Source organism: Rhinopithecus roxellana, chromosome 20 (genome assembly GCF_007565055.1).
Source record: "Rhinopithecus roxellana isolate Shanxi Qingling chromosome 20, ASM756505v1, whole genome shotgun sequence".
In the NCBI taxonomy this organism is placed as follows: Eukaryota; Metazoa; Chordata; class Mammalia; order Primates; family Cercopithecidae; genus Rhinopithecus; species Rhinopithecus roxellana.
In genome coordinates, this window is record NC_044568.1 from 52,142,074 (window position 1) to 52,212,522 (window position 70,449).

At 49.7% G+C, this 70,449-nt stretch overlaps 2 protein-coding genes and 1 pseudogene across 3 annotated transcripts; 2 read left to right on the forward strand and 1 right to left on the reverse strand.

The window, feature by feature from the left end:
• Positions 1–28,441: 28,441 nt before the first annotated feature.
• LOC104656020 lies at positions 28,442–35,816 on the reverse strand. Its single transcript, XM_010355608.2, has 5 exons — positions 35,435–35,816; positions 33,889–33,962; positions 30,065–30,232; positions 29,386–29,517; positions 28,442–28,691 (listed from the first exon to the last, which is right to left on the reverse strand). Exons 1-5 carry the CDS (start codon positions 35,779–35,781, stop codon positions 28,555–28,557), a joined length of 858 nt encoding a protein of 285 aa, XP_010353910.2. The 5' UTR covers positions 35,782–35,816; the 3' UTR covers positions 28,442–28,554.
• Positions 35,584–57,412, forward strand: EMC8 (ER membrane protein complex subunit 8). Of its 2 annotated transcripts, XM_010355606.2 has the most exons (5): positions 35,648–36,120; positions 46,693–46,769; positions 54,752–54,821; positions 55,561–55,655; positions 56,168–57,412. In XM_010355606.2, exons 1-5 carry the CDS (start codon positions 35,890–35,892, stop codon positions 56,325–56,327), a joined length of 633 nt encoding a protein of 210 aa, XP_010353908.1. In that variant the 5' UTR covers positions 35,648–35,889; the 3' UTR covers positions 56,328–57,412. The 2 variants fall into 2 exon arrangements, with proteins under 2 accessions (XP_010353909.1, XP_010353908.1); XM_010355607.2 differs by lacking the exon at positions 55,561–55,655 and having other exon boundaries at positions 35,584–36,120.
• Positions 54,141–54,274, forward strand: LOC115895379 (annotated as a pseudogene).
• Positions 57,413–70,449: the final 13,037 nt, after the last annotated feature.

Sequence of the window (70,449 nt, forward strand, 5' to 3'; positions counted from 1 at the left end):
TGTGTCTGATTTCAAGAGTGGGAGTCGGGGGAAAGTGGCGGAGGTGAGCTCAGTCCTGGTCTGGAGCCCGGGTGTTACGCAGCCCCCACCCTCGATCTCATCTGGGGCCTTGGACAGCACACTAAACCTCGGTGCCAGAATCTCCCCTGACTCGAAGGGAAATGAGGAACAGGATTTGGCACCTCTCCCCAAACACATATTAAAACAAAGGGAGGAAGCACGTTTCCTATGGAGAAACCCAGCAGACGCCATGGGCACTGGGCAATGAAAGCTGGTGCCGTCAGGCTGGACAGACCCCACCATGTACCCGCAGGGTACACTGAGAATATCTCGGCTTCCCTTCTGTGCTTTCCCAGCCAAAATGCCTCATGTGGGCCCCATCATGAGGAAACATCAGACAAAACCAAACTGAGGGGCATTTGACACAATACGAACCTGTCATACCCAAACAGGGCAAGGCCACAAATATGAGGGAAGACAGGACTGTTCCAGACAATGGCAGGTGAGGGAGGCGTGGCTATGGGGTCAGCCAGGATCGGGACCTGTGCCCGGAGGGGGTGGGACTGCAGCAGCAGGCACCCGTCTATTGAGAAATCCAAGTGGGGTCTCTGCGGATGGGGATGGGGAACACAGGAGTTCTCTGAAATAGTCTTACAACCTTTCTGTAAGTTCGAAATGGTTTCAAAATAAACAGTCACAATAAATGGTAGGAGAAAAAACAAAAACAGGCGGAACAGAGAGTGACCGAGCTGCGGTGCCTCCTGACAGGACGAGGGGGATGGACACAAATTCTGCCATGTCCTCGCTGAAAGCTGACCCTGAGACAGAACGCCTTGGGGACAGACGGCTGCCAACTGGTACCTGGGAGGTCCCCCATGCATTTCCCGCGTGTGAGGCGGCCTCCAGATGGTGGTCCAGCTTCCTCAATGAATAGACGACTAGAAAGAAAGAACTGAGGGAGATTTAAGACACGAATCGATCTTTTTGCATCTGAATTTGAGCAAACCAACAAACCAACTTTAGGAAGACATTCATGAAAAAATCAGCGAAACCTGAATGTTGCCTGGATATTACATGATGTAAAGAAATTATTGTTAAATGGTCTGTGTGGAATGATGATATTGCTGTGAAGGTTGTTTTTTCTGATTTTTGTTTGTTTGTTTGTTTGTTTGTTTGCTCTGTTGCCCAGGCTGGAGTGCAGTGGCATGATCCCAGATCACTGCAAACTTCACCTCCTGGGTTCAAGCAATTATCCTGCCTCAGCCTCCTGAGTAGCTGGGATTACAGATGCACACCACCACACCCAGCTAATTTTTGTATTTTAGTAGAGATGGGGTTTCATTCACCATGTTGGCCAGGCTGGTCTCAAACTCCTGACTTCAGGTGATTGGCTTGCCTCAGCCTTCAAAAGTGCTAGGATTACAGGCGTGAGCCGCTGTGCCTGGGCTGTTTTGGTTTTTTGAGACAAGGTCTCACTCTGTCACCCAGGCTGGAGTTTAGTGGTAGGATCATAGTTCATTACAGCCTTGACCTTCTGGGCTCAAGCAATCTTCCCACCTCAGTCTCTTGAGTAGCTGGAGCTACAGGTGCACACCGCCTCCCCTGGCTAATTCTTTAATTTTTGTAGAGACAGAGTCTCACCATGTTGCCGAGGTTGGTCTCAAACTCCTGGGCTCAAGTGATCTGCCCACCACAGCCTCCCAAAGTGCTGGGATTATAGACGCAAGCCACAGTGCCTGGCCAGTTTTCCTTTTTTTAAAAGTCTTCATCTCTAAGACTATTTAGACACATTCATGGATGAAGCAAGACAATGTCTGAAACTTGTTTAAAAACCACCAGGGTCGACCGGGTGCGGTGGCTCAAGCCTGTAGTCCCAGCACTTTGGGAGGCCGAGACGGGCAGATCACAAGGTCAGGAGATTGAGACCATCCTGGCTAACACGGTGAAACCCCGTCTCTACTAAAGATACTAAAACATTAGCCGGGCGAGGTGGCGGGCGCCTGTAGTCCCAGCTACTCGGGAGGCTAAGGCAGGAGAATGGTGCACACCCGGGAGGTGGAGCTTGCAGTGAGCCAAGATTGCGCTACTGCACTCCAGCCTGGGGGACAGAGCAAGAATCTGTCTGAAAAAAAAAAAAAAAACACCAGGGTCAAACTACATAAATGTCCATCAACAGATGAATGAATAAACAAAGGGTGATATATTCAGATGTTCCGATGGTAGAATATTATTCAACCTTGAAAAGGAAATTCTGATACATGCCATGACCTGGATGAACCTTGAAAACATTATGCTCGGTGAAACGAGCCAAACAAAAAGGACCAATACTATGATTCCACGCATATGAGGTTCCTAGAGTAGTCAACATTGTAGCAGCAGAAAGTTCAATGGTGGTGTTCAGAGGCTGGGGAACAGGGAATGAGAGCGGATGTTGAACTGGGACAAAGTTTCAGTTAGCGGCAGAAAGTCCACTGGTGGTGTTCAGAGTCTGGGGAACGGAGAATGGGAGTGAATGTTTAATGGGGACACAGTTTCCGTTTCAAAGATGAAAAAGTTCTGGAGACGGACAGTGGTGCTGTTTGCACAACAATGTAAACGTGCTTAATGCCACTGAAGTGTGCACTTAAGGTTGAAATGGTAACATTTTGGCTATGTATATTTTGCCACAATAATTTTGAAAATACCAGGGTGGGTGAACGCAGTGCCAATCACCATTGAAACTGGGTGTGGGAGCATATGGGGAGCTCTTTGAGTATCCACTGCATTTTTGTGTGTCTGAAATCTTCCACACGAAAATGCTTCCTTTAAAAGTTCAGAGTAGGCCGGGCGCGGTGGCTCAAGCCTGTAATCCCAGCGCTTTGGGAGGCCGAGACGGGCGGATCACGAGGTCAGAAGATCGAGACCATCCTGGCTAACATGGTGAAACCCCGTCTCTACTAAAAAATACAAAAAACTAGCCGGGTGAGGTGGCGGGCGCCTGTAGTCCCAGCTACTCGGGAGGCTGAGGCAGGAGAATGGCGTAAACCCGGGAGGCGGAGCTTGCAGTGAGCTGAGATCCGGCCACTGCACTCCAGCCCGGGCGACAGAGCGAGACTCCGTCTCAAAAAAAAAAAAAAAAAAAAAAAAAAAAGTTCAGAGTAGGCTGGGCGCGGTGGCTCACGCCTGTAATCCCAGCACTTTGGGAGGCCAAAATGGGTGGATCACGAGGTCAGGAGATCGAGACCATCCTGGCTAAAACAGTGAAACCCCATCTCTACTAAAAAATACAAAAAATGAGCCGGGCATGGCAGTGGGCGCCTGTGGTCCCAGCTACTCGGGAGGCTGGGGCAGCAGAATGGCGGGAACCCGGGAGGCGGAGCTTGCAGTGAGCTGAGATAGCACCACTGCACTCCAGCCTGAGCGACAGAGCGAGACTCCATCTCAAAAAAAAAAAAAAAAAAAAAAGTTCAGTGTAAAACAGCAATCCTAATCCAAATCCATCAGGGCTGATGAGGAAATGCATGAAAGGGCATGTGAAATGATCATGGGATTGTGTTGGGGAAAATCTGGCTACCCAACTATGTCTATGATATGATTTCAATTATATGCAAAAATAGGCATTAGGGGAAAAGTCTGAAAGGAAATATAACAAAATTACAATAGCCACGGTGTTCAGGTAGTAGGATAAGCGGTCATGGTTTTTCTTTTTCTGAACTTTCTCTGATAGAGTTCCTTGTAGAGTTTGTTTATTTGTTGTTTTTGAGATGGAGCCTGGCTCTGTCACCCAGGCTGGAGGACAGTGGTGCGATCTCAGCTCACTGCAACCTCGGCCTTCCAGGTTCAACCAATTCTCCTGCCTCAGCCTCCTGAGTAGCTGGACTACAGGTGCATGCCACCACGCCCGGCTAATTTTTGTATTTTTAGTAGAGATGGCGGTTTTACCATGTTGGCCAGGTTGGTCTTGAACTCCTGACCTCAGGCAAACTTCTGACCTTGACCTCCCAAATTTCTGAGATTACAGTTGTGAGCCACTGTGCCCAGTCCCTTGTAGAGTTTTATAAGTAAATTATGTCCACCCAAGACAGGAATAGGAGAGAGGATGTCATGAAGTAACCAAGGCAGGGATATGGCAACATCACTCCAGAGAGCCCAGCGGCTTCCTGGGAGAGGCAGGCTGGGGGTCTACCAGGACAGCCATAGCCCAGAGCAAGGAGCTCAGGGGCTCTGCCACCAGCTGTCTGGCCCTCAGATTTGAAGGCTGGACTCCCATCCCAAATGGACACAGTGCTGGTTGCAATGGGAATGAAGGAGGCAGCAAGTCTACAAAGGAGCCTGTCTACCTTCCCACACTGGCCTGTGCCTCTGCTGCCCAGGGACCTTGCCATGGGCCTTCAAGCCTACCCAGTCCTACCCCCACTCCTGCCTACATTCTGTTCTCTCAGAGGTCCATCCTTTGTGGCTACGGCTTGTTTAGGCCAATCGCTGCTGGCTCCCGAGGGGTGCAATGGGCCAGGTCTGTCCTGAGAAATGGCCCTGGCAGGGAAGGGACCTCAGCGCCCACCCAGCAGCAGCAGGCCCCATGGAGGGCGCTTCCTGCCCCTTCGCCTCCCGCTGCGGCGTCCATGGGCTTGTGGTTGCCTCGGCCCCAATCTGGACTCCGAGTTGCTCAACCGGCCATGCTTTTCCTGTTCCCCTTTTCCCAGGCGGGCGCAGCTCCTGCCGGTGTGGTCCTGGCCCCTGTGGGCTCACCGCAGGGAAGCACAGCCCCTGCACGGTGGCCCGCAGGGCTGTTTCCACGTCTCTGATTGCTTTTTCCCTGCCTGGGTTGCTAAACAGTTGATGAAAAAACCCCTTTCATTTGCTTTTTTATTTTGAGGAAGGAGCCCAGTTTGTCTGTCTGGGAAGACGCTATAATGGTCCTAAGGACAAGGCCCCAGCAGACCCAAGAGCCACTGGAAGCACCTCTCCTCCCTGTCCCCGGGTGATGGTGCCCGAGCGTGCCCGGAGGCTGCGCAGTCATTACTGCTGGTGTTTACAAAGACTTCCTGTTGACCCGAGGAGCGAGTGCTATCCCATCCTACCCTCCCGGGAGACCTCCAAAGGGGTGCTGCTGTGACCCTGGGTGTGCCGACAAGATAACTGCGTTAGGCTCAGGGAAGCAGATGGAACCACTTCCCCAGGCAGGCTCACCTAGCACCTCACCAGGTGCCCACAGGTGCCCACGTACTGCCCAGGCCACACAGACATGGGAGGATCCTTTGGTGAGTGGAGACTCAGGCCTGAGTTCACCCTTTTCGGAAGGAAATATCAAGGGGCAGAGAAAAACACCTGCAACCAAAAACACCTACACCCCAAAACACCTACACCCAAAAACAACTACACCCAAAAACACCTGCACCCAAAGCACCTACACCCAAAACATCTACACCCAAAACACCTACACCCAAAACATCTACACCCAAAAACATCTACACCGAAAAACACCTGCACCCAAAAACACCTGCAACCAAAAACACCTGCACCCAAAGCACCTACACCCAAAAACACCTACACCCAAAACACCTGCAACCAAAAACACCGACACCCCAAAACACCTACACCCAAAAACACCTACACCCAAAACACCTGCAACCAAAAACACCGACACCCCAAAACACCTACACCCAAAAACACCTACACCCAAAACACCTGCAACCAAAAACACCGACACCCCAAAACACCTACACCCAAAAACACCTACACCTAAAAACACCCACACCCAAAACACCTGCAACCAAAAACGCCTGCAACCAAAAACGCCTACAACCAAAAACACCTATACCCAAAAACACTGACATCCAAAAACACCAACACCCAAAACACCTACACCCAAAAACATCTACACCGAAAAACACCTACAACCAAAAACACCTACAACTAAAAACACAAAACACCTGCACCCAGGAGAATCCCTTCTGCAGGGAGGGCGGGGGGTGAGATTAACACTGGGTCCTGGGTAATGTGGCATTCTTATGCCAGCTGATGGATCCATGGGGGTTCACTGTATTACCCTTTATACATTCTGTGTTTGAAATCTTTTATAACAATTTTAAAGCAAAAACCTTTAATAATATAATTATATAATAATCATATAATTTTAAAGAAAAAAATATACAGTTTTCCTCCCTAGCCCTGAGAAAATACAAGCAAGAATATTAGCCAAGTGGCTGGTAGTCTTTGCATCGGAGACACTGGGCTCCACTATTTATCCCAAAACACACATTCAGGATTCAAGTACCCAACAGACAGCATGAAAGCGAGGCCAGGCGCACCCTAAGGTGTCACAGTGGGATTGGAATCGTGGGTTTATTGAGGGTCCCGCCACAGCCCCTCTGGCCTCCGAGGGCCATCTGACTCCACCCTCTGCCATCAGCCTGTGCAGGTCACTCCCAAGGCCCATCCCCCTGCCTCCACCACCAGCTGTATAAAAACAGCAACCCTGACTCGAGGAACCTGTTACGCTTTTCAAACCCAAAGAAAGAAAAATGTAGGCTGCTCAGACACCTGAAACAAACACTGACTTGGCTTTTCTGACCCTGAGTTCCACAAGGATCTTTATTACATAAACATCTGAAAGATCCGTTCTCTGGAAACAGACAAAATACATAATTCACTCACAGCGTAAACAGCCCAGCATCCCGTGCTCCAGTCCCCAACTATCTGTTACTATTATTTTTATTTCAAAAACTTCACAAAGGGTTTCATGGCCAGTGACCAACGCTCGTCTCCACAAGCAGAAATCAGGCGGCAGCAGCTCTGCAGGGAGAGAGTGTGGAGAGAACCTGGACTTGGGGGTGATAACTTGAGGCACTGGGGGTCCCCATCCCCATGCCCACTCCCAGCCCCCTTTTGTGCATCTGGTATGGGGTGGGGGCTAGATTCTGAAGTTTCAAATACTGGGATTACTTCAACTTGAAAATGCTTTTACAGGACAAGGAACTATGCTTTACATCTTTATTTTTTGATACAGAATCTCAATCTGTTGCCAGGCTGGAGTGCCAGGCTGGAATGCAGTGGCACGATCTGGGCTTATAGAAATCTTTGCCTCCCGGGTTCAACAGATTCTCACGCCTCAGCCACCCAAGGAGCTGGGATTGCAGGCATGCACCACCAGACCTGGCTAATTTTTTTATTTTTAGTAGTGATGGGAGTTCACTATGTTGACCAGGCTGGTCTCAAACTTCTGGGCTCAAGTGATCCACCCGCCTCGGCCTCCCAAAGTGCTGGGATGACAGGCATGAGCCACTGTGCCCCGCCTGCTTTACATCTTAACAGGTCAAGTCTCTGAGCCTGAGGTCTTTCTGTCCATGACACGGTGGGCTGGATCAGTGCATAAAAGGTCTTCCATAGACCCAAGGTATCTACATTGACCCTGTGAAGTGCATCGGAGTTAGGGGTCTTTGGTGACAAGTAACAGAAGCCCGCCCACCCTGATGAAGCAAGGGAAAAAGAAATGTACGGACCCACGTAACCAGGAAGGCCCCGAATGGACCCAGTGTGAAGGGGTGTAGAGACTCGTCAGTGTGTGTACACATGTGTGCCTGTGTGTGCTTTGTGCATGTGTGTGCACGTGTATGGTGTCCATGTGTGTGCTTTGTTCGTGTGTGTATGTGTGTACACATGTGTGCATGCTTTGTGCATGAGTGTGTGAAGCCCGCGGCGTGGTGAGGCCTCCAGACGCAGGATTTCCGGGGAGTTCGTTGTGCTGCCTGGAGCAAAAACCCTTGGCAGGAGAATTTTCCTGTGTTTGCTTCAGAGAACGAAAACATCTCGGATACAGTGGGCCCTTCGTTCTCCCAAGTCCCCTCCCTGCCTTCCTTTCCTGGGGTTGGTATGGATCCCATATGCCTGTATTTCTTCTGCTACAGCTGAAGGCACCTGTAGGAACAGTCTATTGCCACCTTCTGTTTAGCATCTGTCGGTAGAGGCTTCCTATGGCACAGACTCTCAGCAGCCTCTCTTCTCACGCCCCCCACATGTTTCCAAAATCCTTCCTGTTGATACAGGTACCTCTGCTGCTTCCAGATTAACTACTTGATGCAAGTCTCGGCTGTAGCCCCGCCACAGTCCGTTTCTCCATTCCTCCCTTGATAAATGCTCGGGCAGGGACCTCCACCGCCAGCTGCACCCGGCATGGCCAGACAGCCCCCCAGCGTGGTCACACCTGTTTACTCTCCTCCCCTCCGCATTTGAGACTGGAAGACATATTTCTACTCAAAACAAGGTGAGCAGGGGATGCGGCAGGAACCGATGATAGAGAAGAGGAGGCACCTACACTGCAGCAGGAGCTGGAGACACGGATATCCCACGCTTCCACTGGCTTGGTGACACCTGGGAGGAACAGCCGGCCCATCAACAGCCCGTCCTATCCAATCTCCCAGCCCGGAAAGGCTCAGGAAGCCCCCAGTGCAGGCTTCCAAGGACTTTTTAAACATTTTTAAAAGTAAATTTTAGCCTGAGATTCCTGGTACCTTGAAGGTCCATGGAAGAGATCCATGGGCCCAGCAGCCTGGGTGCAAGAGATGCTGTGATCTTGCACATACTTCTGGGAGAGGATTGTCAGCTTGTGTTGGATTTTCAAGGACTGGGAACTCCAAAAGCCTTAGGCTCTGTGTGTTAGGTCAGGGCGCTTTCTCTTATGAATGAAAAAAAAAAAAAAAAAATCCAACCTAAACTGGCTTGAGTGGAAAAAGGAGAAGAGATGGAAAGCATGGCTCACATAAGCAAAAGGCCCAGGAGTAGCAGGGCTTGCCAATCACACGAGAAAACGAGGTCTCCAAGGGCTTCATCGCCAGGTGAGCGCCTTCCACCTGGGGTCCCCTAAACGGGTCCACACACATACCCTTGCATCTCCACATGCACCAGAAAGCAATGCTGTCCCTCAGTCACTCCAGCAGAAGTCCTAGAGTCCAGTGAAACCATATAGGTCACATGCCCATCCGTGAACAATCCCTCTCCCAGAAAACTGGGATGTGCAGGTGGGCTTGGGCCGGGGCCCTCACCCACCCCTGCCCTAGGAGATGCTGAGTCCATGCCCCCACGTGGTTGGGCATGGGAAGTGTGACTCCCCACCAGAAACCCAAGTGATGCTCTGCCGAAGGGGTTACAGAGCAGGGCGGGGCATTGAACAACCCTTGTATTCTGGAACAGGCAAACTCCTGAGCCTCAAGCTAAGTTCTCGGGTAGTTTACTGTGGCCAGTCCTGGATGAGGCCTGGTGACCCTCGTGCCCTGTCTGCAGGGATGTACTGGGGAAGGCAGTGCCGTCTGTCGTGGGCTGGATTCGGTCCCCCCACCCCAGAAGTATATTACAGTTGTTGAAGTCCTGAGCCAATGGATATGACCTTATTTGGAGACAGGGTCTTTGCTGATATAATCAAGTTAAGATGAGATCATGCTGGATCAGGATGGGCCCTAAATCCAATGACAGCTGTCCTTATAAGAAAAAGCTGAGAGGGGCCGGGCGCGGTGGCTCAAGCCTGTAATCCCAGCACTTTGGGAGGCCGAGACGGGCGGATCACGAGGTCAGGAGATCGAGACCATCCTGGCGAACACGGTGAAACCCCGTCTCTACTAAAAAATACAAAAAACTAGCCGGGCGAGGTGGTGGGCGCCTGTAGTCCCAGCTACTCGGGAGGCTGAGGCAGGAGAATGGCGTGAACCCCGGGAGGCAGAGCTTGCAGTGAGCTGAGATCCGGCCACTGCACTCCAGCCTGGGCAACAGAGCGAGACTCCATCTCAAAAAAAAAAAAAAAGAAAGAAAAAGCTGAGAGGGATTTGCAGGCACCAGGGAGACAACGGTGAGACAACAGAGGCAGAGACTGGGGTGAAGTGACCAGAGCCAAGCAACTCCAGGAAGCACCAGAAGCTGGAAGAGGCAAGGCAGCCCCTCCCCCGCAGCCCGCAGGCAGCGTGCCCTCTGGCAATGCTTTGATGAAGACTAGGGCCTCCAGGACCATGGGGAACACTTCTCTGTTGTTCTAGGCCCCCTAGTGTGGGGCCGTTTGTTGCAACAGCCCCAGGACACTGTCATACCCATTGTCCAGTCCCACCATTGGCTCTGACCAGGCGGTGCACCCAGGCAACCCGACGTGGGTGCACGGTCACCCTGGCTCATATCCCTCACAGCCCCAGATCACTGGCTCCTCCACACCCATGAGGATCCCAACCTGGGGTTTTCCAAAAAGGCCACGAGGAGGTTTGAGGAAGTAGTGGCCCCAATGGCTGGGAAAGTCCTCTGGGCAGCCTCATGACTCTGCTTCCCAGGTGACCCCAGAGAGTCTGAAGACGCGTCCTCCCCCAAATCCCCAGAAGGCTCCTGATCAAAGGGGAAACCCCAGGGACCCCCCTCCAGCACAGCACACCCACAGCTTGTGTAGGACGCCTGGGCAGTACCAGAAACCTACACGGCCATTAGCCAGGAAGCCCAGGCACAGAATGACTGCCTGAGTCCCCGATGACCACACCCTCTGACCACATGTGGTCACCTCCAGTTGGCACTCTCTGGTATCTAGATATGGCTTGCCTTGATATCCAGTGGAGGAGCCAAGCCACAGCCATCCCTGACCAAGTTGGCCTCAAGGATTTGCTCCCTCTGAGCTCAACTTTTATCTGAAGTCTGTGCTATTAGCCAGGCTACCATGGCTCAAGGCTGAACGCCTAGGTCCTGGAAGTGGACAGACCTGAGTCTGAATCCCGATCCTATCACCTATTTGGCATATAGCCTTTTCTTGGTGTCTCCATCTGGAACAGAAAACCATACTTCCTATCTCTTAGGATTGTAGGAATAGGTGACACAAGGTAAAACATAGCTGTTAGCATGATTTATGATGACAAGGCATTCATTAAGTGTTTATTGAATGCCTAACATGTGCCAGACAATATCCTAGAAGCTAAGGTTACAGGAGAAACAAAACAGACACCATTGTCTTTAAGCCTATGAAGATGACAGTGGTGATGGTGGCAATGACAACGAGGATGAAGATGATGCTGATGGTGATGGTGATAATGGTGATGGTGACAGTGATGATGATGATGATGTGATGATGGTGATGATGGTGATGGTGATTATGGTGATGGTGATGGTGATGAAGATGGTGATGGTGATGGTGATGATGGTGATGGTGATTATGGTGATGGTGATGATGATGAAGATGGTGATGGTGATGATGGTGATGGTGATGGTGGTGATGGTAATGATGGTGATGGTGATTATGGTGATGGTGATGGTGATGATGATGATGATGGTGATAATGGTGATGGTGACAGTGATGATGATGATGATAGTGATGATGGTGATGATGGTGATGGTGATTATGGTGATGGTGATGGTGATGATGATGAAGATGGTGATGGTGATTATGGTGATGGTGATGGTGGTGATGGTGAAGATGGTGATGGTGATTATGGTGATGGTGACAGTGATGATGATGATGATAGTGATGATGGTGATGGTGACAGTGATGATGATGATGATAGTGATGATGGTGATGGTGATTATGGTGATGGTGATGGTGGTGATGGTAATGATGGTGATGTTGATGGTGATGGTGATTATGGTGATGGTGACAGTGATGATGATGATGATAGTGATGATGGTGATGATGGTGATGGTGATGATGGTGATGGTGATGGTGATGATGATGAAGATGGTGATGGTGATTATGGTGATGGTGATGGTGGTGATGGTGAAGATGGTGATGGTGATTATGGTGATGGTGACAGTGATGATGATGATGATAGTGATGATGGTGATGGTGACAGTGATGATGATGATGATAGTGATGATGGTGATGGTGATTATGGTGATGGTGATGGTGGTGATGGTAATGATGGTGATGTTGATGGTGATGGTGATTATGGTGATGGTGACAGTGATGATGATGATGATAGTGATGATGGTGATGGTGACAGTGATGATGATGATGATAGTGATGATGGTGATGATGATGATGGTGATTATGGTGATGGTGACAGTGATGATGATGATAGTGATGATGGTGATGATGGTGATGGTGATTATGGTGATGGTGATGGTGGTGATGGTAATGATGGTGATGTTGATGGTGATGGTGATTATGGTGATGGTGACAGTGATGATGATGATGATAGTGATGATGGTGATGATGGTGATGGTGATTATGGTGATGGTGATGGTGGTGATGGTAATGATGGTGATGTTGATGGTGATGGTGATTATGGTGAATGGTGATGATGATGAGGATGATGATGGTGACTATGGTGATGGTGATGATGACAAGGATGGTGATGATGATGGTGGTGGTGACAGTGATGATGGCGAAGGTGATTATGGTGATGGTGATGATAATGGTGATGGTGATGATGGCAATGATAATGATGATGGTGATGGTGATGATGAAGGTGAAATCAAGACTACTCTCTAGACCACAAGATCCTCCTGAACAGGAACCGTATCTCACATTTTCTGTCCCCTTCAGCATCTAGCATGGTGCTAGGACAGGGGAGGTACTCAAGAAATATGTTGGCCGGGCGCGGTGGCTCAAGCCTGTAATCCCAGCACTTTGGGAGGCCGAGACGGGCGGATCACGAGGTCAGGAGATCGAGACCATCTTGGCTAACACGGTGAAACCCCGTCTCTACTAAAAATACAAAAACTAGCCGGGCGAGGTGGCGGGCGCCTGTAGTCCCAGCTACTCGGGAGGCTGAGGCAGGAGAATGGCGTAAACCCTGGAGGCGGAGCTTGCAGTGAGCTGAGATCCGGCCACTGCGCTCCAGCCCGGGCGACAGAGCAAGACTCCGCCTCAAAAAAAAAAAAAAAGAAAAGAAATATGTTGATGGACTTAATTCTTCTCCAGGTTGCTTTAACCAAAGGAGAACCCCCTCCCAAGAGTAGCTCAAGCTGGCCTGCAATGCAAATTTCTTTGAATTTGTGTATTTTAAGATTGACTTGAGCTTTTTATTTCATTCCACTGTATATCCATGTTTGCTTTACTTATAAACAACAAGAACTTTTTTCCAAAACTTTGAGAGAAAATGATAGCCCAGGAAAACATGGCTTGTTTATATCTGTGGCTTTTGAGACACTAACCACCCCCACACACTCACTGACCCTCCCACCCCAAACCCTTTGCACTACCACCGCATATGTCTGGAGGTCCACAGAGCCTGGGGTCGGATGCACAGACCCAGGCTGCTAAGCCGCTCTGGAAAAAACACTTCTCTCTCCCAGTGGTGTTGGGGTGGGGCGAGCCTTTGACGACAGGGGTCTCTTCTGCCAACTCAAGTGTCTCTGTGATTTGAATAGACAGGGAAACTAGGCCTGCATGCAACCACTGTATTCTTAGAGCCAAAAGGATATTAAAATAAGAAGGCCCTGAAAAGGTCTCTGGAAACTTTGTTTTCCCTTTAAAACCGGGTATTTCCAGCATAGGGGCCACATAATGGGGCTGCACAGCCCCTGGATAACTTGGATGCAGCAGTGTGGGTTCCAGTATCACCTCTGCCGGACAGTCCACGAGAAACCAGCGACTTAGTGAGCCAGCACTATATACAGCCAGCACAATGGGATCTTCTCTCGAATCCTCACAAGTCCCTGCTGCCAGAAGTTCTATGACTAGGCCCCTTCCCGATGGTAAAAGCAAGCAGGAAGCAGGCAGGGCCCTCACCCAGGATGCAGTGCAGCCCAGAGTTCCATCCAGAGCTGGGTCCCACCATGGCTCCCCCACCGCTTGCCCTGCAGTATCTGACCTCTCTGCCACCTCCCTGAGTTTCTATTTCCCGGTTTCTAAAGTGAGGCCTCTCCTCGGCTGCCCATATGTGTTCCGCTCTGTTACACACTCTCATCTTCAGAAGAATGGGAGTGGAAAGTGCCACACAGATAATTTGATAACAACACGTGCTCAGAAGTAAATTGAAATTTATCGAGCAGATGAGAATGCCCTGGCTTGGCCCTGAGGATGGACGCCCCGTCTTCCCCTAGCAGAACTGTGGCAAAGATGAGGAAACGGGTGTGGGGAGAGCCCACCCATCTCATTTTCTCCCTCTTAGGTCAGGAGGGAGACCTACACCCCGACAGCGTGGACTGCACTTCTCACACCAGGGAGGTTCCATTCGCCTCCGAGGGTGTGCAGGGCCAAGGAGCCCGTAAAAGCAGGTGCATCTTTGGGAGATGTAACTTGTGGAATTTATGGAAATACTTATTTCTGTGTTAAACAAACACAGTAGTGTACCATGGAGCAAAATGGGAAATTCCCATGGATTTTCGAGATCAAGCACAAGACTTTTAAAGGAACTCGACATGCATGGCACGACAATTGGGTCAATGCCCCGTAATCCAGGGGCGCAGGCTCCCTCTCCAGCGTTTCAGAAGAGCGATTAATGGGGGGAAGCGGAGCAGCCGCCGGGGCTCCAGGACAAGCGCGGGGCCCTGGCGCCACCTGGTGTTCACCTGGGATATGACCGCCAGCTTCAAATGCCAGCAGGTGGGTACAGTCCTGAGTGAGGGGTTGCTGTGTGGAGGGCAACCTTGCATTGTGGACCTCCCCCCAACCCCCACCAGCCTTCTTCAGAAGAAGCTGGGCCCCCACCCCTTTGTGAACGGGTTCCTTTGGCCTCAAGATGCTCACCTGTAGGCCTGTTAAGCTCAGATCTGTTCCCCTGGAGATTCTGATTCAGTAGCTCTGGGTTGGCGCCAAGAGATCTGTGTTTTCAACCAGTTTCCCAGGTGACTGTCATGATTAGGCAACGTCGGGTGCATGCAGTGGCTTAATGAACCTGCATTAGAATCACCTGAGGGGAACTTGAAACTAGCTGCATCTGGGGTGGGCGCCTTGAAACAGTTGCCCAGGTGATTCTAATGTGCAGCCTTCACTGAGCCATGCTGTAATGAAGGCCTTGGGCCAATATGGTGTTCTGTTTTGTTTTGTTTTGTTTTGTTTTGTTTTGTTTTGTTTTGTTTTGTTTTGTGACAAGGTCTCTCTCTGTTGCGCAGGCTGGAGTGCAGCGGCGTGATCTCGAATCACTGCAACATCGCCTCTGGGGTTCAAACAATTCTCCTGCCTCAGCCTGTAACTGGGATTACAGGAGCCCACCACCACGCCTGGCTAATTTTTTTATTTTTATAGAGACGGGGTTTCACCATGTTAGCCAGGCTGGTCTCAAACTCCTGACCTGACCGCCCGCCTCGGCCTCCCAAAGTGCGGGATTACAGGCATGAGCCACCATGCCCAGCCTGGGAATGGGATTCTTAACATCCATCCCAAAACGAGGTGCTGCCCACAGCACAGGTCTCGGAGTGGCTCGGGGGGTAACTGGTTAGTTGGAGACCAGTGGACATCTGAGTTATCTGCTTTCATCGTTGACCTTTGATTAGGTTTGGAGTGTGGCAAAGGGACAAAAGATGAGGACGTTTTTTGAAAGGACCCTCAGAGGTTGACCCATGCCGAGGTTTGCACGTGTTCATTGATTCAGTAAACACCATGTGCTAGGTGCTCACAAGGTACTCCACCGGACTGGACTGACAGAATTCTGGGGTAGGCTGATGCAAATTCAAATCCCAGCTCCAGCGTTATTGGCTGTCTGACCTTGTGAAAGTTACTTAACCTCTCTGTGCTTCTGACTCTTAACTTGTAAACTGAGGGTTAAAAACCCCACGGGCTATAGTAAGGAAATAATGCATACGAGGCAGTGGGCCAGGGCTCGCATCCAGGTCTGTGGAGTCAGCGACCCTGCACTTACCCCTGTGCCAGACTACTTCAAGAAGAAAGCCCTTGTGCACTGTGAGTTAGGGCAAAGCAATGCCAGATGCTACATGTAACTGAAGCAGGGAAAAGGCACATTTTCCCAGCATTGTAAGCCTGCCGCAGACCCTTATAAACAGTGTGCTTGCTTTCAGGGGCTGTGCCAAGTCAGAGTCTGTGCAAAGAATTCTTGATGGTGAAATTATGTTTCCAGCCTGCAGAGCTGTGACCTGCTGCAAGACGTTCCTGCTGGCAAGGACGCTGTAGGAGGCAAAGCCCAACAGCTAGAGGAGAGAGAATCACAGCAGCCGCCTGGTGAGTAATGGGTTTGGCCGGAGCCATCCTGCAAGTCCCCTGCCTGTGGGCAAAGTGCCACTGCAAGAAGAGATGTGGCCAGGCACGGTGGCTCACGCCTGTAATCCCAGCACTTTGGGAGGCCAAGGCATGAGAATCTCTTTAGGTCAGGAGTTTGAGACCGGCCTGGCCAACACGGTGAAACCCTGTCTCTACTAAAAACACATAAGTTAACCGGGTGTGGTGGTGAGGACCTGTAATTTCAGCTCCTCGGGAAGCTGAGGCAGGAGAATCGCTTGAACCTAGCAGGCGGAGGTTGCAGTGAGCTGAGATTGTGTCACTGCACTCCAGCCTGGGCAACAGAATGAGACTCTGTCTCAAAAAAAAAGAAAAGAAAAGAAAAAGAAAGAGAGGGAGGGAGGGAGGGAGACAGAAAGAGAGAGAGAGATGCCTGAAGGGGAGGGTGTGTCCCTCCCTTGCCCTCTGAGCTGGAAGAAGCTCCAAAGAGAAAGAAGCTCACTGAGCCGTGGGACCAGTTTCTGGATGTCCCCGCTCTACAAACAGGACGGGTTGTGTCTCAGAGCGCCCTCTGCTGTCTAGAGCTGAGAATGCAGCCCACAGAAATGCAAGTCGAACTCCAAGATGCAGGTCCCCGTGCCTCCCATCGCTGCGGTGTGAGACGCCTGCAAGCCGGAAACAACCCTTTAAAAGGCATCTGAGCCCCGGCTCTGGGGCAGGAACTGGGCATCACGGGTGATAAAGGACACAAACACAAATGAACCTCCCGTGGTGACACTCCCTTTCAGAGGGCAGCGTGTGACTCTTCGTGAGGCCCAGGCATCTCTTAGGCTCAGAGCCTCCCCTGACACCTGACAGCCGCAAAACCGCACTCAGGGTCACGAGGACGCTCCTCAGCATCCTAGGCCTTGCTGCGGGCTGCTCTCCACCCGTGCTTGGACTTCTCAAAGAAACGGGAACCACACCAGCTTGATGGTGGGAACGTAAATGGTGTAGAACACTTTGGAAAACAGCTCGGAAGTTTCTCCAAAAAAAAAAAAAAAAAAAAAAGACATATAAAACTGCTATATGGGCTGGGCACAGTGGCTCACGCCTGTAATTCCAGCACTTTGAGAGGCGGAGGTGGGTGGATCACCTGAGGTCAGGAGTTCAAGACCAGCCTGGCCAGCATAGTGAAACCCTGTCTCTACTAAAAATACAAAAAAACTAGCCAGGCATGGTGGCAGTCACCTGTAATCCCAGCTACTCGGGAGGCTGAGGAAAGAGAATCGCTTGAACCCAAGAGTCGGAGGTTGCAGTAAGCCGAGATCGTGCCACTGCACTCCAGCCTGGGCGACAAAGCAAGACTCTGACTCGAAAAAAAGAATGCAAAAAGATACGCTATGAAAATAATAACCAAAATATTAGGCAAAATAGACTTTAAGACTAAAGTATTATTGGAGATAAAGAGAATCACTTCATAATGTCAGAATTTCAACTTTCAGGACATTATAACCAATTTTAATTTGTAAATTAATGATACAGTCTTAAGTATACAAACCAAAAATTTACGAAAACTACAAGGAAATAGACAAAAATTTGTCTCAGAAATAGAACGAGCAAACAAAAATATCAGAGAGGGATAGAATGAGCAGACGAAAATATCAGTGAGAGATGATGTATGCAGTGACTCATGCCTCTAATCCCAGCACTTTGGGAGGCTGGGGCAGGCAGATCACCTGAGGTTGGAAGTTCAAGACCAGCCTGGACAACAGAGTGAAACTCCATCTCTGCTAAAAATATAAAAAATTAGTCAGGCTTGATGGCACGCACCTGTACTCCCAGCTACTTGGGAGGCTGAGGCAGGAGAATCACTTGAACCTGGGAGGCAGAGGTTGCAGTGAGCCAAGATTACACCCTGCACTCCAGCCTGGGCAACAGAGTGAGATTGTCTCAAAAAAAAAAGAGGCCGGGCGCGGTGGCTCAAGCCTGTAATCCCAGCACTTTGGGAGGCCGAGACGGGCGGATCACAAGGTCAGGAGATCGGGACCATCCTGGCGAACATGGTGAAACCCCGTCTTTACTAAAAAATACAAAAAAACTAGCCGGGCGAGGTGGCCGGCGCCTGTAGTCCCAGCTACTTGGGAGGCTGAGGCAGGAGAATGGCATGAACCCGGGAGGCGGAGCTTGCAGTGAGCTGAGATCCGGCCACTGCACTCCAGCCTGGGCGACAGAGCGAGACTCTGTCTCAAAAAAAAAAAAAAAGAAAGAGAAAAACAGATGATATGAACAACACAACTAACAAACACGGGCCCATCGTACACACAGAAAGAACACTGCACAGGGCAGCTGAGGACCAAGTGTCATGTTCCAGCACACGTAGAATGGAGCCAAAATGTCCAGGTGTAAAGCCTTAAAACAGGTATCAACAAAATCTAAAGGATTAAAATCACACAGAGCATATTCTCTGATCATAATGCAATTACACTTGAAGTTAACAGTAACAAGGTAACTAGAAAATTCCTAGATGGTTGGAAATAACATGGGTCAGAAAAGAAATCCTAATGGAAATTAGAAAGTATTCATATATTTCACTGAACAGATCATAACTTGTGGGCTGCAACTGAAGCAGTATCAAAATGTGTGGAAAAGGCTGAAAATAGGCCGGGCGCAGTGGCTCAAGCCTGTAATCCCAGCACTTTGGGAGGCCGAGACGGGAGGATCACAAGGTCAGGAGATCGAGACCATCCTGGTGAACACGGTGAAACCCCGTCTCTACTAAAAAATACAAAAAAACTAGCTGGGCGTGGTGGCGGGCGCCTGTAGTCCGAGCTACTCGGGAGGCTGAGGTAGGAGAATGGCGTAAACCCAGGAGGCAGAGCTTGCAGTGAGCTGAGATCTGGCCACTGCACTCCAGCCTGGGCAACAGAGCGAGACTCTGTCTCAAAAAAAAAAAAAAAAGGGCTGAAAATTAGTAAGGCTAATTGTAAAAATACAAATCAAGAAGTTAGAAAAATAACAAATTAGCCTGAAAAAGAACAAATAGCACAAATTAATGAAACAGAAAGAAAACAACACAGATTATCAGCAATGACAAAATTGTGAGAAAGACTAATACGATTGAGAGCCACTGATGAGAAAATGAAAGGGAGAGTGATACTGACTTCGTGAAGTGAAGTAAGCTTGTGAAAATGTGATGAGTAACCCCTAAACCAATAAAAAACCAGAATGCATAACGTCTCTGTCAGTTAGAATATAGTTGTGCAAAACCACTCCAGGAATTTTATGCTGAAAGGGATTGAATACAGATAATTGGGTGCTTACAAAACCACAGGAGAGGCTGGAAAACGGAGCAGTAGCCTAGGCCTTCAGAGGAATTTTAGGAAACAGAGCTGACTCACTGGAGGAGCTCTGTCCACACAACTTGTAGGGTGGCAGACCCAGGCTGACGCTGGGACCACTTCAAGAACTGCCATCAGGCCAGGAGTGGTGGCTCACAAATATAATCCCAGCACTTTGGGAGGCCGAGGTAGGAAGATCACCTGAGGCCAAGAGTGTGAGACTGGCCTGGGTTACATAACAAGACCCCATCTCTACAAAACATTAAAACATTAGCTGGGCATGGTGGTGCACATCTATAGTCACAGCTACTCGGGAGGCTGAGTCAGGGGGAATGCTTGAGCCCAGGAGGTCAAGACTTCAGTGAGCCATGATCACACCACTGATTTTGCAGCCTGGGCAACAGAGTGAGTCTCTGCCTCAAATGAAAAAAAAAAAAAAAAAAAAAAAAAAAAAAAAACCTGCCATTGTTGTCAGTGAGGGTCAAACTGACACCCACCAAGGTTAGCAACAGGTCCTCTGAAGCTGCTGCAGAAAACCCAGTGTGACTATGTTTCCTGGCAGAAATTGCAATCTTCCTAGCAAGAGGGCCACTGCTTCACTCCTGCCTTTCCAGTCTCCTCCAAGTGCATCTAATTCACACAATTTGCATCCAAAACTTGAGCTGAAAAGGAGATTGGGAGATGTAGCCTGTCTCTGCATTACAGGAAAGCTGTATCAGTCAGGGTCCAGTCAGGAGACAGAAACCATAATGACTGTTTGAACAGAGAGAATTGAATATGTAGAATGTTTAACCAGGTTACTGTTAACTAGGTCATTCAAAGGGTAAAAAGAAAGTATCATGGAAGCAGCAGCTCAAGAAGTGACCACCATTCCTAAGACTAAAAGATAAAGGGAAGAGGTTGAAACTATTAAAAATCTAGAAATTTGGGGAGGGACCATGCAGAGCTGAAACTCAGATCCAGAAGAGGGGGTGCCATTTGATTGGTGCTAGTGTCTCTGAGAGGCATGATGGGCTGACACCTGCAAGTGTGGGAAAAACTGAAAACTGGACTCAGCTACTGCTACAAAAGGAATTGTTGTGGCCATGGTGAAGTAGCATGCTGTGGGAACACTCAGAGGAAGTAAAAAGAAGCAGACAGAAAGCTCATAGGAAATAGGAAGCAGACAGGAAATAGAATGGCAGTCAGGAAGCTCACAGGAAATAGGAAGCAGACAGGAAGCAGACAGGAAGAGCAAGTCTCTTCCTTCTCCCTCAGCATTCCAGGCTCCCAAGTGCCCCTATAGGCAGAGGCCAAGCCAGCTGGCCAAGCAAAACTGGTGTGTAGCACCCCAGCCCCCACATCCATCAGCCGAGTATGGAAGGTGGGTTTAGAGCTGAGAGACAATGACTTGCCTGGTGTGGTCATCTCTTTACCTACCATGCATGTTCCTCCGCACATTGTGAACTTCCATATGATATCAAAACAACTCTAAGTCCCCAGCAAACAGATGCAAATAGTCTTCATACAAAGGAAGATATTCGCATCCTCACCCCAAAATGAAGATTTGCTGAGTTCCAACAGTCATTCTACAGATCTCTCAGCTATGCGAATTACCACTCAAATTCAGTCACACTCCCATCTGAATATTCCGAATATTACCTAAAGGCTACATTGTAAAATTAACCTCCAACAAACTTGTATGAAACAGTTAAGGAAAGGAAGATAGAGAAGAAAAAATAGTTAATAGACACATGTGCATGCACACTCAACCAGCAAGGAAAAATATATGCATAGGTGCTAGAGTCCTTATTGCTGAAACTGGTCATGAAACCGTCACTCGTACTCACAGCTTCCTTCTTCCACTCTCCATCCCGTATTTCCTTTGCCCTTATCCAGGTCTCAGCTGGCTGGGGTTCTTCACATCATGGGTTAACCATGAAGATTATGAAGATTTATGTAGGGTCCAAATCCTCAGTGGTTCTGCCTTACTGTGATTTTTATAAAACTTCTGTTTATGTAGCTTTACATTAACTTTTACGATTGGACTGCAAAGTTCTAAGAGGCACCTGAGAGAATCCCCTGGGTTCTAGACATAGACTTCCCTGTCCCCATTTGTGTAGCACAAACCCGTTTTCCCCTTGATAAGGGACTCCCCAGGATCCCTCACTCCAGACAGTAGGAGAGGAAGTCCCCCTTCTTTTCCTGATGGTTCAGTGGCAGGAAGAGCCCCAAACAGTTGTGGCAATCTCAATTCCTAGTTCGTTAGAGCTATTGTTCTGTCTCCTGGTAGAATTATTCATTCCCTTGGGAATCAAGACCTCCAAACTAGCAGAGAAAATGTTTAGAAATGGTAGACAGAAACCCTGCAAATGTGAGCTACGATTGTGCCACTGCCATTCCAGCCTGGGCAACAGAGACTCTGTGTCTGAAAACACAATAGGTAGCCAGGCACAGTGGCTCACACCTGTAGTCCCAGCACTTTGGGGGGCCAGGGCAGGAGAATCACTTGAGGCCAGGAGTTCAAGACCAGCCTGGCCAACACAGTGAAATCCCATCTCTACTAAAAATACAAATATTAGCCAGCTGTGGTGGTGCATGCCTGTAATTCCAGCTACTTGGGAGGCTGAGACAGGAGAATCACTTGAACCGGGAGGCAGAGGTTGCAGTGAGCCAAGATTGTACCACTGCACTCCAGCCTGAGTGACAGAGCAAGACTCCATCTCAAAAAAAAAAAAATCCTGCAAGTGTGAGCTACAATTGCACCACTGCCACTCCAGCCTGGGCAACAGAGACCCTGTCTCTAAAAAAAATAATAGGCAGCCAGGCACAATGGCTCACATCTATCGTCCCAGCACTTTGGGGAGCTAAGGCAAGAGGATCACTTGAGCCCAGGAGTTTGAGATCAGCCTGGGTAACATAGTGAAACCCTGTCTCTACTAAAAAATAGGCGGGGCGCAGTGGCTCACAACTGTAATCCCAGCACCTTGGGAGGCCAAGGTGGGCAGATCACGAGGTCAGGAGATCCAGACCATCCTGGTTAACATGGTGAAACCCTGTCTCTACTAAAAATACAAAAAAAAATTAGCCAGGCGAGGCGGCGGGCACCTGTAGTCCCAGCTACTCGGGAAGTTGAGGCAGGAGAAAGGCATGAACCCGGAAGGCGGAGCTTGCAGTGAGCCGAGATTGCGCCACTGCACTCCAGCCTGGGTCACAGAGCGAGACTCCGTCTCAAAAAGAAAAAGAAAGAAAACAAAACAAAACAAAAGGTTAAAATGGGAAATTCTGTTTTATGTATATTCTGCCACAATTTTAAAAATTGGTATTTTTTTACAAAATAAGGTACTGCGTCGGGCGGGATGGCCTCCCATCTCTTCAGTGGGTTAGCGCTCACTGGCCTGTCGCAGAGTGTCGGGGTGACCACTCCAACTGGGCGGCTGCTTCCGGTGAGGGCAACGGGGAGGCCAGTGGCGTCCTCACCACTGAGGCATGAGCCCTGACCCTTTACTCTCTGGCTGTGAAGTGAGTTTCTTGATTAGAGTGACGTGTGGGATGCCCAGGCAGCAAATGACGCATGCACAGTGCTGTGCAGGGAAGGCAACTGCATTTCCTGAATATGGGCTTATTCTTGGAGGACAAGTCTCAGCCCCTGTCCTGGAGGAGGGGTCTAATGTCACCCACCTGCCACTGAGTGGCTGCCTGGTGCTCCCTCATGAAGCCGCCACGTCAGGGCATCCCAACAGCAGTGCCTGCAGGCAGCCCGGGGGAGAGGAAGCGGTAGGGAGGCAGTCTGTCGCGTGGCAAGAGTGATGCCATCTTGAAGCAAAACTGCCATGATGCCCAATGCTGGACTCCTGTGCACCAAGCTGTTCTGCAGGACAGTCTTTAAACAGCGCCTTTGGCATTCATAGCCCCTCCCAAAGATGCTTATCTAACCTCCCCAGTGGTAACGAGTTTTGGCAAGAAAGTCTGAGGTGTGATCAGCCGCCCATGTCTTTACCCTGAACGCTTGCCCTATAAAGATGACTTTCTGGAAGGCAGGGATGGGGAGCCACTATCTGTTCGTAAGTCCCTGTTTCTGTTCCTAAGTTCCTATTACTTCTGACCAGGTGCAGTGGCTCACACCTGTACTGTCAACACTTTGAGAGGTCCAGGTGGGAGGATTGCTTAAAGCCGGGAGCTCAAGACCAGCCTGAGCAATGTAGCCAGATGCTGTCTGCACACAAAAATTTTAGATTAGCTGGGTCTGGTGGCACATGCCTGTAGTCCCAGCTACTCAGCTACCTGAGGTGGGAGGAACGCCTGAGCCCAGGAGGTCGAGGCTGCAGTTAGAAATGATTGCACCACTGTACTCCAACCTGGGGGACAGACGGATATCCTGTATCTTAAAAAAATTAATTAATTAATTAATTAATTAATTATTTCAGAGAAACTGAATTTGTCAGCCTCTTTCTTCAGCCTCTGGGCTCCCTCAGCCTTTGAGGGTGGGGTCTGCACAGACCTGCTCACCAAGGAATAGAAACCCACGTGGCCCGAGCCATGCCATGTCTCCGTCCCTGTGCCATGGTTCCTTCTCCACAGCCCCAGCTCGTGTCCCCTGCTCTCGTTCTGAGCCCTGCCCATGCTCTCCTGCCGCTTTGCCTGTCTCTCCACCCAGGGATTTCAATCCATTACAGCGCAGATTCTTCATTGCAGCCCAGACTCACTTGCCTGCACTTCTGGAAGGAGGCGGGGCTGAGGAAAACTTTTCTACTCACCAGAGCTGCCGCTGGGGTTGTTTTCTTTTGAGGTTCAAAAGCACGGACCTGGCCTCTGGGATTTCGGGCTCTACACTTTCCCCACAAGAATCTGGATCTTGCCTGTGCTCTCTTTGCCTGTCCTGGTGAGTCCCCTTCCACTCCCAGCAGTTTCTCTGCAGTGTGGGTCCCTGCCCGGGGACGGTGGGTGTAGAGAGCGCTCCAGCCCGTTTGGGACCCACTGAGAAGCCCCACAATCACCTGCTTCTGCAGGGGGCGGCCTCTCAGCTTCACAGGAGGGTCGCCATGCTTCCCAGTGAGTGTCCCGCTGCTGTGTCCCAGGTCCACCTGCTGTCCCCTTGCTTCCCTCCGCATCCTACTACACCAAAGTTGATGCTGTGCCAGACTGTGGCGCAAGTGACTTGTCCCCACCCATTTGTATTCTGCAGATCATGAGGGGTCCGTGGGACTATCTCCTCACCTAGTATTGTCCACTGGGTTTATGGTTTTGCTATCTGGTTACTCTGTCTTTACATGGGGATTCCAGGAAATTCAAACACCTACCACCATCTTCCTGGAACCCCCTCCCCTCTTTGCTTTTTTTGGCTTTTTGTTTGTTTGTTTGTTTTTTGAGACGGAGTCTCGCTCTGTCGCCCAGGCTGGAGTGCAGTGGCCGGATCTCGGCTCACTGCAAGCTCCGCCTCCCGGGTTCACGCCATTCTCCTGCCTCAGCCTCCCGAGTAGCTGGGACTACAGGCGCCCGCCACCACGCCCAGCTAATTATTTTTGTACTTTTTAGTAGAGACGGAGTTTCACCATGTTAGCCAGGATGGTCTCGATCTCCTGACCTCGTAATCGACCCGCCTCGGCCTCCCAAAGTGCTGGGATTACAGGTGTGAGCCACCGCGCATGGCTTTTTTTTTTTTTTTTTTTTGTAAGAGACAGGTTCTTGCTATGTTGCCCAGGCTGGTCTCAAAACTGCAGCCCTCAGCTGGGCACGGTGGCTCACGCCTGTAATCCCAGCACTTTGGGAGGCCGAGGCAGGTGGATCACCTTAGGTCAGGAGTTTGAGACCAGCCTGGCCAACATGGCAAAACCCCACCTCTACTAAAAATACAAAAATTAGCCAGGTGTGGTGGTGTGAGCCTGTAATCCCAGCTACTCGGGAGGCTGAACCAGAAGAAATGCTTGAACCCAGGAGGCGGAGGCTGCAGTGAGCTGAGATCACACCACTGCACTCCAGACTGGGCAACAGAGTGAGACTCTGTCTCAAAAACAAACAAACAAACAAAAAAAAACTGCTGGCCTCAAGCAATCCTCCCACCTAAGCCTCACAAGTAGCTGGGATTGCAGGCTCAAGCCACCATGCCTGTCCGGGAATTTTTAAATTCTGGAGAGTAGAGAACTGCCAGCTGGGAGGAAGATGAGCACAGAAGGAAGAAGAGTAGCAAAGAGGGCGGAGTATCTTAAATTCCAAGGAGCTTCAAGGTTAGGCTGAAGGGCGAGGTCTCTGTGATGACCCACACGGAGATGCAGGCCCTGGATGGGTCAGGAGCCTCATCTCTGAGGCATCTTCCCGTGAGGCCCAGGCCTGGGGAGACAGGGCCCCCTCTCGCCTCCAGTGAGCTAAGCCAGGTTGTTCCAAGGGCTCACCTTGCTCAAAGTCCTCCTGCTCCAATTTCTTTTTTTTTTTTTTTTTTTTTTTTTTGAGATGGAGTCTCACTCTGTCTCCCAGGCTGGAGTGCAGTGGCTGGATCTCAGCTCACTGCAAGCTCCACCTCCCGGGTTTACGCCATTCTCCTGCCTCAGCCTCCTGAGTAGCTGGGACTCCAGGCGCCCGCCACCTCGCCCGGCTAGTTTTTTGTATTTTTTAGTAGAGACGGGGTTTCACCGTGTTCGCCAGGATGGTCTCGATCTCCTGACCTCGTGATCCGCCCGTCTCGGCCTCCCAAGGTGCTGAGATGACAGGCTTGAACCACCGCCCCCGGCCCTCCTGCTCCAATTTCATGCCTCAATAAGGAGCCTCAATATTTTCCCTGAGCACCCTGGGAGGGACAGTCTAGGGGTGAAATGAGACCACACACAGACTCAGAAAGAGCTCGGTCCTCCTCTTCCTGCGGGCTGCGGCCCACGTGCCCTGCCATCTGAGGACCCCTGCCACGCCCCCCCCGCCTCCTCCCACAGCGCTTCTGCCTGGCAGCCGTCTTGCTGTCCTTTGAACACACCAAGCCCCATTCTGCCTCCAGCATCGTGCCTCCGTGCATGCTTGGTGCTGTGTCCACCTGCCAGCACGACCTCCCCTCAGGCTTCAGCATGAGTGGCTCATCTCAAGTCTCAGCCGAAATGTCACCTCTTCAGTGACAGCTGCCCAACCAACCCCCACCCATAACCTTTTCTCCCTGTGCCCCCTCCCTCCACCCTGCTGGATCCTCTCCTTCTCTGTGTATTTGTTTTGCTTGCTGTCTGTCTCCCGTGAGCCTGGGAAAGTGAGCACCTGGAGTCAGGTCAGCATCACGTCCCCATGGCCCGTGGGTGACCAATGAAGAATCATGGGCTGAATACAGCCATGAACCCCTGCGGCCTCCCAAATTCCCACTAAAATGGCAGTAAAGGGATTTTCATTTTTTTTAAGCGTGAGGACAAAATCAGGATGGACAGCCACGTTTTGGAATCTGAATCTGATGGACAAATGGCAGTTCTCTTAGCAAGGTCAAGAGCACAGCTTCCTAAGCAGTAGGAGGGAAAGGCCAGGAAGAGTCTGACTATTCTCAAGAGGACTCACTCAGAGCTACTCCAGGTTAAAAGCAGAGGGCTTGTACAGCAGGCTCGATTCCACAGGCAGACATCTCTGCCTCCATCCTGGGGTGACAGCTCCTTCCTCCCAGCCTCTCCTGAGGGAGATGCGGGTGGTGATGAGCCTGACCTGCTGCCTGGCCCTGGGCAGGTGGCTCCACCAGAGCCAGGGAAAGGATGAGGGACCAGTGGGGCCGGGGTCAACCACTTCAGCTTCCCCCACCACCCCCAGGAACCCACCCTTGGACAAGGAACTGAAAATGGCATCCCCCACAGGGCTGTGTGGGCTTTTGTAGTTAAGCCATCAATGGGTCCGCACTAGTTCTCATGGCAAGACTCCACAAGGCCCTGTAGCCCCCCACATCCCACTCTCCCAAGGGGCTCAGCTGGTCCTTGGAGAACAAGGGATCAAGGGCGTTTCTACAGCACTGGAAGACACTCAATTGGGGTGTATTTGACCTGCTCTTGATTTTGAACTTAGCCCAAACCTTCCAGCCAGCCAAGGTCCTTGTCCCATGCACTTCCTCTGGGCAAGCTCTAAGGGGCCCCTTTCCCTTCCTGGCTACAGCTGTGCTTCTGTGGGGCCATTCTCTCCCCTTGCCTCATTCCTACCCACCAGTGCTGGCAGGAGACCACTCTCTGCCAGCCATCTCTGCTACTCTCAGCACACGGGCTGCATTCAAAGATTTGTTCTCTTCTCCAGACAGGGTCTACAGTTTGGGAACTGGTCTTGGGTGGGACAGGTAACAGGATGAGTCCTGGAGAGAGCTTGCCAGGGGCCAGGATGATGCTCGTAAGACCACTGCTTTGACACTGGCCTTGTGACTACTTTTTAGATCAAAGAGCTGTGAGTAGCCAGGGAGCTCAGCAGGCCACAAGCAGTCCAAGGGAGACGGGGCCAGCACCCACACCTCAGTCAGAGCTCAGAGTGGGGCTGTCACCCTAGCCAACGTGACAACTGCAGGGAGGGAGGTACAGCCCCAGAAGAAAAGTGGTTCATAGGCCAGGCGTGGTGGCTCACAACTGTAATCCCAGCACTTTGGGAGACCAAGGCGGGCAGATCATCTGAGGTCAGGCATTCAAGACCAGCCTGGCCAACATGGTAATACCCCGTCTCTACTAAAAAATACTAAAATTAGCCGGTCGTGGTGGTGGGCACCTGTAATCTCAGCTACTCGGGAGGCTGAGACAGGAGAATCACTTAAACCGGGGAAGTGGAGGTTGCAGTGAGCCAAGATCGCACCGTTGCACTCCAGCCTGGGCGACAAGAGCAAGACTCTGTCTCCCAAAAAAAAAAAAAAGAAGGGTTGTGGTAACTCCTGCTGGTGTGCCTACTATAATGGGATTTTACTTACATCACGATCTCTTGCCCAAAACCTCAAATTTCCTACATCAAGGGATTCTATATTTTCAGTCTTTATATAATGTCCCCTTACACAATTTAAGATACTAGATTTTTGCCATTTCATTTGCACCCAAAATATATTAACTCCAGACCCTTGGGAGAAACCTATTGTTTTAATTAGCTTTCATTTAGGCATCATTAAAGAACTGATCACAAAGGGTTTCACGTAAACTGGTCATTTATTAGCAGTAGTACTGTTTGGCATAACAGGTTTCTAGTAAATAGGCATGGAGTTGCATGGAGGTGACAGAGGCAGGCGTAGGCCAGCTTCACTCACTTCTTCCACTCGTTCTTTTCGTAGTCCCACTTGGAGGCTAAGCCCTGGATGGGGTTCACCTTCATGTCCAGCATCCTCTTGGTCTGCATGGCCACCCACTCTTTGTCAAAGGTTTGCGGGAGGGGGCCGTACACTATGGTGGGAGACAGGTTATGGGCAAGGTGTCTCAACAGGTTGTTTCTACGCCAATCCCTTACACAGGTTAAATCCTCCCAACGTACCAGCCACTAGATCAGCAGAGCCACCTGCCACCCAACACCCGCTCAAACACATGGTTTCTGACAACTGACAACCATTGACATGTTAAAATCATTCCTTTGTTTGTAAAAAGATAGCAACAAAATAAGCTAAAAGCCTAAGGTCCTCTCTAAAGGCTATGGATAACAAGATCTAATAAACAGAGCCCAAGGTGGACCTGGAAGATCAAATAGATCAATAGATTCGGGTCTGTTACGAACCCACATCCACATTCACACCATCAAAAATGCCTGTTCTGCCTGGACAGAACCCTTAGCAAAAGATGCTAAGTGACTGGTGAGCACATAACCGCTACTGAAAACATGGTGTGCTGTCCAAAGTAGTCAAGGTATTTCACCACCCAACACGCACGGTCAACTATGAATAATCAGATGCTGGCTTATAAACTAACCTCCCACCACTTCAGTTCTCCAGGTCACCAAGGCCTGGAGAACAATCCTGAGATGAACTATGGAATGGAGTCCCTATCTCATGGCCTCAAGGTGTGGAGGTCCCCCACAGCCCACCACTGGGCACTGCAGGCTGGAGCCCCAGTCCAGGCGCCCATGCCTTCCTCCCTCTCTACTCACCATAGAGCTTCTGCCACATGATAACGAGCGCGGTGAAGCCGATGAAGAACATGGCAGTGCCCACAACCGTCTTCCACTCATTCGAGCCCCTGTTCATTTCAGCAAACGTCTCCTTGAACTTAATGCGATACACTGGGGGCAGAGAGGACAGCCATTTACAGGCACAAAGGTCAGCAGCTCCCTCCTCTGCAATGTTCAACCACCTCTCCTCAAAACCACACTTGTGAGGGAGGAAACAGAGCTGAAGGATACACCAACCCGGGCCACATCATGGTCATGCACGTACGTGCACACACGTGCCCACGCAGGCATGTGATGGGAAAAAGAAGGAAGAAAATGCATGGAGTTTGCTTTAGGTGGAAATTAAAACTGCAAAATTATTTCTTACTTGAATTACAGTGTTTCTTTCAGTAAGTTACAGTAAACAATGTCTTACCCAGCAGATATGCTGAGAGGCTACCTCCACTCAGCACAGAGAAGGGGGCCTAGCCAAAGATCCCATCAGCTGGCAGAGCACAAAAACTAGGGCCCTGGGACAGTGACCCCAAAACCCAGCAGAGCAGCCCTCCTGTGCAAGACTGCTCTCTAGACAGTAGGCCCAGAAGTGAGCAGAGGCTCTCACACACACACACACGTCCCAGAGCTGCTGGGCGCGCCTGTGAGTTCCCTCAATACCCACACTCGACTTTCTCATCCATGGAGAGGCTGCTCCAGGATGCCTTCTCCTTCTCCTTCAAGGCCTTCTGGCTGGCGGACAGGTGCTTGACATGGGCCACATCCGGCAAGGGATAGTCACGCCGATCCACGTAAGCTGGGAGCGAAAAGTCTTCCCTCTTCACAACACTTTCTGAAAAACACATTGAATAAATCTTTGAAAATCCATGTAGGTTGAGAGTCACACACAAGGTGATACTTCTGAAAACTGAAACACACACACGTGTGCACACCTTGAAACCCTGGGTCATCTCAGGGGGTCACATTCACTGTTTAAACAGCTGCAGGAATGTGGTGGAGGCGGAACAGAAGCGCTTTTCATCACGGCCAACAAAAACCCACCGGGGCAACTGCTAATGAATCCTGGGGCCAAGGTGCCGAGGCAGCACTTCCTACATTAACAGTTACCTACAGGGCCAGGCGCGGTGGCTCACGCCTGTAATCCCAGCACTCTGGGAGGCTGAGGCTGGCAGATCATGAGGTCAGGAGATCGACCATCCTGGCTAATATGGTGAAACCCCGTCTCTACTAAAAATACAAAAAATTAGCCGGGCGTGGTGGCACACACCTGTAGTCCCAGCTACTCGGAAGGCTGAGGCAGAAGAATCACTTGAACCCAGGAGGCAGAGGTTGCAGTAAGCTGAGATCGCACTGCTGCACTCCAGCCTGGCGACAGAGCGAGACTTCATCTCAAAATAAAAAATAAAAAATAAAAATAAAAAACAGCTACCTGCAGACGTGGTCCAAGGCCCTCAGGGCTCCCTGAACAGGAGACTGGACAAAATGAAAGCCTATCTGCAAGGGACTCAAACTAATGAGGAAGAACAAAAACAATACAACACTGAAAGCGTTTCAAGTTCAGAAACAGACACGTGAAAAGATAACCACGGCAGCACTGTCCCAGGGAGCCTGTGTCCAACCAGGACTGAGAAATCGTGCTAGCTCTTAGAAATGAGGATCATGGAGCCATTCATTCAAAACATATTTACCAAGCACCCTATACAGGCAAGGCAGGGTTCTAGAGATCTAGGATCATCAGTGAACAAACTGGTCACTCCTGCCTAGTGGCACTTACACTTCTAAAAGTGGAGAACAAACAATAAACATAACAAATGTGCAAATCACATGTTTGGAAAAAGTACTCTGGAGAAAGAGTAGAGCAGGGGGTCATCAGGAATGTGTGGATGGCAGGAAACAAGGGGCAACGTCCACAGGATGAGGCCGACCTAGGAGCCCGAATGCAGAGGGAGCGTGCACTCAGGAGTCACAGAGCACGGGCAACGTCGTGCGCTTCTCCTTTCTGGAAATCATGTGCACATACTCACATACACGTAACTAAACACACAAAACTGACAAGGCAAGCCACAAACTGTTACACGTAGGAGGCAGGAAGATCTGAGTAAGGATTTCTGCTCTATCTGCTTCTGTTATTTTAGTGCCTTCAAAGCAACAGGTATCATGAGGGAAAAAGTTGAGAAATCAGACAGATAAGGAATAGCTTGGTTGTACTGAGTCGTCCCACTGTTAGAAGCTGTTTCTCCAATTCTGTCCTACATCTGCAAGAATTCTTTGTGTTACACACTGGTCTGGAGGTACGATGCCCACAACAATGCTTCAACTCCATTAGCTCAGTCCCAGGGACTAAAAGCTCCCAAATCATGTGAACAGTAAATCAACATTCAGCTTTAAGCAAAGTCATATATAGAGTTCTCTACACGTTTATCTTAACCATGCAAAAGACTAGTTTACTTACAAACTTATACTTGACACCTCATCCCAAAACTGAGGTGGGATTTGAGGGACATGAGATGGAAATGGCCTGAATTACTTTCTAATTTTAAAACCCTAATTCTATGAAAATGATGAGTAAACTATAAAGAACAGTTGTATACTGAATATTTTTATCAAGTTCAGCACCCCCCCAGAGGTTTCTAAAGTTTAAAACACTCAGCTGACACGAGAGTTATTAAAAACAAATGTAAATATGGATGAGGAGAATGTTCTAGAATCGACTGTGGTGCTAATGACAAAACTCATTATATGAATATACGAAAAACCACTGGAGCATACACTTTAAATGGGTGACTGTTATATGAATTACATCTTGTAAAGCTGTTGTAAATACCATGACAGGGAGACGGGGGCGGGGGGGAGGCGGGGAGAAGCCATTATAAGGATGTAAACCTTCAAAACCTTGGCACATGCAAACCTTAAAATTGCATCTTCCAGAATAAGAATGACCAATTCATGGTTTCAGGGGTTCTTCAGAGCTTCAGGCCTGGTCCCCCAGCAATTAAGGGAAAAGCAATGGTTAATATACCAAACATTTCTTCTAAAGAAAGAGAAAAACAGACTCCAGATTCTAATGAATGTTTGTCACTGCTTCAACATGGACGGATTTCTGCTGAGCCTCTCCTGGGGAGATGTAGTATATCTGGGTGCCCCTCACTCAGGTGCATCACCACGCAAATATCCTAACTGACTTCAGTGACGGCTAATGATATTCCAGACTGCTTTAATATCTTATGTTGAGAACAGTTTCATGTATTATTCATGTGTGACTTACATAAGTTAAAAGTTAACAGACAAGACTTGTCTAAGAGCCTGCAGTTCGTCTTCATCTGCCTCCTGTGTGCTGGAGATACGGCAATGAGTAAGACAGGCAGGGTTCCCGGCCTCAAAAGGCTTACACTCTAACAGGCTGAGACAGCGATACTCAAATAGACGTGCATTCATGAGGCATCCAGTGTTACAAGGAAAAGCACAGCAAGGTGAAGTGACAGGGAGCTTCCTGACAAAGGGTGGTCAGGAGAGGCCGTTCTAAAAGCACATTTGTATTGAGGGTGAATGATTAGACAGAAGTGACCATCCACAACTCAGGGCTCTATGGGAGGAATGGAGTAAGGCCAGGGGGCTGGGGCAGTGAGCAAGCGGGGAGGGGTGGTTCTGATGGTGGTTTTTGGTTTTTGAGTACAATAGTCAGTAATGAGATCAGAAAGGCAGGCAAGACCAACTCTAACCAGGCAGGGTGCAGACTCTACAGAGTCTACATGGAGAGTTTCTTCCAGAAGCCTTCCCTGAACCCCACATCGGGCTAAATGCTTCTACCCAGGAGCCATCTCTTAATAAAACACTGTCTTCATCCATCTGTCCCTCTTCAGATTGCAAACAGCCTCCTGGAAAGAGTGTGTATTTCATCTTCTTTTTCTTCTCGGTGCCTAACAGTGTCTGGTATAAAGTAGATAGATGCCAGATACATGCAAAACTAAATGTGCTGTATGCCAGACACAGAACTAAGCTCTGTCCATATACTTCAGGTGAGCAAAGAGATTCCTAAGTTTCAGTAGCTAGTCCTTGACAGAAATGAGATGAAAACCCAGCTCAGGCTATGAAGCCCAGGCTCTTCCGTTTCCATTGCCTCTATAATGTAAACAGACGTGATGCAAATGGTTGGGAGCTGTGGGGGCAAGGTGGGGAGGGAGGTCATTAAGGTTAGTTTTGGTGCAGAAGATCTTTTGAAAGGGGTAGATCTTGAAGCTTAAAAAAGTGGAAAAGAAGGGAAGGGTAAGGGGGGAAATATCGGTATCACCAAAGATCCAGAAGAGATTCAATTTGATTCCTAAACACTTCTTAATCTAGAACCCAGCCCTGTGAGAGTATTTGTATCTCCCCTAAAGACCCTCAAGAGCCAAACTAAGGTCTTTAAAACTCCAGCACAAGGCCTTATACACAGCAGGAGCAAAATGAAATTAGCTCAGCCTATTCAAAAGTAAGAAAAGTCACACTTACCATGTGCTCGTACACACACAGAGGTGGAAATTGCTCGCTTGCCAACGAGGCTAAATACCCTGGTAGCCAACATGCTGAAAGATAAAAATGTACACCTTCTCTATGAATAAGGACAAACAGCGAGGAATGAGTCTTCTTTTTGCCCCAGAGCATTTTGGAATTAAATTCTTCTGGTTGCTTCTCCCCAACGCAAATGATCCATTCTTTACTACTGTCTTTGAATTCATCAAATAACCTAGGATGAGGTTTTTCTTAGTAGTTGGCATGCTTTTCAGGAGCTTCATTATAAATCAACTGCCATAATATATATGAGCTTCAGGTAATTAACAGAACATTGGTCTTAAAAAAAAAAACAAGGAAAGGCCAGGCACAGTGGCTCACGCTGGTAATCCCAGCACTTTGGGAGGCCGAGGCGGACGGATCACCTGAGGTCAGGAGTTCGAGACCAGCCTGGCCAACACGGTGAAATCCCGTCTCTACTAAAAATGCAAAAATTAGCCAGGCATGGTAGTGGGCGCCTGTAATGCCAGCTACTTGGGAGGCTGAGGTAGGAGAATCGCTTGAACCCGGGAGGTAGAGATTGCAGTGAGCCGAGACCGCGCCACTGCATCCCAGCCTGGGCAACGAGAGCAAGACTTCGTCTCAAACAAACAAAAAAAAAGGCAAGAAGAAAAAATGTTAACAAGGCGACTGTAAAAACGCTAGAGATCATTAAAGCACTGTGCTGCCGTTACAGGCTCCATTCTTCAGGGGGCGGTGGGGGGAGGTAACAGCTCACAGGGATGGTGGCACCCATCACATTCAACTGAGTATTTGTTTAAAACCTAATACCGCATATACATAGACTAGAAGGGGAAACTGGAGAAGGCTGCCAACACTGCCCCAGTCAATTTCCAATCCCTGAGGAGAGCGGAAAACCTGGTAGACCCCCGCCTCACCCCCGGTCCTCCTCGATTCAGGTCCATCTACCCTACACCGCCCCCTTTAAATCGACCCTTCGGAGGAATGGTGAGGGTGATGTGGGAAAATACCCTCCTCGGGGCAGAATAAACAAGCATGACGTCAGGGCTGAACGCCCGCGTCTAACTTCTCTCCTTGGGCCTAGCCCTTGCGTGAGCAAACAACTGGAAACAACTGGTGCCCCCCAGGCTAGGAAGCCGAGCGCCGCCCGGGAGCCCCGCAAAACGCGGGAGGGGTTGCAGGGACCTTTGGAGGAGCAAGGGCGGAGGCTGCAGGGACAGAGCGCGGGCCCGCCTCCCCACAGCCTGCGCCCTCGGTCAGCGGGCGCTCCCAAGGTCAGTGCCCGAGGCCGGCCCGCAGCCGCCGTGCGACCCGCGAAGACGGACCGGGCGCTTCGGGACGGCCCCCGAGCCTGGAGCCACGGAGGCTGGAGTGCCCGCGGGCCGGCCTCAATGTCACCTGGCTCCGAGGCCCATTCAGTGCTTCCTGCGGAAGCCGGGCGGCCAGGTTGCGGGCGTGCAGACTCGACGGCTCCCGGCCCCCCGACCCGGCCCGGCGGCCCCGCACCAGCCACCTGCTGCCTCACCTGCCGCCACTGCCGCCGCGACCGCCCTCTACGCCCGGTGTCCCGCGACGGGAAGAGAGCAAGGCCGCGCCGCGGAGCACCACGGGATCGAGGAAGACTCCGCCTGCACCCGGCCGCGCGGAGGTCACCGTGGAGCGGAAAAGGGTAGCGCTGAGAACGTCGTAAAATGCCGGGCCGGGCTGCTTTCCGGCAGGCGTTGGAGAGGCCGCTTTCCGGCGGCGCCGGGCGAGAAGCGCGAGTGGGGTCTGGGGCTGCGGCTTCCCAGAGGCGCGAGTCGCTTTTCGAGGAGCCGAGGCCCGAACGGGGCCGAGCCTGAGGGGCCCCCCACCAGCCCGCGGCCGCGCCATCAATCGCCGCCGACTCGTCCCGCTTCTCGGCTGAGGCGCCGCGCGGCCGGGCAGCGGGTCCAGGCCTCAGCCGCGCGCCCAGGGGCCTCGGGGCCCTCCCGGGTCAGCATGCCCGGGGTGAAGCTGACCACCCAGGCCTACTGCAAGATGGTGCTGCACGGCGCCAAGTACCCGCACTGCGCCGTCAACGGGCTCCTGGTGGCCGAGAAGCAGAAGCCGCGTAAGGAGCACCTCCCCCTGGGCGGCCCGGGCGCCCACCACACCCTCTTCGTGGACTGCATCCCCCTCTTCCACGGCACCCTGGCCCTCGCCCCCATGCTGGAGGTGGCCCTCACCCTGGTAAGCGCGGAAAGGGCCCCTTCCCCGCCCTTGCAGGCAGGCTGGCCTCCCCTCAGTCGGCAGAGAGGCAGCTGGCTCAGCGGCCGCCCTCCAGCAGGCTCCTAGGACGCGCTCCCTAGGGTCACCGTGGCCAGGAATGGGGTGATCCACGATGGCGCTTGGGTCTTGGCGCTGAATAAATGGCGTCTCGTAGTAGCAGCGACTTTAACCGTCGTGGATGCTTTTAGAGGCGCTTTAAGGCGACGAGTTATACGTTAGTTTCCTGAAATCAGTAGCCTTTGTAGAAACAAGTCATCGTTAATTTGGTTTCGACAAGGATTCGACAAGCGTTTCCATTGAGGATTTCGAGTTGCAGGAAGTTTTCGCGTTGTTGGGACATGAATCGCTAGCATTTGGTTCTTCGCACCTTCACAGAGCCGATTCCTTATCTGGCAGAGTGTAAATGCTGTGAGTCTTTGGCTGTCGGTACTCGGGCACCCTGGAGCTCGGACGCTTCTAGAAAGGTAGAGTTGCCAGATGAGAGCTGTGTCTTCCAGTGATGCATCTCAGGCCTCGCTCCCCTTGAATGTGCCTGAGCTTTGTGTAAGGAGAATTTGTTCCCGTTGGTGGTTAACAACTTATCTAGAATGCTTCCAAAGCTAGAGAATTTCTGTGGGGCCGGGCGCGGTGGCTCACGCCTGTAATCCCAACACTTTGGGAGGCCGAGGCAGGCGGATCACCTGAGGTCGGGAGTTTGAGACCAATCTGACCAACATGGTGAAACCCCGTCTCTACTAAAAATACAAAAATTAGCCGGGCGTGGTGGCGGGCACCTGTAATCTCAGCTACTCGGGAGGCTGAGGCAAGAGAATCGCTTGAACCCGGAAGGCAGAGGTTGCAGTGAGCCGAGATCGCCCCACTGCACTCCAGCCTGGGCAGCAGAGCAAGACTCCATCTCAAAGAAAAAAAAAAAAAAAAAGAATTTCTGTGAAATTAAACAGCAGGAGCAGACGATCTATCCAACACGCTTTTATGTTTTTGTTTGCAATGACAGCTTTATTGAAGTACAGTGGGAAAAAGATGTAGCATGCAGGTAGACTAGTTGGTAATTGAATTTTAGACAGTAGCTTTTCAGTTATGGTGATGAATGAAGGGAAAAAGACCATCTATAAATTCTATCGAGTTGTTAAAACCTGAAGGAAAAGTAAACTGTAGCCTGAGACCTACATACCTGAACTGAGATGCTGTTTGTTTTTCATTTAAAAATACACTGTGATGCCAAAAAATAGTAGCTAATTCATGTAAGAAGTAGCTAAGCTTGAGAAGGTATAAGTAGAATTTCTTTATCTGTGTCCCCGCCACCAAGTAAAACGAAGCCATTTCATAATCTACCATTTCATAACTTACCTAATTATGACATCCAAGTCAGTTGTGGGCAAGCAAGAAGTATCTTTGGGCGAACAGTCCTGGCGTAAGGTTACTGGGCACATCCTTGAGTACCTGTTGAAGTTAAACTTCATATCATTTCCAGGTAGGATTCAGATGATTATAATACTTAGGTGATATTTGTAAAACCAAGTATTTTAGCTCTTGAAGAAATGTGCTGTCAGTACTGAAACACCACGGGTGTGTGTGTGTGTATGTTTTAACCCAGGTCTTTCCAACCATCTTTTTGTTTTTTTGAGATGGAGTTTCGCTCTTGTCACCCAGCCTGGAGTGCAGTGGCATGATCTTGGCTCACTGCAACCTCCACCTCCCGGGTTCAGGTGATTCTCCTGCCTCAGCCTCCCAGGTAGCTGGGAATACAGGCGCCCACCACCACACCCAGCTAATTTTTGTATTTTTAGTAGAGATGGTGTTTCACCATGTTGACCAGGCTGGTCTTGAACTCCTTACCTCAGGTAATACGCCCGCCTCCGCATCCCAAAGTGCTGGGATTCCAGGCATGAGCCACTGCGCCCAGCCTTTCTAACCATCTTAATTGTTCTGTTATCAAGAGAATTATTGGATCTGTGAAATGCATTGACTTGCAGGGAGCTAGATTGACCAGTATCATTTATGCAGAATTATTCACTTTTCTAATAAATGTTTTTGAGTGTCTGCTTTGCGCCAGGCCTGTGCTGAGGAGGGATATGGCTGTAGATGAAACACAGTACCTGCTTAGCACTTGAAGGTGCAGCAAGCCAACAGGCACAGTACCTGAACCTCACAGGCAGAACTTAGTAAAAAAGCGGCAAGGGATTCGAGAGAAGTCAGCCAGCCTAGGCTTGGGCAGTCAGGGCAGTCAGGTTGCCCAGAGAAAGGGTCATGCAAGTAGTGGGCCAGCCCTTGACCCTCAGGAGATGGGGGATGGAGGGAGAGCATTCAAGGTACCAGCATGTGCAAAGAGCAGGAGAAAATAGTGGGTGGAAGAGGAGAGCGGGTAGGGGAGTTTGGAGAGAGCAATAGGATGGAGTGTAAAGAGGCAGTGGGCAGAGAGAGTTGAGTGGTGGACAGGTTGCTTTGTAGTGACTTTGTAGATCATGCAGAGGCATTTGGGCACCATCCTGAGGACAGATGGAAGCCACTGGAGGAGAGTTGCATGATCAGATCTGTGCCTTCAAGTGATGGCCCCAGCCTTTAGCAGAGAGGATGCTGGAGACAGGAGTACACCCTACACCCAAGACTAGAGGCAGGGAAGTGGCAGAACTGAGTGCAGCGTGGGTACGGAGAAGGGGACAGAAGAAAGGGCAAGCGGGAGAATCCACAGGTCTTGGTGACTAATCGTGCATGGACCTAGGGGAAAAAGAAGTGAGGGTGACACCTAGGTTTCTAGCTTGTGCGCTGGGACGATGGTGATGGTGCGGTGGTGCCATTTGTTGAGGGAAGAGGCAGAGAAACAGGTCTGGGAGGGGGTGATTACTTCTGATTGGGTTATGTTAAGTTCGAGATGTTCAAATGAAGAAGTCCTAGGTTGAAAGGTGAAGAATGGGTCTGGGTTCAGAGACCAGAGATGTAGATTGAGAACCAGCAGTGTGCCAATGACTTCTGAAGCCATGAGAGCAGGTCATAGCGCTTGGGGACTGCGTAGGGAGAAGCTCTCCAACTGCATGTTTCCTCTGCTCTCACCGTCAGCAGTCAACACAGAAGAAGACTTCTGTGACCAGATGTGTAGGAGTTTCCCCACACACCAAGCAGCGGGCACCAGCTAGGTGTCCCCGCATTCTGTTCTGACACTACCTACCTGGAGATAGTGTCAGAGCCCACAGGTTGAGGGCTCAGCAGCAAGTCCAGGCTCTGGAACTTCTGACCCCCCAGCTTCAAGGTGGGATTTCCTTGGCCTCCTGTTTGGATTTGATTAATTTGCTGGAACAACTCACAGTGCTCAGGGAAACCCTTATGTTTTTCGGTTTATTATACAGGACGCTGCAAAGGATACAGATGAAGAGACACATAGGGCAAGGTATGGGGAAAGGGCAAGGAAGCTCCCCGCCCTCTTGGGTTTTTATGGGAGCTTCATGACATCAGCATTCCTTCCCCCCGGGTCTAGGGGGGACCCTCTCCTGGAGGGTCTTAAGACCCACCGTCAGCAAGGTGGAGAGGGGAGCAATGGAGTGGAAGGAGGGCAGGAGAAGGTGGGGTCCTAGCACCCCTGAGGCTCACACACCTGGCATTCTAACAAGACTAACCAGGGTGGTGAGGAGCCAGGAACGGGAAGGAAAACCAGTATCTGTCATCACACCCCCGGAACGTGGCGTGGGGAACACTCTGGCTTTTATGGGTTGAGTGGAGGAGGAGTCACAGAGCAAATAAGGACCAGCCCAGGGGTGGGAGAAGAAGATGTGGCTGCTAGCCATGTAAAATCCTGCCAGAAACTTCTAGGAGCTTCTTGAAGACAAACTTGAACCTCACTTGGAATGTCAGATATCGCTTATTCTTCTCATTCTTAAGTAACCTTGATAGAGTTGAACACTTCTGTTCTGACTATGGGATATGAATGCAGTACTTGATAGAGTTAAACCCAGGAACTGTAAACAACTGCATTCAAGTCACCTGTACATGAATTTTCCCCGGGGAGCAGGGCTGCCTCCCACACCACTTACCGGGGAGGGAAGATGCCCAGAGGGGACCTTGACTCCTGCTGCCTGAGCGTGAGAGGGCACCGCAGGGGCCCACTCTGACCTTGCTCCCTCACCTTGTTCTTAGTTAAACTCTGCACTGTGGACATCCAGCCTCCAGCACCTCCGCTCACCACATGAGCCCATCCAGCAAGTTAGGGCCACACTAGACTCCCTGCAGTAACTACTCTTCAGCAGTGAAAACAAGCAGTAAGTTTTGCTAAGCAGTAGTTATTTGTACTGACTCTTCCGAGATGGAGTCTCGCTCTGTCGCCCAGGCTGGAGTGCAGCGGAGTGATCTCGGCTCACTGCAACCCCCGCCTCCCAGATTAAAGCAATGCTCCTGCCTCAGCCTGCGGAGTCGCTGGGACTACCAGCGCACACTGCCACGCCCGGCTAATTCCTTTTTATTTTAGTAGAGACGGGGTTTCACCGTGTCGCCCAGGCTGGTCTCAGTCTCCTGAGCTCAAGCAATCTGCTCGCCTCACCCTCCCAAAGTGCTAGGATTACAGACGTGAGCCACCGTGCCCGGCCCTAACGAGAATTTTCTCATATTCACGAAAACTCATTCCCTCGGCAGTTGACAAATATGAAAAAGACAGCAATCCAGTGCCCATGAAATAACTTTCAGAGGAAAGTTACAGAGGAAAATTTGCAGCTGGAGTCCATCCACGAATTTTGTACTTCAGTTAAGCTATTTATATTATTCCCCTTTTGACTTAGTGACTTTGTAACCTGAAGGCAATGAAAATTCTCAGTGTTTAGAGCCGTAGTTTATGAGGTTATCAGCCATAGAAGATGCGGTTTTAACAAAGCATCTAAATCCATGCAGCTGTGTAAATGAGGCCTTATTCTCATGGCTCTGTTCTGTGCAGAGAGCTTCCTATTGGAATTGTTTTTGATAAGGGAGAAAGACCATAGACTGTCCATCAAAGGGCGACATTAGATTCCTTTGAAAGGCTTTTCGTTATTTTCCATTAAAAAAAAAAATCCTTGCATTTGTGCATGCTTTTTATTTTTTTAAGTACTTACGCCTATTAACTTATTTATCCTTATAACCCTTTGACGTAGGTAGTGAAGGAATTATTTCTAATAGCAGAAACCCATAAAATGTTAGTAGGAAAATTAGCTTGAACCTGTTTCTCTAATCCCTTTTTGCCCTTTTCCCCTCGTTGATTTCTAGTGTGGTGGAGCAGCTTTCTGTTACATTCTGCTCAGATGACTTGCTTGCTCACTGGCCTTGTCACCATGATTTCAGGCTAGAATTCTTGCTGTGGCCTCCATGTGGGCCTGCCCTCTGCTCCTCTACACAGCAGCTGCCCTGGAGCTCTCCCATGCCCCTACTCCCTCCTGCCCTTTGTTCATCTCCAGAACATTCACCTGCCACCTTGGGAATGGGGAGAAGGCTGCTGTGGTTCCCCCTTTGAGTTCTTCCCCCTGAACTTCACCCTCCATCTCAGTCCCTTTGACTTCCCAAGCTCTTCTTTCATGGTTCCCGCTCCTTCTCATTCCACAGAAAAATCAGCAGCTGACTTGAGAAAGAGCTTTCCTTCTCAGTGAAAATAACAATTCCTCTGCTCTGAACTCCAGGGCCTACTTTTTGCTACAGATAGGAAGGCTCAGCCGGTTACCCTCAGCTTGTTGGTAAATGGCAAGTTGCGGTCCCTTCCTCACCTTCTTTACGGTTATTGTACAGTCCCTTGTACACAAGGGGCGTGGGGGGCCAGTGCAGATGTTTGCAAGGCTGCTACGAGAAGCTACTGCCTCTGTGCAGAGTCTAGTTGGGAATGAATGGGGTGGCCCCAGCCCTTTTCATGGTTCTCTTCCATGTCTGGAACAGAGGCAGCCAAAAAGGGCATTGAGCCAAAAAGGGGTGGTAAGTAGACTCCTGCTGAGGTGAAAATGTCCTGTCTCCCCAAAAGTAAAAAATTGCATGAGTAAGTGCAGGATGTGGAAGGTGTCTGTATTCAGAGTCAGTTTGACTACATTGACAACAGTCTCCGCAGAGTTTTCTCCTGAACTTTTCTCATCTTGATTTTTCACAAGATGCGCATCAGGGTATGGGGTATCATACAGCGAAGCAGGGACATGGAAATGGATTCGTTGGGAACAGAGGTTGGGTGGCTTCTCAGCCCTGCCTTGTCTTGCCTCGCTTTGGAGGAAGCTAGTTGCCTGGACTGTAGCTGCCACTTAGATCCACCGCAGCTTTTCATGCAGGAGCCATTTGGGCTGAGGGCAGGGTCCTGCAGCCACTGGAGACCTGGCTGCCACACCCACACCACCAGCACGCCCCATCCTCTTCCCCTAGCCCACTCAACTCCAGGGCGCTCTCACCTGATGCCTAGTTCCAGATTCTGGCCTGTCAGAGGAAACTGCCCTTATTAGAAGTCGTCCGCCCTGCCACTGTGAGTGCTGAGGCGTGGCCGAGCCTCCGTTCCTCCCTTTGAGTTCTCTGTTCCTCAGTTGGTGAACAGGCTGTGTGTGCCCCTCATAGCCATCCATGCAGCTAGCTTGGTTGTTCTTGTGTGTGTCATTCAGAAGTTCTGAATTCTTTGGTTTTTTTTTTTTTTTTTTTTTTTTTTTTTTGAGATGGAGTGTTGCTCTGTCGGCCAGGCTGGAGTGCAGTGGCGGGATCTCAGCTCACTGCAAGTTCCGCCTCCCGGGTTCACGCCATTCTCCTGCCTCAGCCTCCCGAGTAGCTGAGACTACAGGCGCCCGCCACCTCACCCGGCTAGCTTTTTGTATTTTTTAGTAGAAACGGGATTTCACCATGTTAGCCGGGTGGTCTCGATCTCCTGACCTCGTGATCCGCCCGTCTCGGCCTCCCAAAATGCTGGGATTACAGGCTTGAGCCACCGTGCCTGGCCAAAAGTTCTAAATTCTAAAGCCAGGCCAGAGCTTTTGTGACCTGATTCACTTTAAGGGCAACCTCTTCAAAGCAGTCTACTGGAAGTTCCAGGTCATGACATTTTTCTGCTGGAATTTGGTTGGTCCCTTGGAGTTTTCTTACAGGAATTCGTCCCTCAGCAGGCAAAATGTGAGTTGAGATATACATGGTGTTTGTCATAGGAATCATCTTTTGTACCAGGTGCTTTCTGTGCTCTGAGAGCGGGTACAAGGTGATACCATATGTGTTTACTGGGCTACAAGTCCTGACCAGGTGGCTTCAGCCCTGGAAAGAAATGGAGGAGCCAACTGAGACTGCTGCTGGGGGTCTTCGGGAAGTTGCCTATAGCTGAATAAAAAATATATCCTATGCTTTTCCTAGAAAATGTTGTATGGTGTGGTCAGCTGAGTAATAACCCCCAAATATGTCCACGTCCTAATCCCTAGGCCTTAACGTAGCAAAAGGGATTTTGTAGATGTGATTAAGTTAAGGACTTGAGGTTGGAGAGATTATCCTGGATTACCTGAGTGTACCTCATGTAATCACAAAGGTCCTTTGTCAGAGGGAGGCAGGAAGGTCAGAGAGAAAGGAAGAGATGGATGATGGAAGCAGAGGTCAGAGTGAGGTGGCCATGAGCCAAGGAATGCAGGCAGCCTCTAGGTGCTAGAAAAGGCAAGGAAAAGGATTCTCCCCTAGAGCATCCTGAAGAAGCACAGCTCTGCTGACCCATTATAGACTTCTGACCAGTAAGATAAAAAATTCTGGCGGGCATCATCCTCAGCTCAGGTGACTTGCTTGCTCATTGGCCTCGTCACCATGATTTCAGGCTAGAATGTTGTCGTAAGTGGGAGTTGAACAATGAGAACACACAGACACAGGGAGGGGAACAACACACATCAGTGCCTGTCAAAGCAGGAGAGTGAGGGGAGGGAGAGCATCAGAACAAATAGCTAATGCTAATGCATGCGGGGCTTAAAACCTAGGTGACAGATTGGTAGGTTCAGCAAACCACCGTGGCACATGGATTCCTATGTAACAAACCTGTATATTCTGCACATGTATCCCACAACTTAAATAAAAATTAAAAAATAAGACATACACTTTAATCAAGTACAGTTTGTTTCAGAAATGGAAGAAATTAGGGAATTCGAAGTTAGAAAATCTGAAAATATATACATTAAAAATTCTAAGAAAAACAATCATACAATAATCTCTATGGATGGTGAAAAAGCCTTCAATAAAATGTATTAGTTTCCTAAAAAAAAAAAAAAGGGCATGGTGGCTTGCGCCTGTAATCTCAGCACTTTGGGAGGCCAAGGCAGGAGGATTGCTTGAACCCCGGAGTCCAAGATCAACCTGGGCAACATGATGAAACCTTGTCTCTACAAAAAATTTAAAAATTAGCGGCTGGACGCGGTAGCACAAGCCTGTAATCCCAGCACTTTGGGAGGCCGAGACGGGCGGATCACGAGGTCAGGAGATCGAGACCATCCTGGCTAACCCGGTGAAACCCCGTCTCTACTAAAAAAAAAATACAAAAAACTAGCCGGGCGAGGTGGCGGGCGCCTGTAGTCCCAGGTACTCGGGAGGCTGAGGCAGGAGAATGGCGTAAACCCGGGAGGCGGAGCTTGCAATGAACTGAGATCCGGCCAGTGCACTCCAGCCTGGGCAACAGAGCAAGACTCCATCTCAAAAAAAAAAATTAGCTGGATGGGGTGGTGCACACCTGTAGTCCCAGCTAATCAGGAGGCTGAGGTGGGAGGATCACTTGAGCCCAGGAATTCAAGGCTGCAGTGAACTGTGATCTTACCACTGTACTCCAGCCTGGACAGACGGGGTGAGACTGTCTCAAAAAAAAGAAAAAAAGTATTGTTTTAAGCCACTAAATGTGTGTAACTTGTCACAAGGGCAATCGGAAACTAGGACAGTGGCCAACCTGACTATGAAAATAAGGGCAGGCTATACTGGAGAGCCGGGATAGGGACACCCGGGTGGGGGGCAGAGACGTGGGTCACCTCAGGGGAGAACACACTCAGGAGGCCAGCCCGCGATGGCACATGAAGGCTGGGAGCATGGCGCTCAAGGATCAGCTCATCAAGGAACTTGACCCAATTTAGAGCAAGGCCCTGTGATCGTGCATAGAGATGTTCCAAGCAGCAATCGAAAGCTTCCGGAATCTATTCCATGAAGAGGTGATAGACACAAAATATGAGTTGTTTCGGAGTTGTTTTCAGCAAAGTCACAATGATAGCACCATTATAGATATTTTAGGGACATAATCCTGATCTTTTGGGTGGATGACCAGAATGTCTAGTTGGTTCACCGAGCCCTGATTTTGACCCAATATGGTAATTCGTGAACTCTTAGGAGGCCAGAAATATCCTAATCCTGTGCGAGCCAGGGACCCTGGGACTGTAACTGTCATGTCTGCTTTTGGTCATGAAGGAGACTCAGAGGCCCAAACCAGAATTCAGGAAAAAGAGCAATAGGATTGTGTTGAAAAAACACACACATGCATTTTTAACCAGTTTATTCCCTACAAAAAAAATCAAGTACCAATTTTGTTTCCTCTTGTGCAGACTGAGAATAGACTTTATTACAGTGTATTCAAATTCCATTATGCCAAAACAGGATGACCTTTTGTTGTTTTGAATAATGGCCTTAGACCTGCAGGAAGCTGCATTTGATGAGAAACATGGTACCATAAAAGAAACCCAAAAACTCTGAGGGCCTGCCACCATGCTCCCATTTCAAAGCACACCATAGAGAACTAAGGACATGTGCATGTGCCCCTTCCTAACTTGGGACCTCTTTACCCTCCACCCCAGCTGCCGGGTATTTCACAATGTGATGCTTAGAATGCTGAGATCGAGTATGAAAAGACATTTTTTTTGGAGACAGAGTTTCGCTCTTGTTGCCCAGGCTGGAGTGCAGAGGCATGATCTTGGCTCACTGCAACCTCCCACTCTGGGGTTCGAGTGATTCTCCTGCCTCAGCCTCGCAAGTAGCTGGGATTACAAGCGCCCACCACCATGCCCAGCTAATTTTTTAATTTTTAGTAGAGATGGGGTTTCTCCATATTGTCTCGAACTCTTGACCTCAGGTGATCCGCCCACCTCAGCCTCCCAAGGTGTTGGTGTTACAGGCGTGAGCCACTGCACCTGGCCTAAACGACTTGTTTTGAAAGAGACTGAGATTCCCCTTCTGGCTCTGTTCCTACCTGGTTGCGCAAACTTAGAACCTCTCTAAGCTTTGTTTTCTTAACTATGAAGGATAATGATTTAAATCATTTTAAGGATTTCTAAAGCCCCGGTTCTTTATAAGAGAAGGTGGATAAAAATTATTCTCCTTCCGACTCTCTGCAGCGCTGTACCAAACCTGAGGGTCCTCTCGCTGGGACTGAGGCAAGCGGTCATTCCTTATGGTCAAAGTCCTGCCCTTCCTGACCATGTTTTCCTGAGTCCTAGCCTTTCTTGTGGGGAGCAGGGTATGAGGATTAAGATCCTGTCATGTCTTATCCCAGCATGTGGGAGTGAGATCTGTGGTTTTTGCGACTTGATATTTAAGGGAGAATCATTCATCTTTTCCCAATTTTTGTTCCTCTTTCAGATTGATTCATGGTGCAAAGATCATAGCTACGTGATTGCTGGTTATTATCAAGCTAATGAGCGAGTGAAGGATGCCAGGTATGTGGGTGCGGAACCATCCGTAGGCGAGGACGTGAGCACGTGACGGGCAGAGCCTGTCTCTTGTGTGCTTTTCAACCAGATAGGAAACCTGTGAGACCCACGCCCCTTCCCTCTGTGCTTATTTATAGTATTTGAGGCGAACTGTGGTGTGGATAATTCCAAACAACAGAAATTCCAAACATTTCTATTAACTTTGGGATTCTGTTCTGTGTCTTCTTTATTTTGCCTGAAGGGAATTCATACAATGAAAGCGACAGTCAGGGTTCCGGTTTCTGTCCCTGCTCAGCTCTGCCTTCCTTCCTCTTCCCAGACTAGGGGTGGTATTGGGCAGAGCACTGGGAAGGAATGCTGCTCTATTTGCCAACAAATAGACCAGCCTGTAGGTTTGGGGTCAGTACTCTGATGAAAATGTGGTATTTGCTGCCCCATTTGTACTGGTTCCTTCTTCCTTTTATCCGGATCCTTCCCCCACTGGGGCTCTCACTAATAACAAAGCTGAGAATTTTTCTGTATGTCTGCGTTATCTTGGTCCCAACAGAAAAACAGATGACATGCTCGGGTTGGGATCATCTGAGAAGGGCTTAATAAGCAGGCTGTTCACAAGTCATGGGCCGTAGATAAGAGAACGCACAGGGGGTTGTGCAGTAACCAAGACTGGCGACAACAGTCCAGAGGGTGGGGAGGAAGATGCTGGGTAAAGAAGTCCACCTTGAGAAGAGCAGTGCCCTTGGGCAGGTGGTCACAGCCAGCCTGACATGGCCTCCCATCTGGGGAGGGGTGGCCTAGAGCAGTCAGTACCTGATGTCCCTCTTTCATTTTCCTTTGGCTAAACCCAGCCAGAAGCCAGACGGGCAGCTGGAAGGTCCACGCCGTATATAACAGGGCCATGCGTCTTGCTGCCCTGACGTGGCTTCCTCATGTTGTCAGATAGAGCCGACCCTCCAGTGTCCAAGGAGATGGGGGTGCAGTGAAAGGCCCTGCCATTGGGTCCGCTTGCTCAGCACAGATGAGAAGGTGAGCTCGAGCACTTTGGAAATAATACTGTAAGCTGGTGACCGCATTGCTATCACTGATGAGGCACCAGTGTTTCTGATGAGAAACATGGTATCATAAAAGAAACCCAAACTTAGAAACATAATTATCTTACCCTTTTGGAGGGCTGGGTCCACGCACTGGATCCTGAGGAAGGCAGATGTCCTAGGAGATGCGGCGCTCAAACTTAGTCCACTGAAGCGTCTGCTGGGGCGGTTGGGAGCGCGTAGAAGCCTCATGCACGCTGGCTCTTCGGCTGCTTCCTCTGAGCCCACGAGCAGCACTAGCCTGTCCGGCTTCAGCGCCTCTCTTCTGACTCTCACTGGGATGTCCTCTGTTTGATATTGCCTGCCTCCCTTTATTGATGACTCCGTGTCTCCCGTCCTTCACTGAGCGAGAGCCTACCCACAGGGCCACATCCATCTTAGTCTTTGTTACATGAAAGACTAGGCGTGGCTGAGGAAACGCAGCCCTCTAGCCCTTGCCCTCCTGTGGCTGAGTTGAACATGAAGGACAGTGCAAACGCAGGCTGCAGTGCAGGACAGCGGCCCCTGCAGGGGGCTTGGCGGCAGGGGCCCCGAGACTTAGACCTGGTAGAATGATCCCAGAAGCCACAGGGCATGGTGTCCTGTACACCAGGCCCTCGAGAGTGGGCAGGGCCTTGTCAAGTGCATATGTGGAGACCAGGAGGTCAGCATTCCTGGTTGGGGGATAGAATACACAGGTGAAGACGTGGCAGTGGCTGGGGCTGTGCCCACATGGAGGGAGATGCTAGGAAGTGAGGCTGCACAGCTAGGTTGGGCCACACCTAAGGGCTCCCCCGTGCTCAGAAGCATTTTGAACTTCACCTTGCAAGCAGTGGGGAGCGCCCTTGTCAGGAAAGTGTTCCTGGACCAAGCAGTGTCTCCTGCCGCTGTCCCTGCAGAAGGGAGAGGAGACTGGGCAAGTGGGAATGGCATCAGGTTGTCAAATGAGTGCAGGGGCCTCCCTTTCCTTCACCCCCTACGCGCAAATCCATGTCTGATGTGGTCACCCCACATGGACTCGTGCAGGCTGTCCTGTCCTCCTCTCTGCACACACCTCATCTGGCTCACAGCCCTCATGTTCTTACCTCTGTGCTGACCTCATTACAGCCCAGCCTGGAATTATCCTACTCAGACACAGTTTTCCTGCTCTCCATACCTTCCTTCTAGAATGTCCTCCCTATCCTCACCTAGTCCATGTCCTTCTGCATCCTCCAGGAGGTTTTGCAGTCCTTCATTAATAGACTTTTAAATGCATCCCTAGCAGCCATTTGTCAGATGTGTAGAGAGGATAAACCTTAGGTAGGGGTCTGCCACCCTGGAATAGGGAATCCACCCCCCGGTGTGCCCAGTTGTTTGAGGAGTAAACCTCAGGTAGTTAATGCTGTCCTATCCTTGGGCCCTGTTAGGGTCATTTTATTTCATCCTCACAGCAATGCACAAGTGAAGAAACTCCAGCCAGAGAAGGTGGCTTCTCAGAGGCCACACGGCTTGGGAGCTTAGGAGCTAGGATCTTGCCAACTTCTGACTTACGTATGGTTTTGCTTCTGCCTGGAAAACCTTCGCCTCTCTTCAGCCAGACCTAGCTGGAAATTTGCTCTTATTCTAGAAATATTGCCTGATTCACAGTGTTTTGCAGCATGAATTGGAGCCAAGTAGACCTGGATTCAAATTCTAGGTGACTTACTGATTAACTTCCTTGGGCCTCCGTGGCCCTATCTGTAAAATGGAGCTGAGTTCATGCCTCAGAGAGTAGTCGTGAGGACAGAATGAAATAGCGCAGCGTGTTTGGCCTTGTGCTTGGTTTACGGTAGTGGCTGGTGCTATTACTAGTGCTGCAATGACTTTTTCTATTATTTTTCTAATGTAGTGTTTATAACTTTTATGAATTTCGTAAACCTTAGGTCATTCTGTCAAGTTTTACTATATGATTCGTTGTTGACCAGTGTTTTGCTTCACAGTTAGCATTTGATATGGGCAGGTTTCGGTGCCCGGCAGAGAGCCCTGGCCTGAGGCAGACACTCAGGAAGAAGCTTTTAGATACACAGTGTAAGATGGTACCTACACGCTGGCCCGACATGGTGCTGTTGGGAGGGTGAGCAGAGTGGTCTGTCTTCAGGGCGCCTGCAGTTTCACTTGGCAGCTATTTCTTTCTAGGAACAAGGAGTTCCTGACAGCAGGAACCACAGCGGGGCAGTCTTCATTCAGGATGAAGTGGATCAGTATTGGAGATGCAATGCCTAAGACAGAGAAATGCAAAGTTGGCAGCTCTTTCAAATACTTTGACAGTTCATTAACTACACATTTTTTGGGGGTGTGGGTGGGGAGCAGACAGAGCCTCACTCTGTCACCCAGGCTGCAGCGGAGTGGCATGATCTTACCTCACTGCAACCTCCGCCTCCCAGGTTCAAACTATTCTCCTGTCTCAGCCTCCCGAGTAGCTGGAATTACAGGCACCCGCCACCATGCCTGGCTAGTTTTTGTATTTTTGATAGAGACGGGGTTTCACCATGTTGGCTAGGCTGGTCTCGAACTCCTGACCTCAAGTGAGCCACCCGCCTCGGCCTCCCAAAGTGCTGGGATTACAGCCACCACGCCTGGCCAACTACAATTTTTATTTTACTTTATTTTATTTTATTTTATTTTTTTTGAGGTGGAGTCTCGCTCTGTCACCCAGGCTGGAGTGCAGTGGTGCGATCTCAGTTCACTGCAAGATCCATCCTCTGGTTCACACCATTCTCCTGCCTCAGCCTCTGAAGTAGCCGGGACTACAGGCACCCACCACCACGCTTGGCTAATTTTTTTGTATTTTTTAGTGGAGACGGGGTTTCTCTGTGTTATCCAGGATGATCTCCATCTCCTGACCTCGTGATCTGCCCGCCTCGGCCTCCCAAAGTGCTAGGATTACAGGCGTGAGCCACCGCGCCCAGCCACAAATTTTTAAACTTCTTTTAAAATAATAAATTTTAGGCCAGTCATGGTGGATCACACCTGTAATCCCAGCACTTTCAGAGGCCAAGGCGGGAGGATCACTTGAGCCAGGAGTTCAAGACCAGTCTGGGCAACATAGCAAGACCTCATCTCTACAAAAAAATACAAAAATTAGCTGGACATGGTGGCCTACGCCTGTGGTCCCAGCTACAAGGGAGGGTAGGGTGGGAAGATCACTTGAGCCTGGGCAGTTGAGGCTGCAGTGAGCCATGATCTCGCCACTGTACTCCAGCCTGGGCAATGAAACAAGACCCCATGTAAAAATCGGTGAACAGAAAGTTACATGCTTAGAATTCTTGAGCATCTAAAATGGTAGTTTTTCTTTTTAATGAGGTTTCTTTATCCTCTTGCCAATAAAAATCACTGACCAGCATGATCAGTGTTAAGTACGAGGGTAAGGGCTTTGCAAGCTCTTCATGGCAAGCGGCCCTGCCTTTTGCTTTCCAAGTTCCTCAGCAAATGCAGGAGCAGGCAGAGGTGGGTGCACAGGCAGGCTTCCTGAGGGCTCTGTACTCGCTTCTCACCATTTGCCATCAGTGCTGTAGGGACCTGGCGCCCACTGAGTCCTGGTCAGTGCAGTGAAGCACTGCCTTCCCTCTGCGCTAAGAGCAACTATCACACTGCTTTTGTCAATATGATTGACTTCTGCCTGGAAAATCTCACCTTCCCTCTTAAGTCATATTTTTCTTAACACAGTCACATTTTTAAGTCATATTTTTCTTAACACTGCAGCCTTATAATCAGTACATCACTTTGTCAATTTTGAAAATGAAAATAGAATAATCATATAAAATAATTTGTTTTTTTAAACATTAATTTTTTAGCCTAATCACAAGGAAAGGATTGTAATTGTATATTGTGTGCTTTGTTAAATAACTCACAATAATCCATGTATTTTTATGGCTATTAAAAGAAAGATGGGGCCGGGCGCGGTGGCTCACGCCTGTAATCTCAGCACTTTGGGAGGCCGAGGTGGGTGGATCACGAGGTCAGGAGATCACGACCATCCTGGCTAACACGGTGAAACCCCGTCTCTACTAAAAATACAAAAAATTAGCTGGGCGTGGTGGTGAGCGCCTGTAGTCCCAACTCCTTGGGAGGCTGAGACAGGAGAATGGCATGAACCCGGAAGGCAGAGCTTGCAGTGAGCCGAGATCACGCCACTGCACTCCAGCCTGGGCAACAGAGCTAGACTCTGCCTCAAAAAAAAAAAGAAAGAAAGATGGATGGGTTGGTACCTGCCACAAAAAGCTGAAACTCTTGATTGTGCAGGGCAGATAGGATGCACAGAAGGAAAGCAGCACGTGCCATGGACTCTGTGTTATAGCCTCTTAGAAATAAATCCTCAGAATTCCAACAGGGCAGGGGGCCTCATCCAGGGCAGTTTAGCAGGGCTTTGTGGCGAGGGTGGCATGTCTTCTGGGCACTGAAAAAGGGGAAGCAATTCAGTAAGGAGGGCTTGGTGTGGAGGGCCAGACCGGGGACAGTGTGAGTGAACAAGACAAGCATGTGAGGGAGATGACATGTAGGCAGATTTCCTGACATGGAAGACACAGCATTGCCCCTGTGGCTGAGCATGGTAGCTCAGTTCACCATGACGAAGGCCTGCCTCTGCCAGCCTGAGAATGACAGCCTTCATCTTGCAGGCAGTGGTGAGCAGTAGTCTGTGGGGCCGTGAGCACCAGGGGATGCAATGGGAGTTCTGTTTTAGGAAAATTTAGTTCAGGAGAATTTTCAGGTTACATCGGATAACAAGAGCCTAAGCTGAGCTTCGTAGCTTGTGCCTGTGGTCCCAGCTGCTTGTGAGGCTGAGCAGGGAGGATTGATTGACACCAGGAGTTGATGGCCATGATCGCACCTGTGAATAGCCTCCATGTTCCAGCCTGGGCAACGAAGCGAGACTCTGTCTCTCTCTCTCTCTCTCTCTCTCTTTGTTTTTTTTTTTTTGCACAGGTTGGAGTGCAGTGGCATGACCTTGGCTCGCTGCAACCCCCGCCTCCTAGGTTCAAGCGATTCTCCTGCCTCAGCCTACCAAGTAGCTGAGACTACAAACGTGCACCACCACACCCAGCTAATTTTTGTATTTTTAGTAGAGACAGGGTTTCACCATGTTGGCCAGGCTGGTCTCAAACTCCTGACCTCAGGTGATCCACCTGCCTCAGCCTCCCAAAGTGCTGGGATTACAGGCATGAGCCACTGCACCCATCCGACGCTATCTCTTTAAAAAAGAGAGCAAGCGAGCCTAGAAATTATGAGACCAGTTAGGAAGCAGTTTTAGAAGCCCCTGCCTAAGGTGAGAGCCTGAAGGAAATAAATGGCAGGGAGAATACAGGAAGGGACCTGTGGCCTGCAGGGTGGGGAAGAGCAAAGGGAAAGGTGGCCTCAGGTTGGAGAGGCTGGAAATGGGCTGGCCTGCCTGAGTGTGGTGGGTTCCCACAGAGAGGCTTTTGAGGGGATAGCAGTCTTGTGGCCATCAGGCAGTGGTCAGGAGACTTCCAGGTGTTGCTCTGCAAGGGAATGGGGTAGATGGCAGATTGCACAGAGCTGTGGTGAGGACATGGCGCAAGACTAGCGGCTTGTTAAAGAAGTTGAAGAAACAGGCGTGGAAGGGAGGAGGGAGGCTGGACAGCAGCTAGAGAGAACCGGTTCAATGCTTTTGCTTTTCCCTGAAAATAAAGACTTAACACAGATTTGAAGGCAGAACTGGGGCTCGGACACAGGAAGAATATAAATAAGTCCCCCGAGGAGAAGGCCCCTTCCCGACATAGGCTAGAAGAGTAACTTTGTGTATGGAGACATGGAGCAGGAATGGTGTAGGAGCTGCTCTGTAATTAGTTCTATTAACTTAAGGTAGAAAGGGAGCATTTATCAGGGTTGGATGGCGGCAGGGCCAGAGCCAGCAGTGGAGGCTCATGAGCATGGAGAAGATGTGGAAAGGCTGAGGAATTCCTCAAAGGGTGATGGACCGCCAGCTGCCCTGAGGTTGCTCTTACTTGTTGCAGTGGACAGGTTGCTTTGCTAGCGTGCAGATGGAGAATTTGAGAAGGCCAGCCTGGGAGACTTGGAGTTTGACCCAGGGGCTGGCAGGTGCCCCGCAGTAGAGTTTATCTGCCTGCTTCAGGCAACTCTCCACTAGGTTCTTGGGAGCCTTCCGTTAGGAGATGCCTCTCAGGATCCCATCACCGGGGCTTTCTGGTTGGAGTGAGGCAAGGACCTGCTTTGCATGATGCACCCTGTTACCCAACAGCGTTCCCCGTCCTTGCTGGCCACACCCATCACAGTGGGGCTGTCATCACCAAGAGCCACTTTAAATGGGCAGAACATATTTACCTGGCAGGGGAAGCACCAAGATCGCAAAGGTGGTTTTCCCAGGGCAAGGTTCGTCCATTGCACTCCAAATGTGCTGACCCCTGCGATTTCTTCATCTGTGGGGAACTGCCCTCAGACTCTCCCCAGCAATATAAATAAATAAGTAGGCTGGACACAGTGGCCCATGCCTGTAAGGACTTTGGGAGGCCAAGGCAGTAAGATTGCTTGAGGCCAGGAGTTCAAGACCAGCCTGGGCAACATAGCAAGATGTCGTCTCTACCAAAAAAAAAAAAAAAAAAAAACCACTAAAAAGTAACTGGGTGTGGTGACCTGTGCCTATAGTCCCAGCTACTCAGGAGGCAGAGGTGGAATTGCTTGAGTCCAGGAATTTGAGGTTACATTGAGCTATGATTACATCACTGCACTCCAGCTTGAGCAACAGAACAAGACCCTGTCTCTACCAAAAAATTAAATAAGTAAACCGGTGAAGCTAGCACGTGCAGCCTATTGACTCCGCCAGTCTTTCTGTCGTTGCTTGTTAAGTCTTGGTGTTGACTGTGCCTTTTGTAAACAGTGTTGGATGGCATTGATTGGAATGTGGTAGCCTGACTATTTCTTTGACAGTCCAAACCAGGTTGCAGAGAAGGTGGCCTCCAGAATCGCCGAGGGCTTCAGCGACACTGCACTCATTATGGTAAGTTGCTTCTAGATAGCATGCGGGAGGCCCTTGCACCTCCCCTCACCAACATGGAGCTTGCTCTGCGGCGGTTTCCTTTCCGCTAACCCCTTCACTCATTTATCTGCTTGAGACCATTGCCGCCTCTTGCAGTTTTCTCCAAGCTGCAGACCAGTCGAATCCCAAACCGTGGCTTATGTGCTCCCGCATCACTACACAAGTAGGAATGGGGTCCCCTGCCAGCAGCAGCACCTGGGAACTTGTTAGAGATGCGAATTCCCAGGTACCCACCCCAGATCCCACTGAATCAGAAATGTGGGGGGGTGGGGCCCAGCGGTCCATGTTAACACACCTTCTAGGTGATTCTGATCTGAACATGCCAAGTGCGAGAAGCACAGAATTAGAACAGCCAGCACAGCCTCTAGGGGTGCAGGGAAGGAAGGCACTTGTATGTGAGCAGATGACATCGAGGGCCTTGCTGAACAGCCTTGATTCAGACAGAATCCTAGGATGAGGGAAGAAGTTGTTTGGAAGCTTCGCTTTTGTGAAAAAGCAATGAAGGACTTGACATTTTCCTGCATAACACAACAGTTTTCCTCAGGCCAGACGCTCGCGCCACTCTGCATACCGGCTCTGTGGGAAGAGTCTCTGCCCCAGCCAGCATGGGCACTGCTGCAGGGAGAGCCCCGAGGAGGTGCCTGCCGCTGCTGTTTGGCTAGCATTCTGTTCACTCTCGTGTCCTTTGCCTTGTGCTCAGGTAGACAACACCAAGTTTACGATGGACTGCGTAGCGCCTACGATCCACGTGTACGAGCACCATGAGAACAGATGGCGGTGCAGAGACCCACACCAGTGAGTGCGCCCCATGCCGCCGTGCAGACGGGGCTTCGTCAGCACCTGGCCACGCGAGAGCCGCTCTCGCCCAGCCTGTGTTTTCAGTTAGCGTTTTCTCCAGAGGCATGGTACCAAGCATATTCCCCAGCTGCTGTAGGCCCCAGTGCTCCAGCGCTTCCAGGCGGTGGAGGGAACCTCAGTGGTATTCATAGGTCTTCCCACCCCAGGCCCTAGGGCACAGACACTCTTCTTCCCAGGCCTTTGCTTTGATGTATCTGTGGCCACTCAGAAAGCTTCAGTCATCTGCCTCCAACTTTCTCAAAATTCCATGTGAAGGGAGTCCCTTCCACATATTAACCATGTTTTCTATGCTGTGTACGTCTTCATGCGTTTGAAATGCCCATGTTTCTCAGTACTCTGCGCCATCTCTCCTCATACCACTGTGCATATGGCTGGCCTTCTCTCTTGATGCTGTTACAAGCCGCCCATTTTCACTGTTAGATGCTGACTTCTTCATGTTTGACCCGTAGTGACTACTGTGAAGACTGGCCGGAGGCACAGAGAATCTCAGCCTCGCTCCTGGACAGCCGGTCCTACGAGACGCTTGTGGATTTCGATAACCACCTGGATGACATTCGGAATGACTGGACAAACCCAGAGATCAATAAAGCTGTCCTGCACCTGTGCTAGGCAGGCGCCGCTGTGACTGGGCTCCAGGCCTTTCCACTATGTTGAAGAAGAAAACCTATTTTTAAATGTAAATAAAATATCTTGTAGCCTGTGTGGAAAGCTGACCGTTTTAAGAAGTGGCATGTGCCTTGAAAGGGGGCAGAATGTTCAGTCGGTCGTGTTTTTAACACAGAGTCTCTAGAAGAGGTGCAGACATCCCGTCTGACTGTCCCTGTGGACTCTCTCAGTTGTATGTTGCTATAATCCTCCAAATCAAAGCTCTTTCTGCTTGTGCAAGATTGTTCCTATTAAACAGTTTTAACTAACCTTTTATAATCTGGAGAGAATACTTTTTAAGGCTTTTGAACTATCTTTTTTTTTAAAAAAAAAAAAAAAAAGCCCACATCTTATACTCCAATGAATGTGTTTGTGAGTTTTTATCCTGTTTGAATTTTGATGTCGTCCAGGCGTCCTGGGATCAGGGTAGACACGTGGAGTGCCGGTGCTGAGCTGTTTGAGAAGCTCTGTGTGGGTGTTTCTGTCGTCAGGCTGGGCTGTGAACAGCACTGTTCCACGTGGTGTCGCCTCACAGAGCCGCTGCAGCTCTGCACAGTGGGAGTGACACCACTGATGCCACAGAAGCCTTTATCCTTAGGGGCAAAAGCAAACATCGCTGGTGGTAACAGGAGCTCAGGGTGGTAGTCTTCAGCCACCCAGAAAGCTCACATGCGTGCAGGGCCAGGAAAGGGAAATGATCATTTCTTTTGTATTAGGAAAACAAGACTTAGACTTCCCGAGTTGTACAGAGTGACGTCTGTACTTTTTATACTTACATTTGGTCAAGTTTTCTAACCAAACCTTAGGAAATTGAGAGGGAAACTTTATGGTACCTTTACCTTTTTTCCTTTTTATATGAATTATTTTGTACAAAGTTCAGAGAGCGGTACCTTTCCTACTGTCTTTTCTTCGACTCCATCTAGGAATTTGTAACAATCAGTGTGACCTACTGAAAAGGTTTGTGATACAGCAGTCACTGTTTTCTCTTAACACATAGGAAAAAAGTTCAGACATCGCTACAATAAATGTGCTTTATTGGATCCACCAAATTCTCTCTTCCCCTTTCTTCAAATACCTCTTACTCTTGATTTTTTAAACTGGCGTTCTCTTGCATGGGGAGCACAGGAAAGAGTGAGGTGCCTGTGTAGCCCCCTTCTCTCTCCTGCCCTCAGATGCCAATACATCACAGCGGGAGCGAGATCTTGTTCCGAATGGGCTTGGGTTTGTTTCATAAAGGGAGGAGAATCACCTCCAGCATTTGCACGTAAGAAGCTGTTTTGTGCTGAGACTGAAACAGCAGCATAGGCCACCTCCAGTTAGAAGTCCAGGGGAACTGGCAGAGCTACTTGGGATGAAGGTGTGGTGAGGGCTAGTTTGGGAGGCATTTTAACGATACAGCCTTCCTAAAACCTTTCAAGGTGGCTTTCTGTCTGTCACCTCCCCGCGGAATTATTTTCCTTGGTTTTCCTCCTGCCTCCCAAGAGCATGTGCTGTCTTCTCTTTTGGATTTAGGCCAAAGCTTAAGTCCCATAACCTGTTCCCTGTCTATGACTGGGTCAGGCTTAAATTTTCTAAAGCAAGCATGTGAGATACCCTGAAGGGAAGGATGTATTGTGAAAAGCCAAAACAGATTTCCAAAGTGCAGATACCTGCTCCTATATTCCTTGTAAAAATAGCAGAAACCTCTGCTGAGCCCTTAGACCCTGTGCCGAGCCCTCTCTCTTGGTCTCCACACACTGTGCTGTGTGGCCTGTGCTGCCTCCCTCTTACCACCTCCCCCAAAAAACAGAGTCTGGCCCTGGGCTTAGTTAGGCTCTATCTTGCCCCACCCAGGATGAACGAACAAGCCTGTTGCAGACCCACCGGAAAGTTACTCACACTCTGCCTTTTTGTGGAAAAGACAGGAGCAACACAAAGTATGTTTGTATGTTGAAAATCTGCCCTACAAAATGTTGAAGCCAGGTCCAGTGCTATGCACCTGTAGTTCCAGCTACTCAGGAGGCTGAGCAGGAGGATGGTTTGAGCCCAGGATTTCGAGGCCAGCCAACTAGCAAGATCCCATATCTTTAAAAAAAAAAAAAAAAAAAAAAAAAAAAAAAAAAAAAAAAACTAAATCTGAAAGGGGTTGCACTTATGTTGATGTACATTTAGAGACACCTCTGTTTAGAGCCAGCGATCTGCTTACAGTCATTCTGGTGGCCATTTTCATCTTTCATAGCATCCATCCATTAAGTAAGACACATACATTATTAGTTTATGTGAAAACCTCATTCTATTTCTAGTCATGGTTACCTTTAAGATCTGAGGATACTAAACATGAAATATGGCAGTAACTTCATAAATACTCTAAAAAGCAGTGCACTTACTAAGGAAAAGTCAACTTTGCTAATCTAATGAAATTGGATTGCTTTAGAGCAGAAAATTAAGAAATCTTTGTTAAATTTTCAAGTCAATTTTCCGTGGATCTGGTATTTGTAAGCCTCCTGGATGTAAAAAGGCCTTGTATAATTAGCTTTGGTTTATTTTGTTTTTAGACAGGGTCTCGCTCTGTCACCCAGGCTGGAGTGCAGTGGCAGGATCATAGCTCGTTACAGCCTTGAACTCCTGGGCTCAAGTGATCTTCTACTCCATCCTGATATTACTTTAACAGCGTATTTTTCTGGTAGTTGTGTTGAAAAACCTATTGTTTCTGCAAAGTGTGTTTCTCAGCTTTTCACACTTGCCTTTTTTGTTTTGTTTTGCATTGGCAAGACAGTGTTTCCAAAACCTCCTTTTTAGCATTAACACTTCTCTTGCCACAGTAGCTACTTTATGGCATCATGGTAAATGGAAGCAGAAAAAATAGCCTTGAGCAGCAAACTCTGTATCCTATGGACATTTTTAGCAATTTTAGTGAAGATAGCTGAACTTAAAAATAGACTTCCGCTTTAGTAACTGACATTTCTTGAGGCGTCCCATCAACTCTCAGTGCCTTTTATGCATTGGACTTTTTTTTTTTTTTTTTTCAGTTCAATCAAAAGCCTGGTAGGAATTGCTAGTGTTGCCCTTGCCAACTCTCAGGTATGTGGTGTCTTAATCTGACTTCATTTCCATACATCTCAAAATCTGGGAGATAATGTAAATATTTTCATCCTCATAAAGTTGACTTGTTACTCCTTAAAATGCTCACAATATCCTTGAATGGGACATAATATCTAATTGAGTTTGTTGTTTCTTAGAAGTGAATCACCGGCTGGGCGTGGTGGTTCATGCCTGTAATCCCAGCACTTTGGGAGGCCAAGCGGGGGGGGTGGGGGGGTGGGGGGGGGTGGGTGGATCACCTGAGGTGAGGAGTTCGAGACCAGCCTGGCCAATATGGTGAAACCCCATCTCTACTAAAAACACAAAAAGCAGCCAGGTGTGGTGGAGTGCACCTGTAGTCCCAGCTACTTAGCAGTCTGAGGCAGGAGAATTGCTTGAACCCAGGAGGCGAAGGTTGCAGTGAGCCGAGATCACGCCACTGCACTCCAGCCTGGGCAGCAGAGTGAGACTCTGTCTCAAAAAAAACAAAAGTGAATCACTGTTCTGAGGAGCCTTTTTTCCCTTTTAGGATTGACTTCTTAGAGAAGATGTTTCCTTGCAGGTTTCTGAAGTGCTGCCATTGGAGAAGCGATCTGAAGACTTCTGTGAAATAGGAGATCTAGCCCAGCTTTAGAACAGCTAAGAATCGTGTTCTCCTTGGTCTTTTGCTTTCAGAGCCAAGTGACAGGCACCCCCACAGCGGCCACTTGAGTTTAACTAGAGGAGCCCTTCGGCTCCCACTTGCTGTGTCACCTTGTAAAGCAGAATAGCATCCTGTATTTAGTGCTGGCTGAAAAAATTCTAGATTCCATAAATACACCTAAAGAATTGCAGTTCAGAATATTCATGACGTTCTGTGGCCCAAGCGCCTGCCCTCTCGGCCCCAGAAGGCAGCACCCCCAAGTTCCACCAAGCAGCCTGGGTGCTCACCCTCACTGAGGAGTTCAGTGAAACCTCCAAGGTCAGCCAGGATTCAGTAGCCTCCAGGTTCTTTTCTCTGCATTCCCTTCATTACTAAGAATATGGATTCTTCTTCAAGGCTGGACTTTCTCAAAAAGAATCTTGTTCTTGCTTCCAGCAGTGCCTGTTTCCCATTCTCTCTCTCTCTCTGTGTATGTTGTGTGACAGTCTCTCTCTGTCACCCAGGCTGGAGTGCAATGGTGCGATCTCAGCTCACTGCAACCTCCGCCTCCCAGGTTCAAGTGATCCTCCCACCTCAGCCTCCTGAGTAGCTGGAATTAGAGGCGCCCACCACCACGCCCAGCTAATTTTTATATTTTTGATAGAGACGGGGTTTCACCGTGTTAGCCAGGCTGGTCTCAAACCCCTGACCACAAGTGAGCCACCCACCTCGGCCTCCCAGAGTGCTGGGATTCCAGGCATGAGCTGCCGCACCTGGCCCCCATTCTTAAGATAACCTGGCAGAGCTTCGACAGCACCTGCCATTTCCACTAGCAGGGGGAGCTAGTGTGGTTAGGGGTTAGGGTGCTGCTCCCAAAGCCTCTTGGGGGCAAATCTCAGCTGTACCACTTTCTCGCTCTGTGGCCTTGGGCAAGTTACCTCTTAGTGATAACACCTGCTTGCATGGGTATTATGGAGACCAGAACGCTTTTGCTAATACTTAGCAGAATATTAGAGCCATGATGAAAAAGGTTCTTAACTTGTTTTTTGTTGTTGTTATTGTTGTTGTTGTTTGGTAAATATAGAACATTCTGTTGACCAGATTGATCTGAGAGGTACTTACTTATAGGAAACCTTCAGTGAACATTTATTGAATGAGTGAATCAAACCATTCATTCCCAAATTAGAGCAGTTTACATCTGCCTTCCCAGTAACCCTATGATAGTTCCATTTGACAGACAAGGAAACCAAGGCCCAGGCTGCAGAAGTGACTGCCTGAGGCTGCACACCCAGTAAGCAGCAGAGGGTGTGGCAGAGGACTGCACCAGGCGGCCCCGCTGCCAGAGAGGAGCAAAGAAGCCATCTCTTCCTCTACTTTCCATCCTCCCCTTCCCTATTCTTGCTCACCCCCCACCCCAGTTTTAATACATTTTCTTCCTTCCTTTATACAAAATCGATGTATGTTCATGGTAGAAAATCAAAGAGAAAATAAAAATCTCTCCATTCTCCCATACCCCCTCCTTCACTAGACAAGCGTAAGAAAGACAGAAAGTAGTGAAACCGGCAGGGATTTTGTGAACACCTTTATTGTCCCAGATCCTGAGATACAAAGAAATCGAAAGCATGGCACCTGCATTTGAGGAGCTTACAATGTAATTTAAGAAGTAAAAGGTGGGCTGGGTGCAGTGGCTCATGCCTGAAATACCAGCACTTTGGGAGACTGAGGTGGAAGGATCACTTTAGGCCAGGAGTTCACGACCACCCTAGATACTGAGACCCCATCTCTACAAAAAAATAAAATAAAATTAGCCAGATGTGGTGGGGCACACTGTAGTCCCAGCTACTCAGAAGGCTGAAGCAGGAAGACTGCTTGAGCCCAAGAGTTTGCGGCTGCAGCGAGCCATGATTATGCCACGGCACTCCAGCCTGGGTGACAGAGCAAGACCCCATCTTTCTCTCTCTCTTTTTTTTTTTTTTTTTTTTTTTGGTAACAGGGTATTGATATGTTGCCCAGGGTAGCCTTTAAGTCCTGGGCTCAAGCAGTCCTTCTGCCTCAGCCTCCCAAAGCGCTGGGTTTACCTGAGCGACCACACCCAGCACCCCATTTCTTTAAAAAAAAAAAAAAAAGCTAAAGGTATAAATACAAGTAAAACATTACAAAGTTTGTGCAGATTCCTGGGCTCAGGTCCAGAGAATTCAGATTCATTGAGATTTGGGGCCCAAAGCCTGCATTTTTAGCAGGTGGATTCAGGCCATGCTATGAATAACCCTGATCTTTAACCAAAACCTGCATTTTACTATGAAGAATTTCTTCTTCTTATCATTATAATTATTATTATTGAGACAGAGTTGGTCTGTCACCCAGGCTGGAGTGCAGTGGCACAGTCACGACTCACTACATACAGCCTTGACCTTCCAGGCTCAAGCCGTTCTCCCACCTCCGCCTCCCAAGTAGCTGGGACCACCGGTGCATACCACCACACCTGGCTAATTTTTTTTTTATTTTTTATGGAGATGAAGTCTCACCATGTTGCTTAAGCTGGTCTGGAACTCTTGGCCTCAAGCAATCCTCCCACCTCAGCCTCCCAAAATGCTGGGATTACAGATAGGAGCTACCGCACCCGGCCTAAGAATATCAGATATGCAGAAATAAAGCAATTTGGCCAATGGCACATGTTCAACCAGGGACTGCAGAATTGGGCCATAAGGTTGAATGCTATGAAATTGCTAATTTACTAGGTCAAAACCTCAAACATCAGCAATTTCATAGGATTCGACCTAACAGAATTCAGGCCTCCTGAATGAACCCTGTTATCTGTCTCCACAGGAGGCCATCTGATTTTCTTCTCTTTCAAAACGTATTGCACAGAAAATGCGTGAACGTGATCTTGCTTAACAACATTGGAGCAACACCGAGTAGACACTGTGAGCCATCTCCACCCTGGAGCCAGGACGGCAAGAAAGGACAGTGCTTTGCACTGCTTTCTGCCTCCCAAAGCATCCTACACATAGAAGACCTAGTTGTTTTTGCTGGTTTTTTTTTTGTTGTTGTTGTTTTGGAATGGAGTTTCACTCTTGTCACCCAGGCTGGAGTGCAATGGCGCGATCTCAGCACACTGCAACCTCCATCTCCCGGGTTCATGCGATTCTCCTGTCTTTGCCTCCTGAGTAGCTGGGATTACAGGCGCCCACCACTGCACCTAGCTAATTTTTGTATTATTAGTAGAGACAGGGGTTTCACCATATTGGCCAGACTGGTCTCGAACTCCTGACCTTAGGTGATCTGCCCGCCTTGGCCTCCCGAAGTGCTGGGATGACAGGCGTGAGCCGCCACGCCCGGCCGTAGTTGTTATTTTTACTTAATTTTTGAGAAGTTGAGTCTCTAGTCTGTCACGTACTCCCCACTTCCAGCAGGCAGCTCTGTAGCAAGGCCTCTCTGTCAGCTGCCTCTCTGGTCTCTGGGGCCCTGGCCCAGTCCCTGCGTTTGCAGCACATGCCCCCAGAGACAGAGTATGGATCCCTATTTCCTTCAAAATAGCTCTACCTTTGTCACCAGGATAACGGCTTGTTGGGTTTTGTTTTGTTTTTTAATCCAAACACAAAAAGGTACAAACAGAAAAAGCAAAATCACCTAAAATCCCCCGTTTGCTGAGTAGCCTCCTAATCATCTCTCTCCTAAATGTTGGGATTCTTTATTTTTGGCTTCTGAAGTCTTACATTTAAATTCGTTGATAGAGATGTATGGTGGAACACTTTTTTTTTTTTTTTTAGACGGAGTCTCACACTGTCACCTGGCTGGAGTGCAGTGGCGCGATCTCGGCTCACTACAACCTCCGCCTCCCGGGTTCAAGCGATTCTCCTGCCTCAGCCTCCCGAATAGCTGGGATTACAGGCGCCCGCCACCACGCCCAGCTAATTTTTTGTATTTTTAGGGGAGACGGGGTTTCACTATGTTGGCCAGGCTGGTCTCGAACTCCTGACCTTGTGATCCACCCATTTCAGCCTCCCAAAGTGCTGGGATTACAGGCATGAGCCACCGTACCTGGCCGGAACACTTTTTTTTTTTTTGAGATGGAGTCTCGCTCTTGTTACCCAGGCTGGAGTGCAATGGTACCATCTCGCTCGCCGTGACCTCTGCCTCCTGGGTTCAAGCGATTCTCCTGCCTCAGGCTTCCGATTAGCTGGGATGACAGGCATGTGCCACCACGCAGGCTAATTTTGTATTTTTAGTAGAGATGAGGTTTCTACATGTTGATCAGGCTGGTCTCGAACTCCTGACCTCAGGTGATCTGCCCACGTCAGCCTCCCAAAGTGCTGGGATTACAGGCATGAGCCACCGCACCTGGTGGTGGAACACTTTTATTGGCAAGACTGTACTTCAAGGCCGGGCACGGTGGCTCACACCTGTAATCATAACACTTTGGGAGGCCGAGGCAGGCGGATCACGAGGTCAGGAGATCGAGACCATCCTGGTTAACACGGTGAAACCCCATCTCTACTAAAAATACAAAAAACTAGCCAGGCGAGGTGGCGGGCGCCTGTAGTCCCAGCTACTCGGGAGGCTGAGACAGGAGAATGGCCTGAACCCGGAGGCGGAGCTTGCAGTGAGCCGAGATCCGGCCACTGCACTCCAGCCTGGGCGACAGAGCGAGATGCCTACAAAAAAAAAATTGTAATTCATATTTTCAGGATTATGTAAACACTTCATTTCCAGAACCGCTGTTTCCCCACTATGTGAATACCCTAAATTTTGTTTGTTTCCTCATCTTACATGTATTTGGCAGAGGGTGTTTTGAAAATAAAACTTTTTATTGACGTTTAAGAGGTACCCAGAAAAGGACACAAATCACAAATGTATAGCTCAGTGAAGGTTCACAAGGTGAGCAAAAGGACAGGCTCCTGGAAGCACCACCAAGTGCAAAAACCCAGGCTCTAAGACGCCCCAGCACCCAGGAGCCCTTGTGTCCACACCCTGGACTAGTTCTGTCTGGCTTTGAGCCTGTTAAGTGGCAGCAGACAATAAGTATTCTCACTGTGTGTGTGAGATTCGCCTGTGGCCTGATACGTAGCAATCTTTTCTTCATTTTCACCGCTGTGTGTTATTTTGTTGTATCAATGTACCCCAATGTATCCATTTCTATGTTGATGGATATTTGGGTTATTTCCAGATTTGAACTGATACAGCTAATGCTGCAGTTAACATTCCTGCACATGCCTTGCCACACACCTATGTATGCTTTTCTTTTTTTTTTTTTTTTTGAGACGGAGTCTCGCTCTGTCACCCAGGCTGGAGTGCAGTGGCCGGATCGCTGCTCACTGCAAGCTCCGCCTCCCGGGTTTACGCCATTCTCCTGCCTCAGCCTCCCGAGTAGCTGGGACTACAGGCGCCCGCCACCTCGCCCGGCTAGTTTTTTGTATTTTTTAGTAGAGACGGGGTTTCACCGTGTTCGCCAGGATGGTCTCGATCTCCTGACCTCGTGATCCGCCCGTCTCGGCCTCCCAAAGTGCTGGGATTACAGGCTTGAGCCACCGCACCCGGCCTGCTTTTCTTTCAGGATATATAGCGTGGACTTGCTAGGGGTGTGTGTGTTCACTTTTCAAGATATGTTGCCAGTTTTACAAAGTGATTGTACAAGCTGAACCTCCCGCCCACAGTGTCTGAGAGTTCCCGTTTCCTCAGATCTTCAGGACTTTGCGCTGTTAGTCTTTTTTTTTTTTTTGAGACGGGGTCTCACTCTGTCGCCCAGGCTGGAGTGCAGTGATGCAATCATGGCTCACTGCAGCCTTGACCTCCTGGCTCGAGCAATCCTCCCACCTCAGCCTCCTGAGTAGAGCTGGGACTACAGGTGTGTGCCATCACACCGAGCTAATTTTTTTGTAGAGACAGAGCTTTGCCCTGTTGCCCAGGCTGGTCTCAAATTCCTGGGCTCAAGTGATCTGCCTGCCATGGCCTCCCAAAGTGTTAGGATAACAGGCATGAGCCACTGCACCCGGCCATCAGTCTTTTTGATTTTAGACATTTTGGTGGTATATAGCAGTATCTCCTAGATTCTTGGTCTAAATATGAAAAGTAAAATGATACAACTTCTAGACAATAACAGGGGGATATATTCATGACCTTGGGCTTGGCAAAGATTTTTTAAGAGGATACATAAATGATAAGTTGTGCCACATTAAAATTCAGAACTTTTGTTCATTAAAACACAGGATGGTGAAAAGGGAAATCCCGCAGTGGGAGATGTCTGTAATACAATTACCCAGCAAAAGACTTCTTTCCAGAGCCAGGTGCCATGGCACACGCCTGTAGTCCCAGCTAATTGGGAGGCTGAGATGGGAGGATCACTAGAGCCCAGGAGTTTGAGGCTGCAGTGAGCTATGATCACACCACTGCACTCCAGCCCGCATAAGAGAGCGAGACCCCATCTCCAAAAACAAAAAACCAAAAGGCTTCTTTCCAGATTAGGCACATCTCAAAAGAAGATATCCAAGTGGCTAGGAAACATATGAAAATTGCCTCACTAATGTCCTCAAAGAGAAGCCAAGTGAGAACATGAGTCTGTTTTTGCTTTTGTTTTTTTGAAACGGGGTCTCACTCTTTTTCCTGGCCTGGACTGCTCACGTGATCCTCCTGCCTTGACCTCCCTGTGCTGGGATTACAGACTTGGACGATGGCACCCGGCCATGAGTCTTGTTTTCTTTCCTTTCTTTCCTTTTTTTTTTTTTTTTTTTTTTTTTTTTTTTTTTTTTTTTTGAATAGTCTCAGCCGGGCACAGTGGCTCACGCCTGTAATCTCAGCACTTTGGGAGGCCGAAGCGAGCAGATCACCTGAGGTCAGGAGTTCGAGACTAGCCTCATCAACATGGAGAAACCCCATTTCTACTAAAAATACAAAATTAGCCGGGTGTGGTGGTGCGTGCCTGTAATCCCAGCTACTAGGGAGGCTGAGGCAGGAGAATCGCTTGAACCCAGGAGGTGGAGGTTGCGGTGAGCTGAGATTGCACCACTGCACTCCAGCCTGAGCAACAAGAGGGAAACTCCGTCTAAAAAAAAAGAAAAAAGAAAGAAATAGTCTCCCTGTGTTGCTCGGGCTGGGGTATAGTGGCACAATCTCGGCTGCAACCTCTGCCTCCCAGGTTCAAGCAATTCTTGTGCATCAGCCTCCCAAGTGGCTGGGATTACAGGCGTCCACCACCAGAGCCAGTTAGTTTTTGTATTTTTAGTAGAGACAGGGTTTCGCCATGTTGGCCAGGCTGGTCTCGAACTCCTGACCTCAAGTGATCTGCTCACCTTGGCCTCCTGAAGTGCTGGAATTACAGGTGTGGGCCACCGTGCCCACCCATGAGTCTGTTTTGTTTTGTTTATTGGAGGTGGAGTGTCCCTCTGTCACCCAAGCTGGAATGCAGTGGCACGATCTCGGCTCACTATAGCCTCTGCCTCCTGGGTTCAAGGAATTCTCCTGCCTCAGCCTCCCAAGTAGCTGGGATTACAGGCGTGCACCACCACGCCTGGCTAATTTTTTTTTTTTTATTTTTAGTAGAGACGGGGTTTCACTATGTTAGGCAGGCTGGTTTCAAACTCCTAAGCTCAAGTGATCCTCCCAACTCGGCCTCCTGAAGTGCTGGGATTCCAGGCGTGGGCCACCGCACAGGGCCATGAGTCTGCTTCTTAATGGGAAGAAAATGTTTAGAAACAGAATCCTCTTTATGTGCACAGTCCAAGTGCCCTGGATCCCCCAGGACACGTTCACGTGTGACTGAGTGTCAGAATGCCTTCAAACAAACAGCGGCCTCCACTGCCCCTTTCAGTCCTAGGCCCAAACATTCTTGAAACTCGGCCTCAGTACCTGGCCTGGGCACATAGGGAGCAGTGGTCTGAGGGTTTCAGCCGTGGATCTCTCCTGCACTGTTGAGTGGCTTTCCTCTGGGGGGCTTTTAAGAAAGGTTACTGGAGTCCCATCCTGGCTGTCATCACCTACTGCCTCTGCCAGCCTGGCCTCCCACCAGTCCTGCCCTGGAGCTCAGAGCAAGACCTCCCAGAATCTGATTGTTCTGTTAACCACCTATGATGCCTGGAATTCTCTCAGTGCCAGCTTTCTGAGGAGCTCAAAACCATTTGCAGACCCTGCTGGTAAAATGGCTGCCCTGAGGTCAGCTGAGCTCTGTGCTAAATTACTTCTGCAATAAGAGGCAGTTTTCCAAACCGTGCCTGAGAGTCCCAGAGACCCAGAGCTCCTCACCCACTGGAGGCCTTGGGAAGCCGGCAGTGTTTAAACAGACATTCTCAGACTCTCCCGTCAGGGTGGTGGTCTCCATGGTTACTGAGATGTGGTTCTCACGGTAGGTAGAGTGTCTGCACACACAGCCACTCCACCTTTACACCTGGGCAGAGGGAAGTGGGCAGGACTGCGTCTGGGCAGGCGCGTAGGCTGGAAGTAGAGAAAGGAGGGATGCGTTTTCACTGGGGGACCCCTGGAGCAAAGCAGGTGGGGAAAAGTCCAGGACCCAAAGGAAGTGTCAGCCTCCCTGGGTGTCTCCCCATCTTCAGCAAGAGGTGCCTTGGCTCACTTCCCGTATGCACGTCCCAAGCAGCCCACCCTGGCATAGCCCTGGGTGTTCTGAAGATCCCACATCTTCCCTGGACCTCCAGGAATGTTAGGCATAGCTGCTCTGAGCTGCCCCACCCAGACTCCGCCTTCGAAAGTCTTACCCAGGCTGACTCACTGTCCTTCTATTACTCAGCCTTTCTGGGTGCTGTGTTTGGGATAACGGAAGGCACAAAAGGTAGCCTGGGGACTGCGGGCAGTGTTGAGAGTGTAATGGGGTGCGGGGAAGGCTGCAGACAGGAAGGAACCTGAGTGCCTGGAGGGGCAGGGAGGTATCTGGGGAGGACGGAGCCCCGAGCAAGAAGGGTCGCAGGTGGGGCTCCCATTTGCGTGTCCGGGTGGCACGGGGGTGACAGCCTGTGGGAGTTTGGGCAGAGGTCAGGAAAGACAGCTGAGACAGCACAGCTGCCTCTTCCCACCCCAGCTGCCACCTCCTGCGCCGCGGGTCCACGCAGCGTCACTTCCTCTGTGCCTTGTGGGGCAGCCCCTGCGGATGGACAGGGTCTGGCAGTGGGTACAGGAACCCTCGCCACAGTGGGTGACCTTGAACTCCTGAACTCAAGTGATCCACCTGCCTCAGCCTCCTAACGTGCTAGGATTACAGGTGTGAGCCCTGTGCCTGGCCGTGAACTTTATCTTAATTTTGAAATAAGGTGGGGTTCGGTGGTTCATGCCTGTAATCTCAGAAATTTTGGAGGCCGAGGCAGGTGAATTGCTTAAGGTCAGGAGTTTGAGACCAGCTCGGGCAACATAGCAAAACCCTGTCTCTTTCAAAAATACAAAAATTAGATGGGCGTGGTGACGTGCATCTATAGTCTCAACTACTCAGAGGCTGCGGTGGGAGAATCACTTGAGCCCGGGAGGTCGAGGGTGCCATGAACCATGATTGCACCACTGCACACCGGCCTGTGTGACAGAGCAAGGCCCTGTCTCAAAATAAATAATTAAAGAAAACAATAGTGGAGCATCAGGAAAAGAGATCTGGAAAGGGGGCACAGGGAAGGGGGAACCCTCCTGGGCCACCTGAAACCCCACTATGGGGATCACCAGCAGCCACCACCTCTCTCCCACCGCCATGTGAACAGTCCCAGCTGGGTATGGGGGGACTGGATTCTACTTTTCTTCCCTGAGGTCCCAGCCTCGAAGAGCTGAGGCCACACACAGCTAGTTCTCATGAGGAGACTGGAAACTCCTCCAAGCCTCTCAGAGTTGCAAGGAAATGAAAGAGGCATCAGATCCAACCTCTCCAATAAATCCAGGGCAGCGACCAGCCCGTGCCTAACCCCCAACATGCAGGGAACTCACTGGGTCTTGAGCAGCTCAAGCCCACTGCTGATGGCCAGAAATTTCCCCCTGTGCTGTATGGAAACCATTTCCTGAATCTCCCATACTAACCCCAGTGTCACCCTTAGGGTCCCCCAAGATCCCCACACCTGCCTTCCCCAGGACAGACTTGCAGAAGTGCTCTCCTCTTCCCGGGAACACGCCCACTGTCAGTCTTCCTCCCTGGCCGTGGCTTGGTTCCCCCACCACGTGGGCTTCTGTCTTCGGCGTGGGCTCCCGTTGGTCCATTCCTCTAACACTGGGATATGGAACAAGGGATTAAAGCTTCCCACAGCCACGGGGGCAACAGCAAGGCCTGAGCTTAAGGATAATTTCCCTTCTCTGCAAAGGCCAGCCATTTAGTCCGAATGGGCAGAGTCTGCAAAGAGTGGGCCAGGAAGGGACCGGGAGCAGCCACAGCCCAGATGGCCCAGAAGAGCAAGTGATTGTCCCCAACCTGAGCGAGGTCCCTGAGACCCA

Coding starts and splice junctions, on each gene's coding strand:
- EMC8 (XM_010355606.2), top strand. CDS start 35,890: ATGCCCGGGGTGAAGCTGACCACCCAGGCCTACTGCAAGATGGTGCTG. Junction 46,770..54,751: donor GAGCGAGTGAAGGATGCCAG/GTATGTGGGTGC, acceptor TTTCTTTGACAG/TCCAAACCAGGTTGCAGAGA. Junction 55,656..56,167: donor CGGTGCAGAGACCCACACCA/GTGAGTGCGCCC, acceptor TTTGACCCGTAG/TGACTACTGTGAAGACTGGC.
- LOC104656020 (XM_010355608.2), bottom strand. CDS start 35,781: ATGGCGCGGCCGCGGGCTGGTGGGGGGCCCCTCAGGCTCGGCCCCGTT. Junction 30,233..33,888: donor TGTGTGTGTACGAGCACATG/GTAAGTGTGACT, acceptor TGTGTTTTTCAG/AAAGTGTTGTGAAGAGGGAA. Junction 29,518..30,064: donor CATGGATGAGAAAGTCGAGT/GTGGGTATTGAG, acceptor CTCTGCCCCCAG/TGTATCGCATTAAGTTCAAG.